The following is a 72,089-nucleotide window of genomic DNA, read 5'->3' on the forward strand; positions in this document are numbered from 1 at the left end:
CCTCTACCTGAAACGGGAGTGAGACATCAGGTTGCCGCAAAACCGGAGCAGAAGTGAACCTTCGCTTCAGCTCCTGAAAAGAAGAAACAGCCTCCGGAGTCCAATTCAGCACATCAGCCCCCTTCTTAGTCAAATCAGTCAATGGCTTGGCAATACCAGAAAAATTAGCTATAAATTTACGATAAAAATTAGCAAAACCCAAAAACTTCTGGAGGGCCTTCAAAGAAGTGGGCTGAACCCAATCATAAATGGCCTGTACCTTGGCCGGATCCATTTCAATAGTTGACGGAGACAAAATAAATCCCAAAAATGAAATCCTCTGTACACCAAAAAGGCATTTCGATCCCTTGACATACAGGGAATTCTCCCTCAAAATCCGGAACACAGTCCGAACATGTTCCACATGAGAGTCCCAATCCTTGGAAAAGATCAAAATATCATCCAGATAGATGATCAAAAATTTATCCACAAAGTCTCGGAAAATATCATTCATGAAGCACTGGAAGACAGAAAGGGCATTAGTGAGCCCAAAAGGCATCACCAGGTACTCAAAATGTCCCTCCGGAGTATTAAACGCCGTCTTCCATTCATCCCCCTGCTTAATGTGAATAAGATTATACGCCCCCTGAGGTCAAGCTTGGTAAACCAGCAAGCACCTTTAACTCTGGAGAATAGATCAGAAATCAGGGGTACCGGATACTGATATTTAACAGTAATTTTGTTGAGGGAACGATAGTCAATACAAGGCATTAAGGAACCATCTTTCTTGGCCACAAAAAAAAAAACAGCACCTAAGGGTGAAGAGGATGGTCTAATATGACCCTTCTCCAACGACTCCTTAATATAGGATCGCGTAGCCTCATGCTCGGGTACAGATAAATTGAAAAGTCGACCCTTGCGAAATTTACACCCAGGGCTCAGCTCAATTGCACAGTCAAAACTCCTATGAGGAGGCAAAGACGCAGACTCATTCTCACTAAATACATCATAAAAATCAGCCAAATAGTCAGGAACATCATGCGACTCGGGAGAGGTGGAGAAAATAGGAGCGTCACTAAGGGCACACCAACAACCCCAACTCACCACAGACACAGATTTCCAATCCAAAACTGGATTATGGATTTGCAACCAGGGAAACCCCAGAATGATGGTATCATGCAAATTATGCAACACCAAAAATCTGCAATTTTCTTGATGGTCTGGGGCGACCCGCATTACCACCTGGTCCAAAACTGAGGTTTATTCTTCACCAAAGGAGTAGCATCAATATCCCTCAAAGGGATAGGCGTCCGCAGAGGTGTCATAGGAAACCCACAACGTTTAGCAAAATCCAAGTCCATCAGGTTCAGAGCTGCTCCCGAATCCACAAAAGCCTTAGCGGAAAATGTGGACAGGGAGCAGATCAGATTAATTGCCAGAAGAAACTTAGGTTGAACATCACCCACAGCAAATGTGTGTGCAAAAAGTTTCTCTCGTTTAGTGCAGACAGAAATAATATGAGAGGCATCTCCACAGAAAAAACACAGCTTATTACGCCTTCTGAACTCCTGACGTTGCGCCCTAGACAAAACTCTATCACATTGCATAGTTTCAGACATTTGTTCAACAGGTGGCAACACCTCTCGTGCAGTTTTGCGTTCACGCAAACGCCGATCAACCTGAATGGCTGATGACATAGAATCGTCAAGACCAGGGGGAACAGGAAATCCCACAATAGTATCTTTTACGGTTTCTGACAAACCCTTCCGAAAGAGAGCTGCCAAGGCACCATCATTCCAGGTAGTAAGGACCGCCTACTTTCGGAATTTTTGACAGTACAACTCTGCAGAATCCTGACCCTGGCTCAATGCCAACAGGGCCTTTTCAGCCTGATCAATAGCATTAGGTTCATCATACAACAACCCCAAGGCCTGAAAAAATGCATTCACATCAGTCAGAATAGGATCATCAGGTTTCAAAGAAAACGCCCAATCCTGGGGATCACCGCGCAGCAAAGAGATGACAATTTTAACCTGCTGCGCCGAGCTCCCTGATGAGTTAGGCTTCAAGGCAAAAAATAATTTACAATTATTCTGAAAATTCAGAAATTTAGACCGATCCCCAAAAAACACATCAGGAGTAGGGATCTTTGGTTCAGCAGCATGTGAATGAGCAAGATAGGCGGAAATTCCCCGCACTTCAGTAGTAAGCTGCTCCACACGATCAGACAATTGCTTAATCTCCATTGAGAAAAATTCCTCCTACGGCCTCAGAGAGATAGAGGAAAAAATATACACCAAAAAAAAAATTCTGACACTTTTTTTTTTTTTACAATTCTTTCCTGTTATTGAGTACCCTAGAATCTGCGGTATGGCTGGTGATTCTATTATGAATGAGGCACCGGAGGAGGAGAAAACAAAAATACAAGCTAAGTCCAGAAAACCGGAGAGGTTGGTAGCTATTGGATTGCAGACCCCTGATCCTATACACCACAACTAACAATAGCCGTGGGGGGTTCCTGCGGTGCCCTAGACCCCTCGTCACAGCCGGAGAACTACATAAGCCTAAAGAAGGAAAGAGGAAATCTAAACTGCCCCAGAGCAGACCCCAAAGCAATAGACAACCCCCAACATGTATTGTCGGTAAATAACAGATGAAAACACAAACACAGACAGAAAGACAGGCTGAGCAAACGATGGGGCCCAACTAACTAGCTAGGACAGGACAGAAAAGATGCTGGCTGCAATCCGCAAAAAACCCTACCAAAAATGTCCCAACCGTCTGATAGGAAAAAAGGCCCTGAAGTCGCTAGACTTCAAAATCACTATATCAGCACTCAGGTATATTCTGAAAACAAAGCAAAGAGATCAACTGATCAGAGACAAAAATCGAATTCAGCCAGTCCCAACCAGGACTGGCTGAATACAAACACTAAGGAAACCAGACAAAATCTCATGGAATAATAGCAGGGCAAAAGCTTAGCTTTTAGTAGACAGGAACTAAGCTGGATGCAAGAGCTCAGAGCAGAAAGGATCACCAGCAGCCCTGCAGGGCGTCGGCTGCCTTATATCCACTCAGAAATTCCAGATGTCCAATCACACTCCTCCTGTTCAGATGACCGGTTCTTCCCATCCCAATCAATTTCACTACCTCTCTTCACCAGCAGAGGAAGTTCATCAGACATCAAAGGTGAAGGGGAGAATGAACTCACAACAGGTTAGCTGCGAGAGAGACACTTTACTGCTTCCAAGCATGACATCACCCTCCCTGGAGGAAGGCAAAGTCACTGTGGCGGCCATACTCCTGGGGGCGCCACACATGCCCTTCTCAAAGATGGTGGTGACCGCTGCCTATGTCATCGCGCTGCCAACAGTGTGCGTCCTCCATCATTGACTGAAAAAGGGCGTTGAAGCATCATTTCAAATGCGACTTTGGCACCATGGTCGCCGACCTCGTGGCCGACCTCACGCTAAGGTCGGGTTTCGTTTCATGAAACCCGACCTTTGCGAAAGTTGGCGACTTTTGAAATTGACCGACCCGTTTCGCTCAACTCTAGTCCAGAGCCATTTGGAGGAGTGCCTTTTGCCCACGTCAGAATGTGGATGCTATGACAACAGAGGAGCTGCGTGCTGATTGGTGCTGCTTTTGTTTACAAACGTTCTTCATGGGGACATACAGTATATCTGCAGTTATATTATTTGTCTGTTTGTATATTAGCAATCAGGGTTGATGTATTTTCTAGTCATTTGTTAGCAGGCAGCCTGGAGAAATGTGGGGCTATTTTTAACTGTTCAATGTCTATATGTGTATGGAGGCTTATTATGTCTAGTTTTCATTGGTGCATGTTAAAGTGAGGGGAGGGGTTTGCACTATATAGTTTGGGTTGAAACACTCCTGTATGGTGCATGAGAAAGATCTTTAGATTGAAATGTTGACACAGGAGGCAGAATAAAATGTGATTCTTTTTCACCAACGTTTGAGACGCTGTCTTTCCTACTATTTGATATGGACTTTATTCCAGGATGAACTCCCTGGATGTGACGTGCGTCTTAGTATCCTATAGGACTCTGACTAACTTATAATTTTTGATTGACTGTTTGGGTCTGCTTATGTGTCACACACCACATGGCCAGCTAGGGTTGTTAAATGTTACAATGACATTTCCCAGTGAATGCATTTGTAGTAGATTAAAGCAAAGTTAAAGTTGAAAAATGATTCAAAAATGCTGTGTCTGAACTAAGCCCAAGTGGGGAAGGAACATTTCGGTCTGGGGTTAATTATTTTGCCTTGCAGGCAAGTCATTAACCTGCAAAGGATGTACCTTAACCTATTTCCCAGGAAAATCCGTTTCAGTTTCGTTTTGGTGTGTTTTTGTTGCACCGGGAAAAATGGCAAGAATCTCGGAAAAAATTGATTAAAGCTGTGAATTAGGGGTCAGGAATGCTTCCAGAGGCGATCCCCATGATGTCCCCGTGTCATTTGAGCAGTGTTTCCATAATTTTCAGACATTTCTAGACCTTAAAAGGACCCTCAGGGGGGATCGCTGAAAAAATGCTCGGGTCTCTCATAGACTTACATTGGGCTCGTTGTTCTGTCTAAGTACCCAAGTATTACAATTTGCTCGACCCGAACAATGAGTGTTCTGTCCTCACTGAATGAAGTAGACTTCAGGTAGCTTATACAGGCAGCTAACCCGCTATACCAGGGTCCAATAAGGAGACTGTAGGTTGAATCTGTGTTTTGTTGAACATGGTGGTATATTGGCGCGGTGAAACTACAAGTAAAACATATATAAACACTGAGTCAATACGGGTACTTCAGGGATACATATCATACATAATACATTAACATCTGCACTACTAGCTGAGCAGGGGAAAACTAATTAGGCAGGTTAATATGGGACAGAAATTAGATACAGGAAACATAAGTCCATACCAGCGATGCTGTCACAAGGGGAGAAGAGAAATGAGATGCTTCCAGGATGCAGGCTGAGGGAAAAACGGAGAACTGGAGGGAAAATGGGGGCTGTACTAACCATAATCCTTTGCAAAGCTTAACAGGGTGCATTGCGAATGGAGGGAAATGGGAAAATGAAAGTAAAACACACAATAACGCTGCGGTTATGTCTCTGGTCACTAGATGGAGCCAGAAAACACTGTAAACATTTAACAAGCAGATAATCAGGGTTATGAATTAAATGTCGGAGACAGAACAACGAGCACCTGAGCATTTTAGTGCTCGCTCATCACTAATTGTTAGCACTATATTATTGGATCCTTTTCTATTGATTGTTTATTGACTTGACTTTTTTCACTGAATCTTTGGAGGTACTTTGAATACTTTTAGATTTGCTCATATATATTTTTTAATCCATTGTGGTCTAGTGTAGTGTTCTTCCTTTTTATCCTTGGGTCCACCATCTACATTATTGATTTTAGATAAGCAATGATATATAATTTTTCTTTAATTCTAATTTTATATATTTTATCCTGATACATGCACATGTTTTAATACTGTATTCCTATTGCTACCATTATTTAATAAGGGCATACATTTTTATCTGTATATTCTTGTCTGGACTTTCATGGCTTTCCATAGTTTTGGGTGGTCGGTTGGTTTTCCCTCTTCCTGTCATGATCCAGGAGGGGGTTTCGCTTTGGCCCGTCCTGATCAGACTGGGGGTCAATTGTTCCGCCTCTCTCTGGCAGAGGGTGGCTATTTAATGCTCACTGGACCTAGGTCCAGTGTCAGTTATGCTCCTGCCCTCAGCTGAGTTAGTTGACCTTGTGCGTACGTGTGCCTTGTGCCTGATATCTTGCTTGCTTGTTTGGTTTTGATCCGGTTCTGTCCCTGTTACGAGTTCTGCCTGTCCCTCTTGTACTGCGCTACCTCTCGTGTATAACTCTCTGTTTGTGACCCGACTTCTCTCTGCTCGTCCCCTTGGTACCACGTCGCCCTCTTGTGAATGACCTTTGGCTTTGTCTGATCACCCATCTGTTTGTCCCTCCTGTGCCTCGTTTGCCCGTACTGTGTGTTACCTCCGTTTTGCCTGACTCTGAGTTGTTGTATGGTGTCCTGTCATCTCTGAAAGCAGGACACTAAGCCCCTCCCCCTTGCAGTCACATGACCATAGGTCCTGTGCCAGCTTGCTAACTTCACTGTCCTCAGGTCCAGTGCATCTTTACTTTCCAGCGCTGACAGGATCCTGACACCGATAGTTTGAAGCACGCATTGTCACCTCTGCTGCCCTGCTCCACAGGTATCTTTTAGCACTGTTTCTGTACTCAGGACATGCGCACTGGCTCAGTGAGCGAGTGTAGTGCGGTGTTCCTGACATTATAACTGACCACTACCATTTTTTTTTCTCTGCTCCCCTTCTCCTGTGTATGTGATGGATCCTATGCACGCTCTTTCTGAGCAGGTAAAGCAGCTGACTCAGATGTCTCAGAAACTCCTTGGAGAATGAGTCCTGGCTCAGTCTCAGCAGCTGATCGCTGACACTGTGCATGGGGTATTCTCATTGGGGGCTCGGGATGTTACATTAGTTTCCCCTGAGTTTCCGGTTAAGTTACCGGATACCTTTTCTGGAGATAAAAAGTTCAGAGTTTTCAAGGAGGGCTGTAAGCTTTTTTTTTCATTGAGACCACACTCTTCTGGGGATGAAGGTCAGAGAGTGGGGGTCATTATGGCTCTGTTAAGGGGAGCCCCCCAAGCTTGGGCTTTCTCCCTTTCGACCACGGCCCCTGAGCGTATGAATGTGGATGCATTTTTTGAGGCCCTGGGGCATATTTATGATGAGCCTGATCAGATGCGTATGGCTGAGGACATGGTGATGAGTGTGTGCCAGGGGAAGCACTCAGCCGAGTGGTTTTGTTCAGAGTTCAGGCGCTGGGCTGCTGAGGTCTGCTGGAATGATGCCGCCCTCCAGGGTTTGTTCCATAGTGGCCTGTCTGAACATCTGAAGGACGCCTTGGCTCTCCACCCTCCGCCTGATTCCTTGGAGGAGGCTATGACACAGGCCATCCGAATGGATCGCAGGCTACAGGCGAGGGGAGTGATGCAAATTGAGACACCGTTATTCTCCCAATGAAGGGGAGCCTGTCCTCTACATTGGAAACCATGGAGATGGGAACCATCGACCTCAAAGGGAACGAAAGGAGACAACGGCGCGTGGGAAAATGTTGTTTTCACTGTGGAGATGCTGGACATTGGAAAAAGGATTGCCTCTCCCGTCCACTGACCAACAAGCGACTGAGCCCGGGTGATTGTCGTGGAGGTCACCCAGGCTCTCGGGTACCCTTTTATGCCTTTTCAAAAATGTTGTTGCAAGTGGAACTTTGTGGTGGGAGTGTCTCTACATCCACTTCTGCCTTCGTGGATTGTGGATCATCATTGAACTTTATTGACTCTGACTTGGTGGCCAGGTGTAAGTTAGGGACAGTTAGGTTGGAGACTCCTATTCACATTGTTTCCATTGACTAAATACCACTGGTTAAGAATTACGTTATGTTTCATACTGAAGAGTTTCTCCTTAAAGTGAGTTCCTTACACCAGGAACACATTTCATGTTTTGTGATGGACAACCTGCCTGCAGGACTGGTGTTGGGGTTCCCCTGGTTACAATTGCATAATCCTGTGATTAATTGGGAATCTCGGGACATTGTTAAATAGGGTCCCTATTGTTCTGAAAAATGTCTTGCTACGGTGTCTGTGTCGTCCGTGGGTCTGGAAGGTATTCCGGAGTGCCTGAAAGACTATACGGACGTTTTCTCCAAAAAAGAGGCTGAGGTTTTACCACCACACTGCCCATTTGATTGTGCCGTTGACCTGGTTCCAGGTGCTACATTGCCCAAAGCCCGCTTGTATAACCTTTCGGGTCCAGAACGGGCCGCGATGAAAGAATATATTTCCGAGAGTCTCCGTAAGGGACACATTCGTTCTTCTGTTTCTCCCGTGGCGGTGGGGTTCTTTTTTGTAAAGAAAAAAGATGGTGGTTTATGCCCATGCCTAAATTTTCGTGAGTTAAATAAGATAACTGTGAGGAATACGTATCCCCTTCCACTTATTCCTGATATATACAACCAGTTGTCTGGAGCTAAGTGGTTTTCAAAGTTAGATCTACGGGGAGCGTATAACCTTATCCGAGTCCGGGATGGAGATGAGTGGAAAACCGCTTTTCTCACTACTGAAGGGTTGTTTGAAAATTTGGTCATGCATTTCGGCCTGACCAATGCTCCAGCGGTTTTCCAAAATGTCATTAATCATGTGTTCTCTGATTTCATTGGACGTTTTATGGTGGTATATTTGGATGACATATTGATCTACTCTCCTGATAAACAGGCTCACATTGGTCATGTTCGGGCAGTTCTCCAAAGGCTCCGGGAGAACTGTCTCTTTGCTAAATTAGAAAATTGCTTATTTTTTGTCCAAGAACTGTCTTTTCTGGGGTTCATTGTGTCTGCTGAAGGGTATCGCATGGATCCTAATAAGGTGCAGGCCATTGTTGAGTGGGTTCAACCTTGTGATTTGAAGGCTCTGCAGCGTTTCCTAGGATTCGCCATGTACTACTGTAAATTTATAAGGGGGTTCTCACAGGTGGTTAAACCCCTCACAGACATGACTCAAAAGGGGGCCGATATCAAGAATTGGTCAACCGCAGCGGTAGCGGCGTTTCAGTTTTTAAAAAATTGTTTCATGTCTGCCCCGGTTCTTATTCAACCGGACCCGTCTGAACCATTTATTGTTGAGGTAGATGCCTCAGAGGTGGGGGTGAGGGCGGTATTGTCCCAGGGACCCGCCACTTTGACCAATTTGAGACCTTGCGCCTTTTTCTCGAAGAAGTTCTCCCCTGCGGAGAGAAACTATGATGTGGGGAATCAAGAACTTCTGGCTGTAAAGTTGGCCTTTGAAGAATGGAGGCATTTTTTGGAGGGGGCTGTCCATCCTATAACCGTAATTACGAACCACAAAAACCTAGCTTACATTGAGTCAGCCAAAAGGTTGACTCCCAGACAGGTTAGATGGTCACTTTTTTTTTCCCGATTCAACTTCTCGATCACTTTTTGGCCAGTATCTAAAAATGTCAGAGCCGATGCCTTGTCACGCAGTCTAGATCCGGTGTCGAACCCGGAAGCTCCATCCTCCATTCTTCAGCCTCGGGTGGTGGTGGCAGATATTTCTAATATGTTGGAACGGGAGATTTGGGAAGCTCAGTCTCTTGCACCTCCGACTAAGCCGGTGGATAAACTTTTCGTGACAGCTCAGTTTCGCCTCAAGGTTCTCCGGGAGTTCCATGACTCAGTTCTGGGTGGACATCCAGGGATCTCGGCTACCCGGAAGGCCATTGCTAGAGTATTCTGGTGGTCTGCTTTAGCCTCTGATGTTGGGGAATATGTGTCTGCTTGTGATGTTTGTGCCCGTGCAAAAACCCCCCATAACCGGCCGGCCGGGGAATTGGTACCACTGCCAATTCCTGAGAGACCATGGACTCATTTGTCCATGGATTTCATCACCAACCTTCCCCCCTCCAAGGGTAATACCGTCGTTTGGGTTGTGGTGGACAGGTTTAGTAAGCAGGCACATTTTGTACCTTTGGCAGCTCTACCTAATGTGGAAACATTGTCCAGATTGTTCGTTGAGCATGTGGTGCGGTTGCATGGGGTACCCTTGAATGTGGTGTCTGATAGAGGAGTGCAATTTGTTTCCAGATTTTGGAGGGCTTTTAGTAAGAGGTTGGGTATTGGTCTGACCTTTTCATCCGCTTATCATCCTGAGACTAATGGGCAGACCGAACGGACCAATCAGTCTCTGGAGAAAATTCTGCGTTGCTTGACCTCAGTCCGACAGGATGATTGGTGTTCTGTGTTACCGGTGGCTGAGTTTGCATTTAACAACCGCATTAACCAGTCTACGGGTACATCTCCCTTTTTCTGCAATTATGGGTTTCATCCTCATTTTGGAGAATTTTCCCGTTTGAATTCTGGGTGTCCTGAGGCGGATGAGACGATCCAGCGGTTGGGGGAGGTATGGCGGGAGGTCCACAGTAACATTACGAAGGCCCAGGACAAATTTAAATTTTTTGCGGACAAAAAACGATCCTCAGGACCAGTGTTTCAGATTGAGGATAAGGTATGGTTGTCCACCAAGAATATAAGGCTCAAGGTCCTTTCTGCGAAGCTTGGACCCAAGTTTATAGGTCCCTATGAAATTACCGAAGCAGTTGACCTGGTGGCTTTTCGGTTGCGTCTCCCGCCATCTCTGCGGATCCCAAATATTTTCCATAGGGCCCTTTTGAAACCTGTGAGGTCCGGTGGGGAGGGATGATCAGCTTCCCCACCACCGGTTTTGGTAGACAGGCAGTCGGAGTACGAGGTGGAACAAATTGTCGAGTCCAGGTTGGTCCGTCGTGCTCTTCAATATCTGGTACATTGGAAATGCTACGGTCCTGAAGAACGGTCGTGGGTTCCTGCTCGATCGGTCCATGCGGATCGGTTGGTCCGGGCCTTTCACGCCAAGTACCCTGAGAGACCTGGGGGTCCGGTGGCCCCCCATTGAGAGGAGGGTACTGTCATGATCCAGGACGGGGTTTCGCTTTGGCCCGTCCTGATCAGACTGGGGGTTAATTGTTCCGCCACTCTCTGGCAGAGGGCGGCTATTTAATGCTCACTGGATCTAGGTCCGGTGTCAGTTATAATCCTGCCCTCGGCTGAGTTAGTTGACCTTGTGCATACGTGTGCCTTGTGCCTGATATCTTGCTTGCTTGTTTGGTTTTGTTCCGGTTCTGTCCCTGTTACAAGTTCTGCCTGTCCCTCTTGTACTGCGCTACCTCTCGTGTATGACTCTCTGTTTGTGACCCGACTTCTCTTTGCTCGTCCCCTTGGTACCACATCGCCCTCTTGTGTATGACATTTGGCTTTGTCTGATCACCCATCTGTTTGTCCCTCCTGTGCCTCGTTTGCCCGTACTGTGTGTTACCTCCGTTTTGCCTGACTCTGAGTTGTTGTATGGTGTCCTGTCATCTCTGAAAGCAGGATGCTAAGCCCCTCCTCCTTGCAGTCACATGACCATAGGTCCTGTGCCAGCTTGCTAACTTCAGTGTCCTCAGATCCTGTGCATCTTTTCTTTCCAGCGCTGACAGGATCCTGACACCGATAGTTTGAAGCACGCATTGTCACCTCTGCTGCCCTGCTCCACAGGTATCTTTTAGCACTGTTTCTGTACTCAGGACATGCACACTGGCTCAGTGAGCGAGTGTAGTGCGGTGTTCCTGACACTTCCTGAGTGGGTTTCACTCTCTTGACAGAACACCAGGGATATTCACTTCATCTATATATTACTCCTTTTTTATTATGTTTTAATTGATATATGTGCAATGGTCCCTGAAGTGTTACTGCTATGTCGTTCTAATATATTTACTGTGTTCTGCACAGGTAACTTCCAAGCCTGAACATGGATTTTAGTACAACACAAAAGTAACACCTCAGGGACCAATGCACATATGTCAATTAAAAAATAATAAAAAAGAGGAATAATACATAGATGATATTTTTTTACACTTGTTTATTGACTTGATTTTATTTCACTGAATCTTTGGAGGTACTTTGAATACTTTTATATAGGTGCCCATACATATATTTATATACATTTATATATGTGCATTGGTCCCTGAGGTGTAACTGTTGTGTTGTTCTAATATATCTTCTGTGTTCTGCACAGGTTACTTCCAAACCTGAACTTGGATTTTAAGACCAGGGAAATCTCCTGGCAAGGACAGATCAATGTGGTATTTGGCAATGGTGGTACTATGACAACAGCTAATAGTGGTATACAATTTGATAGTCTATTTAATAATATTAAGAATCTAACTGTAAGGTAGCCCTGTCATTCCAGTAGGGGATACTCGCTTAGCAGCCACAAAACCAGATCCAGCACGGGTTTTCCATAAAACAATCAAATTCCATGCAGTTTATTAGGCATCATAAACCCACAGCAGTAACATAAACTTCATAGATTTAGCATAGCGTCCATGACAGAGTTCAGCTCTGTAATCCCTGTGGTCACACAGGTTATGCATACACAGGCTTTTCAGCCTCAGTTATCTCACCCGTCAGGGTTCACTCATGGTTCCTTCACCGTGCTGCAGACGTCCATTCCCCCCAGGGAATTACTAGGTACATGCAGCCATTACACACAGCGTTCACTTGCTGTCAGAAGGCAGCTCCATCTCTCTCAGACGGGACCTTCCAAAACGGACCAACCAGGTCCCTGCATTCACTCCATGTGACCTACCCTAGCCACCTTATATGGTTCGTACAACACGAACACCTGTCTGTTACCTGTGTCGGCCACACAGGTCCTCGGATACCTCCTCTCCACAGAGGCACACTATAGCAATCACCAGTCTCTTTCTCACTGACCCCGGTCAGTACAACACGGCTTTCACGGCCGTCACCTGCTGGCCGAGCAGGTTCTTGGACCTGTCATGAACTCATTTTCTGCTCCACCAGTTGAGAGCTCCCCTTCTGTTCTCCCTTTGGTGGTGACAGGAGGTAGTGCGGTTGGTTTAAGTGGTAGTGATCTGCCACCTGATGAGGAAGATAACAATTGGATCTCTGGAGTATCAGACTGGATATAAGACAGCCGACGTCCTATCCGGGTGCTGGTGATTCAGTCTGCTTCTCAGGTCCTGGACTTCAGCTCTCTTCCAGTCTTCTCAAGTTAAGTTTGTTTTTTGCTATTGTTCACACTTGCGCTTGTTGGTCAATTCAGTTTTTTGTGTAATCAGCCTGCCCCTTCTGGGGCTATGCTGAAATTCCACTCCTATTAATCAGTATTTGTCAATTTGCTTTTTGTCCCTTATTAGATTGGCCTCTTTTTTGCTCTGTCTCAGAATATTTCCGAGTGCTGATATAGGTTTAGAAGTCTAGTGACTTCAGGGTTATTTTTGCTATCAGAAGTGTTGGACAATATTTTTGTAGGTTTTTTTGGCAGATTGCAGACAGTGTCTTTCCTTTTCTGTTCTTTTTAGTTAGCTGGGCCCCATCGTTTGCTCTGCCTATTTTCCTGCCTTTATATATATTTTCATCTTGTTTCACTGTCAATACATGTGGGGGGGCTGTCTTTCCTTTGGGGTCTGCTCTGGGGCAGTTAGTTTTCCTCTTTTCCTACTTTAGGCTTATGTAGTTCTCCGGTTGTGACGAGGCGTCTAGGACCAACGTAGGAACACTCCATGACTGCTGCTAGTTCTGTGGGTAAGATCAGGGATCTGCAATCTGCATAGTTGCCAACTTCTCTGGTTTTCTGAGACTTAGCTTGTTGTCTTTTTTTCCTCCTCTGTTTTCCATTCATAGCATAGACCCCTCTACCGCAGAGGTGTCCTATAAGTCTCTTCCATTGACCTGCTGTCAATATATCACACGGCTTTCCAGACTGTCAGCCCTCCTGGCTCAGTGTTGCCAGCACTGCAACATGCGTTTTTGGAAACCGTTGCCCTTAGCAACCAAATTTTGTAGTCCTCTTCCGTTGCTCCTAGCAACAAGGCTACAACATTGCCCATAGCATTCTCCACCAATTGTAAGGTACCGCTGTCATTCAAGTAGGGGATACTCGCTTAGCAGCCACAAAACCAGATCCGGCACGGGTTTTCCATAAAACAATCAAAGCCCATGTGGTTTATTAGGCATCATAAACCCACAGCAGTAACATAAACTTCATAGATTCAGCATAGCGTCCATGACAGAGTTCAGCTCTGTAATCCCTGTGGTCACACAGGTTATGCATACACAGGCTCTTCAGCCTCAGTTATCTCACCCGTCAGGGTTCACTCATGGTTCCTTCACCGCACTGCAGACGTCCATTCCCTCCAGGGAATTACCAGGCACGTGCAGCCATTACACACAGCGTTCACTTGCTGTCAGAAGGCAGCCCCATCTCTCTCAGACGGGACCTTCCAAAACGGAACAACCAGGTCCCTGCATTCACTCCATGTGACCTACCCTGGCCACCTTATATGATCCGTAGCCACGCCCACCGGGTCACATGGCTATGACTTCATCCCAGGTCCTTCAACCACTCATACACACTTTACAATAGCGTTCTTAAACGCACCCCCTGGGACCGCCCGTCTCCCCAGCTACCTGGAGACTTCTCCATGACACATTGAAACAGCACCTCAGCAGTATCACTGCTGATCAACACACACATAAGTCTCCATCTCAAGGCCACCCACCTTGAGATACATAACGGTCATTCAGGATTCTGCCATTCATCCTCTCTCCTAGGACATGCACACAGCGCCTCCTAGCGGACACAGTGGTCACCACACTAACATATAAAAGAACTCATTCACGAAGGAACCAGGCATTTCTAGAGAACTGCATTCACAGACTGCTCATCCCTAGAGGCCTGCGGATTCAGGACACCCCCTCATTTCCAGTAAATGACAATTATTTTGTAAAAAAAACTGGGAAGATATCTGCAATGAGACTTCTAGGAAATAGATGGAAATATTAATCAAATCTAAGGGGTGCGTGCATCATTGGGTCCCAGTGGACCTTAAAGGTATAGACCTTCATTTTTCATCTTATATTGGCACCATAGCACTGTGTGTTAGGGTTTGCAGAATGCACTGAATATGAATTAAAGTAAAGCACGATCGCAACCCGGGGTCCATCGTTAGGTAATGTGAATCCGCAGCCAGTATACAATGGCAGAACAAAGCTGCGGGCAAGCACCGTAAACACACCAAATTAAAAGGTCACTCAGTGTGAACAGAGTGCCAAGTACCTGACTCTGTTACTCCAAAGAGTACTACTAGAGAGAGGCTTCACAGGAGTATAGTGATAATGATGCTAATTGGGGTCCCTATAACTACCCCCTCAGGAAAGTCTAAGTTGGTGGTTACGCTTACTCTGACACTCGGTGTGCGATCCACACATGCGACTTAGGATGCCCGGAGTCAGATGCTAAGCCAAGCGGGAGTTCCCACCCTACACTGCCTGCCTAGACACACACAGTGCTAGTAGCGGCACACGTGCACACAGGGTGGTAACATATCCACCAACACACCAAACACAAATGATCTTAGCACGCCGACTTGTGCTCCAGGGAACCTTTTATATGTTCCGTTTAAGTCCAGTCAGACAGGACCTTGCTAGTGGACCAATCTGGACCTGCCACATCAAACGAGCAGCTGACAAATGACCACCAATGAGAGGTCGCCACCTCATGGGCATGCTCAGTAGGGAGAAGTCCGGACTTAGCCTCAGCTAGATGCTGAGACCGACATCTTTGCTGAGCACCCTACACTGCGACCGGAGCAAAAAGGGAGACAGCAGAGGCAGATAAGGCTTGGGATCTACCCTGTGCAGTGGGAGAATCCCAGCACCTAACATTACCCCCCGCTAGGCTCCCCCCTCCGGCAAGTCACGCTCAAAGGCCACAATAAACTGGGGGGCACGAGTGTGCTCAGTCGGCTCCCAGGTCCCATCCTCTGGACCATGGCCCTTCCACACCACCAAAAAGAATTTATTTGCCGCGCAACCACCTTGGACCTGACAATGGCATTGGCCTCAAAATCGTCTGAGAACATATCCGAGCTCCTGGCAGGAGTCCTGGATGACCGGGTCATATATACATGCTTCAACAGAGAGACATGGAAGGTGTCGGCGATATTCAGATATGGGGGAAGGCTGAGACGAAATACCACAGGATACACCTGTTCCAGAACCTTGAATGAACCCAAATAGTGGGGAGAAAATTTAGTGGACTCTACACACAGCCTGATGTTACAAGCAGAGAGCCACACTAAATTGCCAGGAGAAAAACCGGAGCGGGACGACGATGCGCGTAGGCGGAACCCCTCATTCTCTCCATAGAGGCCTTAATAGCATCCTGCGTGCGATCCCAGATGTTGCACCTCCACAGCCAAATCCACCACTCTAGGATCGAAAGACGAGACTGGCATGGATACAGGTACACGTGGGTGCTGACATAATTAAGGAGAAACGGCGTCTGCCCAGTAGAATCAGCGACTGAGTTACTCAAAGCAAACTCCACCAGGCCAGCAAGGATGCCCAGTCATCATGCCTGGCAGAAACAAAGTGTAGGTACATGATAAGAGTCTTGTTGGCCCTCTCCACTAGCCCATTCGTCTCGGGATGGTACGCTGAAGAGAGATTGAGCTCTATGCTTAACAGCCGACAAAGCTCCCTTCAGAACCGAGACCTGAATTGGGGACCCCGATCACTGACAATCTTGTCAGGCATCCTATGAAGGTGGAAGATATGCTTTACGAAAAGTACCGCCAAGACCTGTGCCGAAGGCATGTGTGGAAGAGGAACCAGATGGGTCATTTTGGAGACATGGTGGTTGACCACCCAAATAACCCTGCAGCGCAAACCCCATCATCAACTACAAAAACGTCTGACTGCTGTGCTTGCCAACAAGGGTTTTGCCACCAAGTATTAAGCCTTGTTTGCCAGAGGGATCAAATACTTATTTCTCACTGCAAAATGCAAATACATTTATATAATTTATACAATATGATTTTCCAGATTTTATTTTTGATACTCTATCTCTCAATGTTAAAATTAACCTACCCTTAAAGTTTCCCAGCACTTTACAATGCCAGCTAAAACATGCCTATTTGAATTTTGGGCTACGCTCAAAATTCCAGCCATCTTAACCTGGTCACCATGTGATGCAGCGAGGTGACCGGAAATAGCCGTGCCGTACATACACTGTGCTTTGCGGGAACGCAGCTCTCGTAGTGCCGTACATATCACAAAGGGGTTAAAGCACGATTTTTGAGTGTTTGTTTTTATTTCAGCGTTAGTGTGTTTCTGCTTACAAAAGGACCATGCACCCAGTATTTATACTTACCACCAGCCTCTTCAGCTCCTCCATTGTTCCGGTCTTACGTCGCCATCTTGAGACCAAAGATGCAGAGTACTGGTAATCAGAGGCAATGGTCACAATGTTTCAAAGCAAGTATGAGAGCCAGAATGAGGCTTTCATAGAATTGCATTGACATGTGATCTCCACCTCACTTTAGCAAACACTCGAACCATCCAGCAGGTTATAAACTGCTAGAGACCAAACGGAGCAGTGCAGATGAAAGGTGAAGGTGAAGATGGCATCTGCTGAGTATAAGACAAGGGGCAGTGAAATAAAATTAGTAGCACCACTCCAGCACTGCAATAAAAATAGCTGAAGTGGTGCTTTACACAAAACTGATTGCATTGCTGCTGGGTGAGTTGTGGTGTATAGAAAATTAAGCAATCATTACCAGAAATGCGTTGTGTAGGTACACATTCTGTACAGGTCGCAAATACATTGGTTTGAAAGTACAGCTGCAAAAGAGTCGATAAAAGTATAAAACCTCAACACCTTATGTGTTTCTGATGTACTAAAAAGGGTGTCTTAGTATGCCAAATACATGTAAAGTGTTGAGGTTTTTAACTTTTATGGACTTTTATTTTGATTCAATAAACTTTCAGTTTTTATCCAGTTGGCTGTGCAGGATAATACCCTAGTATTCTCCTCTGTCAGCTGCAATCAACAGCACGTATGGCACCCACTGTTTTCTAATCACAGCAACTGATCCATTTATACTCCAAATAGAAAAAGGTCGCACTCTGCGGGATAGTTGCAAATATTTATTGACACATAATTACATGTCACGTCGGGGATGTGATAGTGAGTGTGTCAAATGGCTGACAACGGTCGTTTCGCGCTACTCGAGTGTTTCCACGGGTCAAAGTGCAGGGGGAAATGATGGATTCTTATGCAAACCATATCATCCATTCACTCCTCCTACCCCAGCCGCTGTATAAGTAACAGACGAAACAAACAAGTGCTCAGTGCAAACATTAAAAAAACTTACAATTCACCGCTGCAGCGGGAACAATGAACAATACATAGAAAGATAAATATTACAATGACTGCTTAATTATTATCTACCTTACAAACTAACCCCTATTATTAGATTAACCCTTCAGGGTAATTAATTCCGAAAAAAAAGGCTTTTTAAATATAAATCCGAGAGCTGCAGTCTACTAGATCTATACCAACTGTGTGCCTCCATAAATTGTGATTTAATCAAAATATAAATGCAATTATATCGTGGCCCCAACGTTGGAATTAAAGATCACTGGCACTTATCTTTTAACCATTTATGTCATAATAATAACCTTGGTAAATTATATTTTCCTAGTTAAACCTGTATTGAAGCAAATTGTGCAGCATAATTCAGGATTAACCAATTGAAAACCATACCTAAATATGTATGTTTCAAACGATATGCGCTACTTAATGCCAACAAGTTACATTATCTCCTGGACATTATCCTTAAACTCTAATATTATAATTATTTACATAAAATTCATACAATATTTAAATCGGTTATCATAAAAAAATGGCCATATCTAATTTATCATTGAAACCTACGGGACCAGTCGCTCGTGTATCCATAATCCATTTAGATTCCCGCTTCAATAATAATTTATGCAAATTCCCCCCTTGTGGGGGTAACATCACTTTTTCAATACACGCAAAGGAGAGGACACCTGGATCCATCCCATGTACAGTCCAAACATGATTAATAAGACGTGGCACTCCTTTTCCTGTTTTTATCGACTTAAAATTTCCCGAAACTGGACATAAAGCGGGCGTATTGTCTTTCCTATATAGAAAAATCGACATGTGCAGAATATGACATAAACCACATAATCAGTCTTACATGTAATTAAGCTGGACACTGTATGTCTAACTGCACCCATTTGTAGTGTGCGGTCAGTGCAATGGTACCTGCAATAGGAACATTGTCCGCATTTATAATTTCCCTTAGGGATTCCTTGATTCAACCATGTGTCACGTTGAGTTATAAGCCGATTCTGAACTAAAACATCCCTGATCCTAGTACTACGCTTATTAGAAATAAGTGGTCCTCTCGACACTATGTCAATCAATTCCCTATCTTGTTCCAAAATGTGCATGTGCAATGTCTCCTAATAACCGATCTAATCTGTCTGTCCATCAGACCATAACGGAAACAAAAAGTAAATCTCTTTTCCTTCTTAATGTCTTTATTCTGTTGATACACCATACATCTCCTATTATCATCCCATTGTGATTTCACTTTTTGAAGTGTGGCATCCAGTAATTTATCAGGATATCCTCGTTGTCTCAGTCTATCATATAATCCTCTGGATTTTCGTTCTCGACCCTCCACTGTATTATTCAAACGAAATATTCTCAAAAATTGGCTGTATGGTAATGAATTAACGGTATGTGTTGGATGATAACTATCAAACCACAATATGGAATTTGTTGCTATTGGTTTCCTAAAAACCGATGTACAGATAATATCATCCTTAATCTCCAAAAGGACATCGAGAAACTCCAATTTCACACCTCCAAAATTGTATGTGAATACCATATTCATTTGGTTCAAGTCATTTAAATAGTTAACAAATCCCACATATGTTTCATTTGTACCCTCCCAAATTATGAACACATTGTCCACATATCTGAGGTATAATCTGATGTGTCTGAAATACTTCTGCATGTTATAAATGTATTTCTCCTCAAAAGCCCCCAAAAACAGATTCGCAAACGTACAAGATACTGGTGTGCCCATCGCAGTTCCCACATTTTGACAATACCACTTTGAATCAAATGTAAAAGCATTGTGTGTTAAAATAAAACTCAATGCATCACAGACAAAGTCAATAAAACCTTGTTCTTTTCCTATGGTACCTAGTATCTCCCTAATAGTGTCAACTCCCAATTGTTGGGGAATTCTTGTATAAAGACTTTCTACATCTATTGATGTTAAGATAAAACCAGGTTGCCACCCAAACTCATGTATTACTTTTAAAAAAGCTTTTGTGTCTCTTATATATGACGGAATTTGAATTAGCAGCGGTCGTAATAGCCAATCTACATATTGTGAAAGTGCCTCCGTAACTGATCCTATCCCAGAAACGATGGGGCAACCTGGAGGACAAGATAGGGATTTGTGTATTTTTGGTACATAGTACCAGTGAGGGCGCGTAGGGAATTCCGGCAATAATTTTTCTGCCTTTTTTCAGAAATAATATTTTTTGTGACATATTGCCTGAGTAAAGCCCTCAAATCTCTTATAAATTTGGGGGTAGGATCCCCCGCCAATTTAGTGTATGTTACTGTATCTGATAATTGTCGGTGGGCTTCTGCTAAATACATTTCTCTAGGCAAAAACACCGTGTTCCCTCCTTTGTCTGAAGGTCTGACTACCGTGTCTGCCCAGTCTCTAATTTCTCTCATTGCTTGCTTCTCTGCCACTGTTAAATTCGAAGGAGCTGTAGGATATACTAATGCCTCTACATCTTTGATGACTAACATCTCAAATAAATCAATGAGATTACCAGGGGAGACAGGGGGCATATATTGTGATGTTACCCCCCCCTAAAAATGGTGTATTAATCATTTGTGGATGATCACCCTCAGGTTCAGTAATGCTCAACAATAATGCAGCGTCTTCATGCACTTCCGCTAACGTACCTACTCCTGCCATAAATCCCAAGGGACCCACCTCACATTGGACTTCCCCTGATAGTGGAGTGTCGTTAGGAGATTTAAATAAAAAATGCTTGTGCAAATGTATCTTCCTGATGGATTTAAACAGATCAATCTTGAATTCTGTCAAATCAAAATTCTCTGGTATGCAAAAGTTTAAACCTTTAGCTAATAATGATTAATGGGAATCTTTCAACACGTGATTAGTTAAATTTATCACTGCATACGACGATGTGTCCATTAACGTCTCGATCTCCATGAGACCTGTTTTCTCTTGCGATTTTGACCATATAGTCTTCCTCCTTCCTCTTCTGATCCTCCGCCTAAAGGGATATTTTGTCCAGACACACCTGCTTCTGCTGATGCTTGCTGGTCAGGTGGAATCGTGGATGAACTAGCTCCCTCTCCCATACTTGAATCAGAGTCCGTTGTCAAATAATCTCTCCTTATTGGAGCCTGATTCTGCTTCTGAAAATGGCGCTTATATTTCCTTTTCCCCGACTGTCCAGTATGTACATTCATCCGTTGCTTATTCCAACTGAATATCTGGCCATTCAAAAAATCATTTTTATCGCGTAAAAATTTATCTTGTTTCCTTAATTTAATCTCTGCCTGCATCGGTAACAATTTGCTGTCCATTTTTTTTATTAAATGTAAGCCACTGATTGTCCGTCAGTCTTGATTTTAACTCTTCTTGTGATTTTGTTAATTCCTCTTTAACTGTTTCATAGTTACGCAAATTGGTAGCCAGGACTAATTGCAATAAATCCTGCGAACATTTAAGTAGCATTTTTTCCCATTCCGTACGAAAGGAGGCATCACTTCTAAACTCGGAAATTTCTTTCCACACTCTCAATCCACGGGGTACGCGTCCACAGTCACTGTAGGACTTCAATGAGTCCAAAATAATTTTATCTCTCTCTCAGCCAAATTCATTAATTTAAATTCCAAAGCTTTAGTGCTTAAAGTCTGCACTTCGTCACGTTTCACACTCTTTGAAATAATTATCAGCATCCTCCAAACCAGCCTGTAGGCTCTTTCCCAGTGTGGCTATATCCGCCTCAATGTCTACCGACATGGTTAAACTGCTGTATATACAACGTCTGAATAATCCACTTTAAGATCCGGCAACAAAGCGTGCTCAATCCAAAAGCCAAATGTTACTTATTATAATACAAAAGAAGCGGGCGGCACCGCTGTTACCGTGCTTGGATCCGTGGCTTGCAGCAGGCAGTGAGCTCACATCCAGGATTCCCGGGTGCTTGACCTCGTAGCAATCAACTGATATTTTCCAAATAGAAAAAGGTCACACTCTGCGGGATAGTTGCAAATATTTATTGACACATAATTACATGTCACGTCGGAGATGTGATAGTGAGTGTGTAAAATGGCTGACAACGGCCGTTTCGCGCTACTCGAGCGCTTCCACGGGTCAAAGTGCAGGGGGAAATGACGGATTCTTATGCAATCCATATCATCCAGTCACTCCTCCTTCCCCAGCCGCTGTATAAGTAACAGACGAAACAAACAAATGCTCAGTGCAAACATTAAAAAAACTTACAATTCACCGCTGCAGCGGGAACAATGAACAATACATAGAAAGATAAATATTAGGCCGGGGTCACACTAACCAACGCAAAATACGGTCAGTATTTTACATGCGTAATACGGATGAATGGCCCCTAAATAATGCTCCGTATGTCATCCGTAATCAAGGTGTGGTCGCGTATTTTGCGCATGTAAGCATCCATATGTAATCCGTATAGCATCCGTATGGCGAGATTTTCTCGCAGCCTTGCAAAATGGACATATAATGGAGCCCTATGACAGGGTTTCTAACAGAAACCAAAGAATAGATATAGACACATAGAATGTATATATATATATATATATATATATATTCTATGTGTCTATATCTATTCTTTCTTTCTTTCTTAAACCTGTCAGTGTGAGTTTACTGTATAGCGCACTGAATTGCAGGCTTTGGTAAAAGACACCGGGTGCGTATTTCTCGCAAGTCACATGTGTGGTCCGTGTGTAATCCGTATTTTTTGCGCACCCATAGACTTGCATTGGCGTACTACGGCCGTAATACGCTGACAATCGCAGCATGCTGCAATTGTCACGGACCGTAGAATACAGATGAGAAATATACGGCTGGTGCGAGGGACCCCATAGAGAATCGTAGGTCCGTGTCTAATGCGTGTTTTTAGCGCCTCTCACTCGGCCGTATTCCTCGCCAGTGTGACCCCGGCCTTACAGTGACTGTTTAATTATTATCTACCTTACAAACTAACCCCTATTATTAGATTAACCATTCAGGGTAATTAATTGCTGCACAATTTGCTTCAATACAGGTTTAACTAGGAAAATATAATTTACCAAGGTTATTATTATGACATAAATGGTTAAAAGATAAGTGCCAGTGATCTTTAATTCCAACATTGGGGCCACGATATAATTGCATTTATATTTTGATTAGATCACAATTTATGGAGGCACACAGTTGGTATAGATCTAGTAGAATGCAGCTCTCGGATTTATATTTAAAAAGCCGTTTATTTCGGAATTAATTACCCTGAAGGGTTAATCTAATAATAGTGGTTAGTTTGTAAGGTAGATAATATTTAAACAGTCATTGTAATATTTATCTTTCTATGTATTGTTCATTGTTCCCGCTGTAGCGGTGAATTGTAAGGTTTTTTTAATGTTTGCACTGAGCACTTGTTTGTTTCGTCTGTTACTTATACAGCGGCTGGGGTAGGAGGAGTGACTGGATGATATGGTTTGCATAAGAATCTGTCATTTCCCCCTGCACTTTGACCCGTGGAAGCGCTCGAGTAGCGCGAAACGGCCGTTGTCAGCCATTTGACACACTCACTATCACATCCCCGAAGTGACATGTAATTATGTGTCAATAAATATTTGCAACTATCCCGCAGAGTGCGACCTTTTTCTATTTGGAAAATATCAGTTGATTGCTACGAGGTCAAGCACCCGGGAATCCTGGATGTGAGCTCACTGCCTGCTGCAAGCCACGGATCCAAGCACGGTAACAGCGGTGCCACCCGCTTCTTTTGTATTATAATATGATCCATTTATACTACTAGCACGAACAGCTTCAACCTTCCCATTCTCTCCTACTTCCTTTATAACTCCTAAAATAAACCATGTTGGTAGTCATAATTTCACCAAAACTGAATACCACTTCAGTGAAAAATGTAAGGAAAGTAACACAGATAGTTGACATAAAGTAAGTGAAAGCCTGCAACTGGAGACCCAACCTGTAGTCTTCACATTTCAAAAATTAATTGTCACACACCACTAAAGTGGCATTGATTTACACAGAGTAGAAACAGTATAATAGACCTCTGACACACCTTCCATCACAGGCAATCCATCAGATGGAGAGGAGACCCAACTTGGATTCTCCACATATCAAAAAATTGTCACACACCACTAAAGTGTCATCAATTTCCACAGAGTAGAAACAGTATAATAGGCCTCTGACACACCTTCTACTACAGGCAACCCACCAAATGGAGACCCAACTTCCAGTTTCCACATTTCAAAAAATAATTGTCAAACACCCCTATAGTAGCATCAATTTCCACAGCGTAGAAGCAGTATAATCAGCCTCTGACATACCTTCTACTACAGGCAACCCACCAGATGGAGTCTCCACATTTCAAAAAATTGTTTGTAACATCAGCAGCAACAGCAGCAGGCACAAAAGACACCACAAAGATAGCATAGACTGCAATAACGCAAGAACAATGCATGACACTAAGAACACCATCACCAGTCTGCCCAGTCTGCCACTGGGGTGCAAAAGTCATTGGAGAGTCATGACTTGTTCATTTTGGTGAAAGATAGGCGGTCTACACTTTCAGGAGACAGCTGGATGTGCTTATCCTTCAGGACGCCAACAGCAGCACTAAAGACACATTCTGAGAGAACGCTGGCTGCTGGGCATGACAAAACGTCCAAGGCATGACAGGCAAGCTCAGGTCACTCTTCCATTTTTGAAGACCAAAATGTAAAAGGATTCAAGCCCCCCTCCCGAGGGCATTGATACTGAACTCTAGATACTCCTGCACCATCCCCTCCGATCGTACACAACGTGTCAGACTTGCATTCTCTTTTTCTGAAGCAGGGGGTGGTCTAAAAAATGTGTGAAACGATTCACAGAAATTGCTTGTGCCACTTACACTGCTGCTGCTAATGTTTTTGCGATGACTCCTTGGCGTTCCCAAGGTTCGACGTCTATAACTATGGTGCACAATGTTTGCCTCACTGCTGTTTTGGGGAAAATCACCTTTAAAAAACCTCTTCAAGACCGCAATACGTATATATACTGACCTAAGATATAAGAGAATATCATCCCCATAAAGGTGACAATCCAGCAGTTTTCGGCTGTCCACTATATCTGACAACTTGCCGTATCACAAATTATCGGTGTTGACACCGTCCATATCTGTTTAACCCCTTAGTTGCTGCTGTCAAAAGTGACTACATCAAATAAATGGTTAAAAGATTGTGGGGGCTTGCACTTTAATCTAATTGACACACCAAGATCATGATTGTGTGGTCCTGATGTTTGCCATAGCTGTTCATGGCCAAATAGCGGCCTTAGAGTCTCCCGGCTATAGCGGTCAGTTCAGAAGTTAGCGACATTTAGGTGGTAAACAAACACTTTTTCATTCCGGCTATACCACTTTGCATTAATTCCTAAAAATCACCTGAAGGGTTAATAAACTACCTTACAGCGGTTTTCAATATGTCAGGGGGTGCTGTTTTTAAAATGGTATCACGTTTGGGGTTTTCCAATATATAGCACCCCTAAAGTCACTTCAAACCTGGATAGGTCCCTCAAAAAAATAAATTCTGTAAATTTCCTTGAAAAAATGAAAAATTGCTGCTACATTTTTAAACCTCCTAAAAGGCTAACAAAATAAATTACAGTTTAAAAAATTGTGCTGATGTAAAGCCGACATGTGGGAAATGTGGTTTATTCATGTTTTTCTGTGGTATGACTATCTGGATTAAAGGAATAATCATTCAAAGTTTGAAAACTGCAATTTTTTTTACATTTTTGTCACGTTTCTGATACTTTTATAAATAAACACAAAACATATCAATCTAAATTTTCTATTATCATAAATTATAATGTGCCGCGAAAAAACAATATCAAAATCACTGGGATTTGTTGAAGCATTCCAGAGTTATGACCACATAAAGTGATATTGGTCAGAATTTAAAAAATTGGCCCGGTCACGAAGGGGTTATGATTGTCTACAAGCGTGTTTTGATACTCCAGCATGCACGCATCCTTTTCCAGAGGGGGAAGCATCTAGCTAAATTTATTCTTGTACCATGGTTGTAAGAGAGTGGCAACTCAATAGTCAGCACTATTTCTAACCTTAAGAATATGGACATGAGCCTCCCTCGATCGCATGTAGATGACCAGAATAGTGATGCTGATGATGGCATCATCAGAGCTAACCATCTTAGTAACCATTTTAAAACTGTGCAGAAGGGTGCAGATGTTCTTTATCTGGGCCCACTCCTCAATTATGATTTGCACCACGTCTGAACGGCGTTGGCCCAGACTATGCAAACGAACATACTGCACCATGGTTCATCGCTGCTGCAACATGTGGAATTCCACTGTGTCAGAATATTGCAAATCAAATGGTTAGGGGGACTAAAAGACCTCTGTAGTGATGCAAATCGATGACCTGTAGGGTGCAATCAGCGGAAGTGAGCACACAGTGACCGTGCTTTCTGCAGCAGCGCATCCAGGCCAGGCTAGTGGCAGAAAAATTGCTGTACCATTAGGTTGAGGATGTGAGCCATGCAAGGCACATGTATGAGATTCCCCTGGCATGGGGCCGCTACCAGGTTTGCACCGTTATCGCACACGGCCTTCCCGGGCTCCAGGTGCAATGGAGACAGTCATTGCTCTAACTATGGTATAGCTATGGTATTCATTGTATGGTCAATTATTTCTTATTTATGGTATTTCTTTTCCATGTAGGTTTTTGTCTGTTTATTCCTAGTGATGAGCGAGTATACTCATTGCTCGGGTTTTCCCGAGCATGCTCGGGTGTCCTCCGAGTATTTTGGCGTGCTCGGAAATTTAGTTTTCGTCGTCTCATCTGCATGATTTGCGACTTAAAAAAAACACCAAGTTCAGGATAAAAACATGGAGGAATGTGCAATATGCATATACTCATGCATGTATATATACATACACTCACTGGCCACTTTATTAGGTACACCTGTCCAACTGTGTGTTAAGACTTAATTTCTAATCAGCCAATCACATGGCGGCAACTCAGTGCATTTAGGCATGTAGACATGGTCAAGACAATCTCCTGCAGTTCAAACCGAGCATCAGTATGGGGAAGAAAGGTGATTTGAGTGCCTTTGAACGTGGCATGATTGTTGGTGCCAGAAGGGCTGGTCTGAGTATTTCAGAAACTGCTGATCTACTGGGATTTTCACGCACAACCATCTCTAGGGTTTACAGAGAATGGTCCGAAAAAGAAAAAAAATCCAGTGAGCGGCAGTTCTGTGGGCGGAAATGCCTTGTTGATGCCAGAGGTCAGAGGAGAATGGGCATACTGGTTCGAGCTGATAGAAAGGCAACAGTGACTCAAATTGCCACGCGTTACAACCAAGGTAGGCAGAAGAGCATCTCTGAACGCACAGTGCGTCGAACTTTGAGGCAGATGGGCTACAGCAGCAGAAGACCACACTGGGTACCACTCCTCTCAGCTAAGAACAGGAAACTGAGGCTACAATTTGCACAAGCTCATCGAAATTGGACAGTAGAAGATTGGAAAAACGTTGCCTGGTCTGAGGAGTCTCGATTTCTGCTGCGACATTCAGATGGTAGGGTCAGAATTTGGCGTAAACAACATGAAAGCATGGATCCATCCAGCCTTGTATCAACGGTTCAGGCTGGTGGTGGTGGTGTCATGGTGTGGGGAATTTTTTCTTGGCACTCTTTGGGCCCCTTGGTACCAATTGAGCATCGTTGCAACGCCACAGCCTACCTGAGTATTGTTGCTGACCATGTCCATCCCTTTATGACCACAATGTACCCAACATCTGATGGCTACTTTCAGCAGGATAATGCGCCATGTCATAAAGCTCGAATCATCTCAGATTGGTTTCTTGAACATGACAATGAGTTCACTGTACTCAAATGGCCTCCTCAGTCACCAGATCTCAATCCAATAGAGCATCTTTGGGATGTGGTGGAATGGGAGATTCGCATCAGGGATGTGCAGCCGACAAATCTGCGCCAACTGTGTGATGCCATCATGTCAATATGGTCCAAAATCTCTGAGGAATGCTTCCAGCACCTTGTTGAATCTCTGCCACGAAGAATTGAGGCAGTTCTGAAGGCAAAAGGGGGTCCAACCCGTTACTAGCATGGTGTACCTAATAAAGTGGCCAGTGAGTGTATATATATAGGGGCAGCACGGTGGCTCAGCAAGGTGGCTCAGTGGTCAGTGTATATGTCCTGGGTTCGTATCCCACCAAGGACAACATCTGCAAGGAGTTTGTATATTCTCCCCGTGTTTGCGTGGGTTTCCTCCGGGCACTCTGGTTTCCTCCCACACTCCGAAGACATACTGATAGGGAATTTAGATTGTGAGCCCCATCAGGGACAGTGAGATGATAATGAGTGCAAACTGTAAAGCGCTGCGGAATATGTTAGCGCTATATAAAAATAAATATTATTATTATATATGCACACATATACAAATCACATAGCGATTGCAAAAACACCGTACTCACTTATAAAGAATGAATATAAAATTAATATAGATATATAAACACATGTACAGTGTATATAAATAAAGTACAGAGGCAGGAGAAATGAAGTAACAATGCCTTTATTTACTTAGCACAAGATATGACAAATAAGTGCAAAAAGCACAAAAAGGTGTCAATACACTAAAATATATGCATTATGTACATATAGGGAAATTTAAGAATAACAATGGTGAATCATGTCATAACGTTATAATGTTATATGGGTATATATACGTATATGCAGTGGCCAAATCCTATATTATCTGCTGAATAGCCAGGACGAAGGACGCTGATCCGAAACGTGCATCGGGGAGTGCTCCGCACACTGGTGGCCTGCCTTATCTATATTCAGGTATATACTATTTTACCCATTACTGTTTAGCCATTTCATTCAAGCGGATAGGACTTTGTCTATGGCTTCAAATACATATGACCTGCCATTCTATTGATCTTGTGGTGATTATTCACCTATGGTGCAGTGTTACAACATTATTTTTTTATGTCCTTCTATTATGGCTATTCAGCAGATAATACACCCTTCCAGCACTCCCTTCCAAATGTGCCTTTTCTGAACGTCTCCTTTCTAGCGCTAATCTGAAGTACTTGTAGTTATGAATTACACTCAAGTTCCTCTTTCTTGCTATTACTTATAACTCCATTCGCATGACAGGCAGCTGTAGCCTACTTCGGGGACTCCATACCATCATGTCCCGGCTCACACACATTGCTGCTGTGTCTTCGAGTCTTAGGTGGGAATAAAGTGGTCACAACTTCTATTCCTCCAGTTTTTGCTGTAGAATCATTAGTATCACACACAGCCTCGGATACCGGCGCCCAGCCTTGGCGCATTAAACTTAGAGAAGGGCTCCGCTCTAGCCCTAGTCCCCAGTCTCTCTCTTCCTCATGTTCTGTTCTTTTCTATCTTCCTTCTGAACAACTGATCCTTCATTTTTCTCCTTCCTTGCTAGCAGCTCCAGCTCACAGGAGGCTGCTGCATCTCCGTCCTTTCCCTCCTTCCCCCAGGGGGGGAACTGTCTTCCTCCCCCTCTCTGGGGATTTTGACCTAACTTCCTGTCAGCTTTCCCCTCTAGTGTAATCTAAGCTCCACCCACCACCCTTCATGAACCAAAGCAACTGCCATAACCAATGCTCTGCTGTTCTAAGGTGTCTGTGCTGGATGTAGGTGCTGGTGTCTGGTCAGGTGTTACCATCTGACCTGGGGAGTGGGATACTACACCTCAGGAGGAGGTGCAGTACCTCTGTGGCAACTGAACCCTCAGGGGCGCCACATACCCCATCCGTTAACCACAGCACGTCCGCGGGCTGTAAACAAATGAGAAGACAAGATGTTACTGGAACATACAAATTTTGCTTTTTAAACTAAGAGTAGTAAACAGCTATTATGAAACATCTTCTCTTAAGGAGAGGTACTATTGCTTGAACGTTACTGAACATAATTTTATCTTATGCTAGTTCCCAGAGGTGTATCTAGGCTTTCTGGCACCCGAGGCAAGAGCTCGGTTCGGCGCCCCCCCAAGTACATATGCGACTTGCACACATAGTCACATGCAGTCACATAGAATGTCTGCAGACTCAGCACCGACCTGGACAACCCCTTTAATGTTCCTAACATAAATAAAAACATGAGAATAAGTCAGTATCACAATAATATTTACATCCAGGTACCTTATAAATGACGTCTCTGGAGTCGTTATCCTTCTTTACTTCTTCTTGTCCAGACCCCATGATGAGTTTTTTCATCCACAGCCGTCTCTGCAGACTTCCATCTTCTCCGGTCTTCTGCTCCAATTCTCCACACGATGCCTTAAAGATAGAAGTGTCATTATAATGCTCTTAAGTAAAAATATCTGCAATATACTGTCGCCTCACACTATTCCCCTCCCTCCTCATACTGTCTCCTCTAACATCCCCCTGTTCACCATACTGTCTCATCATATATTTACCCCCACACTCTCTATACTGTCTGCTTACACTTACCCCTGACTCCCCATACTGTGTCCACATACATTTTTCCCATCACTACTCATACTGTGTCCACATACATTTACCCGTTCGCACCCCTGTCTGCATCCATCCCGCAAACTGTTTCCTCATACATGCCTCGGCACACAAAATTTATGAAATATAATTCTCAACTTTATAAGACTAAAGCAATTCTGATCAAGTTATTTCAATACATATATGCTGATACAAAGAAAGTACCTCAGATTACCACCACAGAGATAAACATTTCAATACATATATGCTGATATAAAGAAAGTACCTCAGATTACCACCACAGAGATAAACAATACTGTTTATCTCTGTGGTGGTAATCTGAGGTACTTTCTTTGTATCAGCATATATGTATTGAAATAACTTGATCAGAATTGCTTTAGTCTTATAAAGTTGAGAATTATATTTCATAAATTTTGTGTGCCGAGGTTTTTCTACTGTACAATATATGTCTTTTAACTCTGAGCACCTAAATTGGCAGTGAGCACCCTGTTCTCTACAGTATTCCTCATACATGCCCTCATACATACTCTTCATTTTGTGTCCTCAAATCTCCCCACACACATTAAATCCCCCTATCCCCAATCCCCCACACACATTAAGTACCCCCATCCCCACTCCAAATCCCCCCATCCCCAATCCCCCCCCACGCATTAAGTACCCCCATCCCCACTCCAAATCCCCACACACACATTCAATCCCCACTCAATAACCCCTGTCCCTACTCCCAAATCCCCCCACTCATTAACCCCATCCCCACATTAATCCCCCACTCATTAACCCCCATCCCCACATTAACCCCCCACACACATTAACCCCTCCACTCATTAACCCCCATCCCCACATTAATCCCCATCCCCACTCATTAACCCCCATCCCCATTCATTAACCACCACATTGACCCACATCCCCACATTAACCCCCAATCCCACATTAACCCCCATCCCCACATTAACCCCCATCCCCACACATTAACCCCCATCTCCACATATTAACCCCCATCTCCACATATTAACCCCCATCTCCACATATTAACCCCCATCTCCACATATTAACCCCCCACACATTAACCCCCATCTCCATTCATTAACCCCCACATATTAACCCCCATCTCCACTCATTAACCCCCTCCATCTCCACTCATTAACCGCCTCATCTCCACTCATTAACCCCCATCTCCACTCATTAACCCCCCATCTCCACTAATTAACCCCCCATCTCCACTAATTAACCCCCATCTCCACATATTAACCCCCCACACATTAACCCCCATCTCCACTCATTAACCCCCACATATTAACCCCCATCTCCACTCATTAACCCCCCCATCTCCCATCTTTAGTGGTTCTTTAGCTCCACAGTGGAGCACACTTATCACCAGCGTTTGTTTTGGGTGCCGGGGAGTGACGTCAGCAGCATGATCACATGACCTGATCACGCTGCTGACGTCGCTCTGACCCGGCCGTCAGAGCTTCAATTGTACTGGCGTCTGTGTAGACGCCAGTACAATTGCAGCCTGGGAGGCGGCGTGGCCTCCTTCTCTGCCGTCAGAGAGAACAGCCGACTCAAAGGACGGGGAGCGGCAGAACGCAGCCGCCGGGGGGGGAGACACTGCAGACCGCTGCATTAGGCGGCCCAACTGCGCCCCCCTACTAGCTGTGCCCGGGGCAACTGCCCCGGCTGCCCCCCCTGGATACGCCTCTGCTAGTTCCTATCTTATTAAGTTCTTGTAGGTAGCAATCGTTACCAAAGTTCACTACCAGATTAAAGTGCTATTCTCTCTTCAAATTCTATTTATTCTACATTCACAGTATCAAAAATTCTTTAGTGACAACCGCCAAACTAAGGTTCACCCCCTACTATAAACATTCTCGGTCCCTAATTAACCATTTCTATTTATATCTATCAAAAAGTGCTTCAAGATTCTCTATCATGTCACATTTACACATCAAATGATGCCTATTACCAGAAATTTAACAACACTATAAAACATCCTATATTTAGCATACTTTACAATCATAATAACACTTTTATTGGTACAAAAACTGCAATATTCAATGAGAAATGACAGATAACATCCCAGCCGGTGTATCTTCAAATGTCCTTTACTTTGTGGAGGACCCACTCAAAGCCTCCAACGGTGGTCCTGAGTGGGCTGCAGGACATTCTGGTCTTCCTGCTTAGACCCTGTCTTCGACCACACCCAACAGGTTTTTCTTCAGGTCTGCTATTATGATGAGTTGATGAAAATTGAAAATGACTTAATGTTCCTAAAAGGCACAAGTAAAACCAAAAGGAGCACCTGTACTTAACTATATACAAATAGAGTGTCCGGATCACTCACTCTTCATGATCTCCACAGTCTGTGTTTATATATGGAACTGAAGAAACTAAAAAACTGGAAAACTTGATTAAATACCCTCCTGGGTAAACTTATATACATGGACTTACTGGAAAAGTCAGTTCAGTTCTCCTGATTAGCATTGCTTCCTACTGATCAGAAGCATCTGGTTTTGGTCGCTTTCAGGGCAAAACTTGGGTAGTGTTCTGCCTTCTTCCACGTATGACGCTGTGTGGATTCCAGCATACGGCTTAGAGTGCTGACAGTGGCCTGGCATTCATGATATCTGATATCTCTGCCAAGAACGTAGTTAAACTCTCAAGTGTGAGTCTGGTGTTCGTTTGGAGGAAGATAGAGTCTAGTATCTTGCGTGCTATGCCTATCATTCTCTCTCAGGCACCTCCCATGTGCGAAGAGTGTGGCGGATTGAAAGTCCAGGTGCATCCTTGCTCGCCTAGGTACCTTTCAACATTAGCAATGTCCAAATTGGAAGGGATTTGGAGTTCTCTTGCCGCTCCAATGAAATTCGTACCTCTTCGGAACCAATATGCTTCACAGGGCTTCTGATTGTGGTGAAGCGTCGAAACGCATTTATGAAACTTGAAGTGTCCATAGACTCGATTACTTCAATATGAACAGCTCTGATGGACAGACAAGTGAATAGAACTGCCCAATACTTTGCTTCAGTATTGGATTTCCTTGTGCGTCGAGTAGCCACGGACCAAGGACCGAATACGTCTAATCCAACATTGGTGAAGGGGGGTTCGGTACTGAGTCTGTTGGATGGAAGATTGGCCATCTTCGGATTTTGGAACGAGTCATGGAGTTTGCGACACGTAACACAGCTGAAGATGAGTTTGCTAACGCTTCTCTTTGAGCTGACTATCCATAGACCAGCCGCCCGCAGATTCCCTTCGGTGAACAAATGGCCTTGGTGTCTCACTAAGTCATGATGATGCTGAATGAGCAGGGTTGTGATGTGATGACGTCCAGGAATTATTACTGGGTGTTTCTCTGAAACGTCTACCTCTGCTTCTTGAAGATGGCCACCTACTCTCAGCAGCCCGTCTTGGTCAACAATTGGATCGAGCTTCTTTAGCACACTGTCTCCAGGAATAGGTTGTTGAGGTTGTCTTTGACTATTTGCATATCCATGATGTCCAGGAACATCCTATCTTCTATGGACATCGCTACCTTGTTGTCCTCCTTTGTCCTGTGGAAGACCGTACCTCCCCTGTGGTCTTGTTCACCTTCGCAGGTGTGGTCTTCGTTGATAGGTGCTGAGAAAGGGCAAGGTAGTGGAGTGCTGTTTGGCAATTCCTTTACCAGCAGACTATTGTGACATAGGCGGAAGAGAGATGGACGTCCACTTTCTAGTGTGCTGGTAGGCATACTGTTGACTGAGGTCGGCTTGCGCGCTCCTCCTAGCAGACGTCTCCTATGATGACCCATCCAAGGTCATGCCTCTGTGCGTACGGAGCATTCCCGGAGCCGTTTATACATTCTCTGGCCTTGTGGAATCGTAGTACACTCACTGGCCACTTTATTAGGTACACCTGTCCAACTGTGTGTTAAGACTTAATTTCTAATCAGCCAATCACATGGCGGCAACTCAGTGCATTTAGGCATGTAGACATGGTCAAGACAATCTCCTGCAGTTCAAACCGAGCATCAGTATGGGGAAGAAAGGTGATTTGAGTGCCTTTGAACGTGGCATGATTGTTGGTGCCAGAAGGGCTGGTCTGAGTATTTCAGAAACTGCTGATCTACTGGGATTTTCACGCACAACCATCTCTAGGGTTTACAGAGAATGGTCCGAAAAAGAAAAAAAATCCAGTGAGCGGCAGTTCTGTGGCCGGAAATGCCTTGTTGATGCCAGAGGTCAGAGGAGAATGGGCATACTGGTTCGAGCTGATAGAAAGGCAACAGTGACTCAAATTGCCACCCGTTACAACCAAGGTAGGCAGAAGAGCATCTCTGAACGCACAGTGCGTCGAACTTTGAGGCAGATGGGCTACAGCAGCAGAAGACCACACTGGGTACCACTCCTCTCAGCTAAGAACAGGCATCTGATGGCTACTTTCAGCAGGATAATGCGCCATGTCATAAAGCTCGAATCATCTCAGATTGGTTTCTTGAACATGACAATGAGTTCACTGTACTCAAATGGCCTCCTCAGTCACCAGATCTCAATCCAATAGAGCATCTTTGGGATGTGGTGGAACGGGAGATTCGCATCAGGGATGTGCAGCCGACAAATCTGCGCCAACTGTGTGATGCCATCATGTCAATATGGTCCAAAATCTCTGAGGAATGCTTCCAGCACCTTGTTGAATCTCTGCCACGAAGAATTGAGGCAGTTCTGAAGGCAAAAGGGGGTCCAACCCGTTACTAGCATGGTGTACCTAATAAAGTGGCCAGTGAGTGTATATCTCTTCCCAGAAGTAGAGCTATTGGGGTTCATGGATCCATCTCAGGTATCAGGTGGGCTACATGCTTTAGGTGGGGGTGAGGTCTCGCCACCTCCCATGAAGGTATTTCTGACTTGTTGTCAGGAGTCTGGTTGCACGCCAGGATGGTTGGTAATGATAGGCAGGTTTGGCCATCTATGGACTCCACTTTGTATCCGGTTGCTTTTCTCCCCGCCGTCTCAACGGTACCGGAACACGTCCTCAGAGTGTAGGGAGAACCAGGGCCTACAATGCTGAAGTTGTCAAAGAAAATGGACCTGGTAGAGACCTGTTACTTTGGTCATCCAGGATTGCATATATCTTAAAGGCTTTGTCTTTGCGGCCTGCAGGATAGACTCGGACAAGGCAGATTTTTGAACAGGATCTTCCTCCTTTGAGTCCCTTACAGATAATAATAATAATAATAATTTTTATTTATATAGCGCCAACATATTCCGCAGCACTTTACAATTAAGCGGGGACATGTACAGACAATAAATTCAATACAAGTTAAGACAATTCAAACAATGACATTAGGAGTGAGGTCCCTGCTCGCAAGCTTACAATCTACAAGGAAATGGGGGGACACAGTAGATGAGAAATGCTTGTTAATTCAGGTCTGGCAATTATAATAGGGATTTTCATATAAAGCTGCATGATCCGGTCATCAGCCCGTGTGTTTAAGTGCAATAGACAAGTATCAAGTGCAGTTATCATGTGCATGAAGGGTGTGGAGACAGATGAATAGTAGGGTGCAGATTCAGAATAATATTTGGAAGGAGGGAACAGGGCAAAGTTAGCTTGCTGAGTAGTTGATGTGATAGGCTTCTTTGAAGAGATGGGTTTTCAAAGCGCGCTTGAATAGGTCAGGGCTAGGTATCAGTCTGATCGTCTGGGGAAGTGCATTCCAGAGAGCTGGAGCAGCACGAGAGAAGTCTTGGAGACGGAGGTGCGAGGTTCGGATTACGGGGGATGTTAGTCTTAGGTCATTTGTAGAACGGAGGGCACGTGTAGGGCGATAGACAGAGATGAGAGAGGAGATATAAGGCGGTGCAGAACAGTGGAGAGCTTTGTGGGTGAGAGAGATGAGTTTATACTGGACCCTGTAGCGAATAGGTAGCCAGTGTAATGACTGGCACAAGATGGAGGCATCGGTGAAGCGGCTGGACAGAAATATGACCCTGGCTGCCGCATTCAAGATGGATTGGAGAGGAGAAAGTTTGGTAAGAGGGAGACCGATCAGAAGAGAGTTGCAGTAGTCCAGACGAGAATGAATAAGAGCGACAGTAAGAGTCTTAGCAGTTTCAAAGGTGAGAAAAGGTCGGATTCTGGAGATGTTTTTAAGATGCAGGTGACAAGAGCGACTGAGTGATCGGATTTACGGAGTAAAGGAAAGTTCAGTGTCGAATATGACCCCAAGACAGCGGGCATGCTGCTTGGGAGTTATGGTTGAACCCTCCAGGGTTATTTCGATGTTAGGTAGAGTGAGGTTAGTAGAGGGGAGAAACACAAGAAGTTCAGTTTTAGAGAGATTTAGTTTCAGATAGAGGGAGGACATGATGCTAGAGACAGCAGACAGACAATCCTTGGTATTTTGAATTAGGGTAGGGGTGATGTCAGGGGAAGAAGTGTATAATTGGGTGTCATCAGCATAGAGATGATACTGGAACCCAAATCTGCTGATTGTTTGTCCAATAGGGGCAGTGTATAAAGAGAAGAGGAGGGGGCCTAGGACTGAGCCCTGCGGGACCCCGATAGTAAGGGGACGAGAAGAGGAAGAGGAGCCGGAAAAAGATACAGTGAAGGAGCGGTCAGAGAGGTAGGAGGAGAACCAGGAGAGGGCTGTGTCCTTGAGGCCTATAGAGCGGAGCATAGTGAGGAGGAGCTGGTGATCCACAGTGTCAAATGCGGCAGAGAGATCCAGGAGAATCAGCAGGGAGCAATGACCTTTCGATTTAGCTGTTATTAAATCATTAGAGACTTTAGTGAGGGCAGTTTCAGTAGAGTGTAAAGAGCGGAAACCAGATTGTAAGGGGTCGAGAAGAGAGTTATCCGAGAGATAGCGGATTAGACGGGAGTGGACCAGGCGTTCCAGGAGTTTAGAGATGAAGGGAAGGTTAGAGACAGGTCTGTAGTTAGCAGTGCAGTTCTGGTCCAGGGATGGCTTTTTAAGTAAAGGGGTTATGATGGCATGTTTAAATGAGGAGGGAAATATACCTGAAGAAAGAGAGAGGTTAAATATTTTAGTCAGGTGAGTGGTGACCACTGGTGAGAGAGACTGCAGGAGCTGTGAAGGAATAGGGTCACTGTTGCAGGTTGTAGGCCGAGCAGAAGCGAGGAGCTTGGAAACTTCTTCTTCTGAAACAGGCTCAAAGATGTCTAGTGAGCTTGAGGTGCGGCAGGGAAGGGGATCCAGGCACTGAGGAGATAGGGCTGAGATATCCTGATGGATGTGGTTGATTTTTTCTAGGAAATAAGTGGCCAGATCCTCACCGCTGAGGTTGGTGATGGGGGCCTGTACTTTAGGTTTCAGGAGGGAGTTTAAGGTTTCAAAAAGTCATCTTGGGTTGTTGGATAGTGAGGTGATGAGGGTGGTGAAGTAGGATTGTTTGGCCAGATGAAGGGCAGAGTTATAGGTTTTGAGCATGAACTTATAGTGGATGAAGTCTTCTGCTAAGAGAGATTTTCTCCACTGCCGCTCTGCACACCTCGAGCAGCGCTGAAGAGAGCGTGTTTGCGTTGTGTGCCAGGGCTGCCTTTGTCTGTGTCGGGTCTTTCTGCGTATAGAAGGTGCTGCTTCATCTAGGGCATTCTTCAGTGTATTATTGAAATGTGACAATGCTATGTCTGGACAGGAGAGGGTGGAGATGGGGGCTAAAGATGTGTGGAGATTGTCCCTAAGCTGTTGGGTATTAATGGTACGTGTATTCCGATAAGTGTGGTAAGTGGGGGTGTCCCGGGTGAGGAGACAATTCTTGACAGAGAAGGAAAGAAGGTTGTGGTCCGAGAGCGGGAGAGGTGAATTAGTAAAGTCGTGCAGCGAGCCGGGACGGGAGAAAACCAGGTCCAGAGTATTCCCGTCCTCATGTGTAGGAGAATTAGTAAACTGTGAGAGGCCGAATGAAGAAGTTAGAGAAAGAAGATGAGAGGCAGACTGGGAGAGCGGATCATTGATGGGGATGTTAAAGTCTCCCATGATGAGGGTGGGGATGTCACAGGACAGAAAGTGAGTAAGCCAGGTGGTGAAGTGGTCTAGAAACTGGCGGGAGGAGCCTGGAGGGCGATAAACGACCGCCACTCGTAAGGAGAAGGGCTTAAAGAGTCTGACGGCGTGGACTTCAAAGGAAGGAAATGTAAGTGATGGAACCGGGGGGATGACCTGGAAAGCACATTGTGATGAAAGGAGCAAACCAACACCTCCACCCTGTCTGTTCTCAGGTCTGGGGGTATGTGAAAATTTCAGCCCACCAAACGAGAGAGCGGCAGCAGCGGTGGTGTCTGAATGCTGGATCCAGGTTTCTGTAATAGCCAGAAGGTTAAGGGAATTAGAGAGAAAAAGATCGTGAATGTAAGCCAGTTTGTTACACACTGACCGTGCATTCCAGAGAGCACATTGGAAAGTGAGAGGAGAAGGCATGCACTGAATATTAATAAGATTAGCAGGGTTTCTATATGCAGCTGGAGGAGAGTAATGTATGCTGGTGGAGGGAGGCCCAGGGTTGGGGGAGATGTCACCTGCAACTATTAAAAGGAGAAAAAACAGAAAAAGCAGGTGGTGGGATGATTTGTATGAACGTTTTGAGTGCTGCATGGAGGTTTTGGATGGTTTGGTGTGGGTAAGAAATGTCAATAGAGCCTCAGAGTTAAACATGGGAGAGGGGAAAAGGGAGGGGTGGATATGCAGAGAGTGCACAGAATGTGTAAAAGGGCAGGCGAGTTGTTAAAAAGCAGAAGTGAAGACAAATAAGCAGCAGGTTAATATGATCAATGCATATGTAGTACGACTGACCAAGAAGCAAGCGTGCATGAAAAACTCATGCACCTTACCTGTCTCCTGCCCTGTCCAACTGCATTGTCTAACTGCAAAACACTTGATCCTGTTGCACGCGTAAGCCCGCACGCGTGCTATCCCAGCCAGAGCTAAATATATATGAAATGAAATGTCTGCTAGCTTCAGCCACCAAAAGGCCACAATCAGTAATTAACCAATTAGCACAAGGCCAGAGCAGGCATTACTATGCAGGGTAAATAACTAACGCTGGACAAGGCCATCAAACTGAGAAAGTGAAAAAAAAACACCTTTCTACACTTCAAAGCAGAAACCAAATAGATAAAAAATAAAGACCCACCACAGGAGTGATGGAATGAAATACCATAAAAATATCTGGCACTATATGATGCAGTTCACACTTGTCAGACAGCATACATGGATGATGGAATGAAATACCATAAAAATATCTGGCACTATATGATGCAGTTCACACTTGTCAGACAGCATACATGGATGATGGAATGAAATACCATAAAAATATCTGGCACTATATGATGCAGTTCACACTTGTCAGACAGCATACATGGATGATGGAATGAAATACCATAAAAATATCTGGCACTATATGATGCAGTTCACACTTGTCAGACAGCATACATGGATGATGGAATGAAATACCATAAAAATATCTGGCACTATATGATGCAGTTCACACTTGTCAGACAGCATACATGGATGATGGAATGAAATACCATAAAAATATCTGGCACTATATGATGCAGTTCACACTTGTCAGACAGCATACATGGATGATGGAATGAAATACCATAAAAATATCTGGCACTATATGATGCAGTTCACACTTGTCAGACAGCATACATGGATGATGGAATGAAATACCTGTGTGAAGAAGAGAAGAGAGGAACATCAGCTTCAATGCATTGTCTAACTGCAAAACACTTTATCCTGTTGCACTTAATATCTGTTGCACGCGTAAGCCCGCACGCGTGCTATCCCAGCCAGAGCTAAATATTTAGCCAGAGCTAAACATTTAGAGCTGACCTCGGGGGTGTCTTCGTCAGTGTCCTTCTGCTTCCCATCGTGCTCCTCTGCTTGGGACAACACTCGTGGAGGTGATCCAAGGTGCATGGCTGTATTGTGATCCATGCTGCTGCATTCTGCACATTTCACGCTAGCTTCACAGTTCCTGGCGAAGTGAGAGGTTGTGGCACAACATTTGAAACAGATATTGTTCTCCTTGAGGAAACCTTTGCGATCCTCCAAAGTCTTCTCCCTGAAGGCTCTGCATTTTAATAGAGGATGTGGTTTCTCATGTAGAGGACAATATTTACTGACATCCTGAGGCTTACTCTAGTCTGGAGGGGGTTTATTCACCTTGTGAGGAGGGTCTGTGGAAACAATGTTAGTTTTGTGGACTGCCACGGGTGTCTTACCGGGTTTGACACCAGGGGCAGTGGAATATGACTGAGTAAAGTCAAAACTAGGGTCATTTCTAATCCTAGATTGTTTGGTGGCAAAATCAATAAATACACTGAAAAGAGGGAATGATACATTATGATTTTGTTTATACTGCGAACCACATGTAATCCACTTTTCTTGTAGGTTGTTATGAAGTTTCTGTACTATCGGATTGACACCCTTAGCTGTGTCTAAGAATGCCAATCTGGGCAAGTCTCCTTCCTGCTGGGCAACCTGCAACTCATTCAATAAATCACTACGTCATGCTATTTTGTTCGACCTCTAGTACCATCTTTAGAAATTCTTGAGAGGGGACTGGTTTTCGATTCTTCGATTCCAGATGGGATTCCACCTGTATGTTGGTATAGTTGGCAACAAATATAGGTTGTTATCTAAACAAGTTGTATATTGAATACTAATGGTCTGACAAAGTTTGTTCTATTTGATTTTGGTGGTATAAATTTTGCCTGATTTTGTCATTTCCCCTTCCCTCCTCCTCCTTCTTTCGGATTATTCTTCTTTTACTGAAGGTATTGCCTGTATTTTGAGGAAACAATTACACAACTTCTAGATATTCTTTCCACCCAAGGCATGCAATGTCTGGTCTTTGCCTTTCATTAACATCATGGTATATATTTTTTAAATAATGGGCCTGTATCGTTCCATCGTTTCTTGTATCTTACCTTATATTGTTGGCATCAAATATGGTCCTTCCATTCCATGGGCAACCCTGCCATTGAATAATTAGGGTCTGATGTGATATGCTTTATTTGACTATGGTCATGTATCTCATGTCTGGTAGGTGGTTTATTCTTTTTACCACCGCATGATTTGTAGTCATACTTAACTAAACTGTGCCTATTGAACTATTGGGTTGGGCTATAAACTTTTCATCTGTTATCAATATAATAAAGTTCCTAGTCATAATCTATACCTCTGTATGGGCTGATAGACGAACATAGCTTTTGTATAATCCACCGTCTTGGATAACTATATGACGGCAGCTATCTATCATACATCTGCCTTTCGGTTTGAATTGCTTTTTTGTATCGTGTTTACATGTTACACATTGGTGTAAATGGGTGGTCTCTTTTCATTCTTGGAGACTTAATGACATGCGTTCTGATACATTATTAATAGTGACCCTTTTGTAACATCATTTTCCTTCAGTGTTTATGTGACAATGAGATTCTTTACGAGACCCATAGATTGATATTCTCATCTTATAGATCTGGTGAATATTTGTCTCTAATGAATGGAAATATTAATATCCACTGGTTTTAAAATCATTTGTGTGTGCTAGTATAACTATATTTTGCACTTTAAGTGAACCCTCTAAACAATGCTGGTTCTTTCCATAAGTATTGGGTCCCTATATGGAACTCATAGACCAATATGACAACAGTCTGGACTTGGTAAATACATATTTCAAAGTAAACTCAATGCGTATTAAAAACACCATCTTGGTGATGTGTCTTTTTTAGTACTTTAGTCTGACATGTATGTGCCATAATACCCATTTGTATGGACCTTTGTGTTTCGCTTTATATTCTGATTGTACGCCTGGGATTATGCTGACATGGTATAAGTTGTGATGGTTCCCAAGGGTGAACCCACTGGACCGTGGTAAGCGAACCTCCCCCAGGCGAGCGGACCAGGTGGACCGCCCCCTATTCAGGGAGCGTTAGGGACAGGCCCAGGGCAAACTACTCACCACGGCAGCCGGTACCCGAGGAGGACAGAGAAGACACAGCAGGAGATAGGCAGGCGGACGGACTTGCAGGACCGGAACCAAGGCAAACAGAGGGGACGAAGACACTGGTTAGCAGGACTGGAACACCGGGTTGCGGGCCAGAGGATTCGGGCAGGAATGATGAGACACGGGCAGGATGAAGACACAAGCTGGGAGAGGACACGAGATGGCAGGCACTGAGATAAACACAAGGAGCAGGTTAAACAGGACAAACAAGATAGGGGAAGGAGTAACGCAGTAGGGAGAACAGAGAAGGCAGGCAGACAAGGGACCAGGGTCACTAGCTACACACGAGTGATGATCAGGCAGTGATCAGAGAGAGAGGCTGCCTCTTATAGAAGCAGGAGTTCCGGGTCAGGTCAGCAGGGTCATGGAGGCGGGGAGATGGCATGGCTTAGCCTGCGCTGTGATCTGGGGCGTGAGGTGCGCATGCGCCCTGGGTAGAGCACTGAGACTGACCGCGGGGCGGAGGGCAGTACAGGCGAACGCGCGCCTGCTGCAGGAGCGCGCTGAGAGCGGCGGGCGCGCCCGGAGGCCACGGGCAATGCGGAGCCCGAAATGGAAGCAGCGGCAGGAGCAGAGACCGCGGTGGAGGCGGCGGGCGTGGGACCAGCGGGAGCAGTAAGCGTGACAGTACCCCCTCTCTTACGCCCCCTCCTCTTAAAGCCGGAAAGAAACTTAGCTAAAATTTGAGGGGCTTGAATGTTCTCCCCGGGTTCCCAAGACCTCTCCTCTGGGCCAAAACCTTTCCAGTCAATTAAAAAAAGGGTTTTACCTCTAGACCTTTTCAAGGCAAGAATCTCCTTAACTTCAAAGACATCCTGTGCGGAAACGGGCGCAGGGGCACGGCTAGTGGAAGCGCGGAACTGGTTAAGTATGACCGGTTTCAAGAGGGAAACATGGAATGAGTTAGGAATCCGTAGCGAAGCGGGGAGTTTAAATTTGTAGGCAACATCATTAATACGAGCTAAAACCTCAAAGAGTCCGATGTACCGGGGACCTAGTTTATAAGAGGGAACTTTGAGGTGGACAAATTTTGAAGACAGCCAAACGTTATCCCCAGGATTGTACAACGGGGAAACCAGGCGTCTCTTATCGGCGTGTCTTTTGAATCCGTCACGTGCTCGTTCAAGTGCGGTTTTGGTCTCCTGCCAGACCCTGGAGAACTCCTCAGTCAGAAGATCAGCCGCCGGCACACCCGAGGCCAGGAGTACCGGCAGAGGTACACCAGAATGTTGCCTGTAAACAATAAAGAAAGGTGACTTGGCGGAGGACTCGCTGGTATGATTGTTGTAGGCGAATTCGGCCCAAGGGAGCAAGCTGGACCAATTGTTCTGGTGGGCGTTGGAAAAATGTCAGAGATACGTTACGAGAATTTGGTTCGTACGTTCCGCTTGTCCATTAGATTGAGGATGATAAGCGGAGGAAAAGTCCAACGTTACTTCCATCAGCTTGCATAGAGCCCTCCAGAATCGCGAGGTAAACTGAACCCCTCTGTCTGAGACAATGTGCTTGGGAAAGCCATGAATCCTGAAGATATGAGATATAAAAATTCTCACCAGCTCAGGAGTGGAAGGTAATCCGGACAGAGGGATGAAGTGGGCCATTTTGGAAAAGCGGTCCACAACAACAAAAATGACTGTGTGACCCGAGGACCGAGGTAAATCCGTAATAAAGTCCATCGCGATATGTTGCCACGAGGCCGAGGGAACCGGAAGTGGATGCAAGAGACCGGAGGGTTGCTGCCAAGGAACCTTGTTCTTGGCACACGATGGCAGGAGACGATGAAGTTTCGGACATCTTGAGGCAAAAAGGGCCACCAATAGAAACGAGAGACGAGGGAGAGCGACATGGCCTGCTAACTTGGTGGCATGACCCCAATGTAGGACTTGCCTCCTGTCTTTATCTTGGGCAAAAGTCTTACCGGGGGGTAAGGAAGTCAGGTTAACAGGAGCGACTACGATAAGCTTGTTAGGCTCCACGATGTGTGAAGGCTCCTCCTCATTATCGGTGACTAGAAAGGATCGAGATAAAGCATCCGCTTTGAGATTCTTATCACCAGGCCGGAAATGGAACTCAAAATCGAACCGGGTAAAGAATAGCGACCATCTGGCCTGCCGGGGGTTGAGCCTTTGTGCAGACTGAATGTATGCTAGATTTTTGTGCTCGGTGTAGATCTGGAGTGGGTTTACAGCTCACTCCAGAAGATACCGCCACTCCTCCAAGGCTAGCTTAATGGCGAGCAGCTCTCTGTCCCCGATGGTATAGTTTCTCTCCGAAGGGGAAAACGTCTTGGAGAAGAAGCCGCAGGTAACCAAGCGACCGGAAGGAGATCTCTGAGAGAGAACCGCACCGGCTCCGGTGGCAGAAGCATCCACCTCTAGGGTGAATGGTTTATTAGCCTCTGGTCGGTGTAGCACGGGAGCTGTGGCAAAGGCTTGCCTCTAAGTTCGGAAGGCGTTCTCGGCCTCAGGCGTCCAGTGATGAGGATCGGCTCCCTTAAGTATCAAAGCGGAGATAGGAGTGGTCAGAGAGGAAAAGTGTGGAATAAACTGCTGGTAATAGTTGGCGAATCCCAGGAACCGCTGGATTGCCTTTATTCCCTGGGGACGCGGCCAGTTGAGTACAGCGGACACTTTTCCAGGGTTCATGCGCAAGCCAGAATCGGAAATGATGTAACCCAAGAACGGCAGAGACGATTGTTCTAAGGCGCATTTTTCAAGCTTGGCATAGAGACGATGTTTTCTCAGATGGAGTAAGACTTGGCGTACGTCTTTTCTGTGCGTAGACAGATCCGAGGAGAACACCAGGATGTCGTCCAAGTAAACCACCACGCAGGAGTAAAGGAGATCTCGGAATATGTCATTGACAAATTCTTGGAACACTGCGGGGGCATTGCACAAACCGAAGGGCATAACCAGGTATTCATAGTGACCATCACGGGTGTTGAAAGCGGTCTTCCATTCATCACCAGAGCGGATCCGGACCAGATTGTAAGCCCCCCGAAGATCTAATTTAGTGAAGATCCATGCACCTCATAGACGGTCAAATAGCTCTGGAATAAGGGGAAGAGGGTATTTGTTCTTGATGGTGATATCGTTGAGACCTCTATAGTCAATACACGGACGAAGGGAAGCCCGAAATGGAAGCAGCGGCAGGAGCAGAGAGCGCGGTGGAGGCGGCGGGCGTGGGACCAGCAGGAGCGGTAAGCATGACATAAGTATTGTTACACCATGGGGAACTAATAGATTGATATACCTATCTTTGGGATTTGGTGATCGTATTCCTCTGATGAATGAAAAGCATACTTCCTTACACCTTTATGTGGCATACATTTGTTTTGATTCTAATCATGTGTACCAAATTTATTCATGATAAATACCCCTTTTAGGGATGATGTTATTAAACTGTTGCCATCCTGATTTACCTATTTGACCGTTTTTTTATGGTTATAATAGATGTAATAATCTGTTTAAGTTCACTTGTCTTTAGTGAACTTAAAATGAAGTAAAACCACATTACTTTGGTGATCTGCCTTATTGCCTAATATTGTGATCTGATGTCTATGTGCTATGAGACGCATTCCTGTGCGCCTATGGTACTATGCTTTGCATTTTGAATATTTGTCTCAAATTATGCTGACACTATATAAGTGTTGTGAGTTTTCAGGGCACTTACAGATTGACATGTTCATCTCATGTCTATATGTCACGAGACGCATCTGCTTATGTACCTTTAGTATCGTGCTTTGCATTTTGAATAATTGCCTTTAATCATGCTGACACTATGTAAGTGTTGTGAGTTTCTAGGGAACTCACAGATTGACATGTTCATCTGATGTCTGTATGTTATGAGATGCTTCCTTTTATGCACTCTTAGTACCATACGTTGTATTTTGAAGAATTACCCTAAATTATGCCGACACTACACAAGTGTTGTGAGTTTCTAGGGAACTTACAGATTGACATATCTATCTCCTGTCTATATGCTATAATATTTATTTGTGTGTATTTATAGTACCATGTGTTGCTTTATGAATAAAGTTCTTAAACAATGTTGACACTTTATAAGTGTTGTTATCTCCTTTGAGGGTACTTACAGATTGGCATGTTTATCTTTTGGTGGATAAAAATACAAACTTTTTTTGCTGGTACTCCTATTGATAACTTATTGTGATATATATCTGCCATGACTATAATTATGCATGTCAATATAATTATGACCTATTTTTAGATGAGTGTTTTAGGCCGCTGCATTCTGTGCCTATCTATTTTTTGTCTTATATGGCTATAATGGATAACCCCACTTGTCAAAATAGCGCTAAACTTTTATAATCTTAATACTACACCTTAACTTTATGCGTTGAATTTTTGATATTTGGTTTATCTACTTTATTTTTAGGTTTATAATGAATGAATAGAGTGGTTTAAGGAGCGTTATTTTCAGCATTAGGACCTGCCAGAATAGGCCACATGACCTCCTTCTAAAAGACAGAGACAGGACCTTCCAGCGCTACTGCGCAGGCGCGGAAGTAAGCTATTGAGACTCATTACTTTTGTCTCGGGCAGGCGCCGGATTCATATAGCGTCTGTGGTCTCCATGGTATTGGTCTAGCACATGCGTCTTTGTACCTTCCACCTCAGTGATTACATGCCATCACCTGAAGCGTTCTCCATGCGGTGAGTCTCCGCAGCTGTAACAACTAATGAGTATTGCTGTGTATATTTCAACTCAGTGGATCTACAAGTGCCACCACCTCATTGTGCCCCTGATGAAGTCACAGTTGTGACAACACGCGTCGGGTTATGGAAGCAATTCCTGGTCCTCCTGCACCATTTCATGTATAATGGTCATTTATATTAGGTGAGCATGTCCATCATCATTCTATTAGCCTGCTGCCTTGGGTGGTAAAGTATATGGGAGGGGAGGTTTCTTTCTTATCCTGCTACATATCTGGCTTTGGTTAACCCTATAGTTCTTTCTGATTTCTTGAAGACGGGTTAATATAGTGACCTTTATTTTAGTTCACTATACTGGACCAATATTTGATGCCACAATACTCTATTTTTGATATATGTAGTATTTTTTCATGGTGTGTATCTTCATATTCTTATATCTTTGTTGCCTAAATATCTATATGCAGGATAAGACTCTTTTGGTATATTGAAACTGCTGCATACAGTATATTATACACATTGTGTGTTTCTTTGCCCCCCTCGTTTATACTCATAAATATCTGCATTTAGGATTGGGTTCTTGGCATATTCTAATTGATGTATCTTGCCAGATTATATATCTAGATCCTTTGTATAGGGCTAAGTGTATTACACATATTATACTTGCTTTCTGGACCTGCTACACACATTACATGTCTATAATTGGGTGGTGATACGTAGGGCTTGTTACTGCTCCCTGGTTTACAGGTTATGCTAATAACCTTTGTCTATTTTAAATGTTTTTAATTTTTTTTGGTGTTTTGTATATCCCATGTAATAAAATTGATAATTTTTCTATGGTGATCTCTGCTTTTGATGTATGTCTTCTTTGTTTCTCTTTGTGACTTATATGTATTTTTGACATCCTGTGGTTGGATCCCTCTCAATTAATCTCATTATCTGATGATGCCCTCCGCATCCCTTTAGAATCATTCAATAAATCTCTCAGTTCTCTGAGCTTTAGATAACCTTTAGGTCCTATCCTAGGAAAATCAATTCTTTTATATAAAGCATTCCCTATGACTTCTACTGTCCCATAGAATTCATCAAGTCTTTCCCACACTTTATGTAGGGCAAGGATGCTTTACATTAATATCTTTCAGTCTTTTGGCATGCTCAACTGACTCACTTCCAAGCCACTTTACCAGGAGATCTAACTCCTCACTACAAGAAAGGTCCAGACCATGAATGGCATTCCGGAACGAGGCTCACCAAGACCGATAGTTTTCGGGTTTATCAGTGAACTTTACAAGTCCCTTTGTAACCAGATCTCGGCAGGCAAGGAACTTTGCAAGGTCCATGGTGGCTCCGTCAGTGCTGGCACAAGCCAGGGTGTAATAGACATGTTTAGTGTGTGGTGCATCACCATACCAAGGGATACTATTGAAGAGAAATTGCGCAATAGTGCATTATCCAGTGTAAGTATATCAATTTAAAAATAATACACTCACCAGATGGAGCTTGTAATAAGCATGGAGGATTCGCTGCAGCAGAAACCACAGATCCACGAGGGACCAACGTAGAAGATGCAGGATAGGAAAAAAAGTGATCAGACAATCCGCTCTGCGAATCACTATGAACAATTATTATTACAGTGGTCTTTATTCGACGCATTTCGAAGTTTCACAGAACTCCTTCCTCAGGAGAAAAACAACATGACAGTGATCTTTATTCAACGCATTTCGAAGTTTCACAGAACTCTTTCCTGAGGTTTTTTCCTGAGGAAGGAGTTCTGTGAAACTTTGAAACGCATCGAATAAAGACCACTGTAATAATAATTGTTCATAGTGATTCGCAGCACGGATTGTCTGACCATTTTATTTCCTATCCTGCATCACCATACCTGCAAGACGCTTCTGACTCCAGATAGTCTGTGCGGTACCTTGTCGGTGAAGATGGTGGCTCTTTAAGGCGGGATGGGAGCTGTACCTTCTTTCCAGTGGAACGGTAGCTGTGGTCGACATCTTTGTGCTGGACGTCTCCTCGACTATAGTAGTGAAGCTCTGGGTTGGATCGCTGGTAATCGGCATGGGCTGATCGATATGATGCTTCAGGGCTGTCACCCATGCCGGAATGTTGACAGACGTACTCTGTGATGCGCTGCGCTGGATCTTGCTGTTTTAGATCTGGTCCGAGAATGTTGCTATGTCTCTCATAATCAGGATCTTTCATAGCTTCCAAATACTCTGCTTTAGCTATTGCAGCTGCTGTCTCTTTGTCTGCCGCAAATTTTTCTAGAGAGGCTCGCAAGCGTGCGCTTTCCGCTTCTTGCTCTGCCTGCAGATGTGTGGCTGCTGTCTCTCTCTGCCTGCAGTCATGTGGTTTCTGCATCTTGCTCTGCCTGCAGACGTACTTTTGCTGCTTCATGCTCTGCTTGTCTCAGCCTTAGATGCATCTCTCATTCTGCGAAAGAGGATCTCGCTTTGGCCGCTTCGGCCTCAACGCGAACGACAGCAGCTAGCTCTGCTAATGACGATCTGCTGGAGCTTGCTCATGACCTCGTTTTGAGTGAGGATGTGATTTTCCGAGACATTGTGCGTTTAGCTGAGTACTGCTGAGTATATTGGAGGGAAACTGAGTCTATGCATGGCAGGCTTCTGCGTGGTGGGAAAGATGTAGCACTTCTTGGCTTGTTGCAGTAGCGTCTTGCAGCTGTATGGTGGCTGCTGTGATACCCGTATGCAGAGCAGTGTAGGTGTTAGCGGTCCCATACAGTCTATGCAATCACCGCATGCGACTGGCGGTCCTTTACTGAGTCCTGGGCTCCTCTCTGTGGCTGTGTGGCGGCTGCTGTAGTACCCGTATGTGGAGCAGTTTGGGTGGTAGCAGAGCCGTATAGCCTGGGTAACCACCACCTGCGATCAGCAGTTCCGTTTTTACTGAGCCCTGTGCTCTTGTCCCTGCGGCTGCATGGCGGCTGCTTTAGTACCCGTATGCGGAGCAGTCTGGGTGATAGCGGTCCCGTATAGCCTGGGTAACCACTGCGTGTGACCAGCGGTTCCATTTTTACTGAGCCCTGTGCTCTTGTCCCTGCGGCTGTGTGGCGGCTGCTGTAGTACCCGTATGCGGAGCAGTTTGGGTGGTAGCGGTGTCGTATAGCCTGGGTAACCACCGCCTGCGACCAGCGGTTCCGTTTTTACTGTTCTGCCTTCTTCCACGTATGACGCTCTGTGGATTCCAGCATATGGCTTAACCTTTCATCCACTCCCAGAAACAAGACTGTATCGGTGCTTAAGTCTTTTATTTATTGGGATGATATGGACAACGATGGGAGATAACAGATGGATAATTCAGCAGATTTTTGTACAAAATGTGGATGATTCAGGTAAAAACTACAAAAGACAGATAATACAGCATATCAGTACTAGTAGACAGTATACAATACATGAATACTGGCAGGTAATAGCAATGCAGGGTATTATCACAATAGTAGCAATGATACAGGATGCTGTTATTATGCATTATGCTGAGCAATATAACATACACAGCAGCAAAGGAGAAAGAAATATCTAGCAAAACTAGTGGCTGCCAGCTTTACACTTACTAAACAAAGGATGCATAACTAGAGAATGCGTATAACAAACATGCAGTGAAATAACATCACAGGAGCTGAGCATGCATTGCAAACATCATGGGGGGCTGCATTATGGCTTCTAACACAGATGCATAACTCATAATTGCATTATCCTTACCGGAATCCACTTGTTATAGCAATGGTTTTGCAAAGAGCTGAGCTAAACACATGTGGGCTGCTCAGGAGACGCTGGAGAATGGTTACATGTTGTTGACCAAGGCTAGAGGAAGGGGCGGTTCCGAACAATTAATCATTCGGGGAACAGAAAATTCCAAACACAGAAATAAAAGGAGAAGGGCAACTTATGACACCTACTGGTGATAGCTGGAACAGCACTTAAAAATATCTAGCTGCACAAAATGGGCAGAACAGATAGTTTTCTTTATGGGACAAAGGAGACTGGCATTAGCTGTCATTATTTGTTGAAGAGCTTCAGTTAGTTGAGCTGCAGTAAAGGTTGCTTACTTTGGTACCACAGTAGCAGTTGATTGTGAGGTTGCAGCCTGTCTTGGGGTTGCTGCTGTTGCTCCCTGCTGCTTGGACGAGACACTTTGTTGTTCTAGGATTGATCCTTGCTTTAGTGCCCCCTGGTAGGCAGACGAGATTGGTGGTTTTGTCATAGATTCTGATATTGGTTCCAATGTTGATTCTTGCGCCCCCTGGTGGGCAATTAATTCGGCGGGGATCCTGCGAACATGGAGGGCATACCATCCCCTGTCACCAAGATGGCAGGTGAACGAGACATATTCCCCCTCAAACAGGTTGCACTCCGGGTGTCCGTGGACTAGATGGGCTTCCGTGTCCCGCCAGTTCACAAACAAGTCAGGACCCCCCCGAAGTCCTGAATGAATCCAAACCCCCCGGTCATTGTCCCTCCTGACCTGTTTCTTATGGAAGAGGTCCTGCACCACCAAGGCCTGCTTCTGCCTTTGACGCTCCCTCTCTTCCTGCTCAAACTTAAGGATCTCTTCCACTCTTTTTCCCGCCATGGGGCTTCTCTCCACCCCTAAGGGGTCTTTTTCCTTTGCCGCCATAACAGGCTAAGATCCGGACTCCTCTCTGGGTCGGCCATGACGCAGTAGCATATTAGTACAGGCAGGGGAGGTTCATGTTGTTTCATGCTCTTTCGTGGGTGCCGCCCACGAATGCACACCTTACTTCACCGCCATGGTGGCCATCTTTACAGTCAAAATCACAGTCCAATAAATCAAATCCTTTGCACATTTTAGGTTTAGCATTTCTCAAATCAATCAAATCTTCAGCACACAGGACCCGGTGGCACCGGGCCTTGTAATCCTGTTCGTGATGCCAAAAATGGATCACCCCCAGGGCAGGTGTTGTGATTTTCTCGGTACTGGGCTGGTGTCTTAAAGAGGAAGTGTCGCGGCGGCGGTGACCCGGTCTGTGGCCCTGGGTGTCCATGTAAAATAGGTGGAATGAAGCTGAATAAAGTTTATAGGTAGATAGTTCGTGACACCACCTGTGGTATCTGGTCAGGAAGGGGACCAGCGCTGCAGTGCAGATCCTCTGGGACAGATGGTGTGGTGCAGCAAAGATGTAGTAGCTCTCCACAGGCAGAGCTGTAGTCCCAGGGCAGTGGTAGTAGGTGTTGAGGTAGATTATGTAGTGTTAGGCACAGAGATGTAGCAGTGCTGAGTAGGTTGGCACAGGAAGAAGGCAATGACACAGCTGAATGCAGTTCCGATACTTTACCCAGGTTTCTGGCGTAGACAGATGCCCACTTCAGTGCCGTGTCCTCCAGGTCAGGGGCTCAGCCAAATCCCAGGCAGCACTACCTTCCAAATGTGCCTTTTCTGAACGTCTCCTTTCTAGCGCTAATCTGAAGTACTTGTAGTTATGAATTACATTCAAGTTCCTCTTTCTTGCTGTTACTTATAACTCCACTCGCATGACTGGCAGCTGTAGCCTACTTCGGGGACTCCATACCATCATGTCCCGGCTCACACATGTTGCTGCTGTGTCTTCAAGTCTTAGGTGGGAATAAAGTGGTCACAACTTCTATTCCTCCAGTTTTTGCTGTAGGATCATTAGTATCACACACAGCCTTGGACAACAGCGCCTGGCCTTGGCGCATTAAACTTAGAGAAGGGCTCCGCTCTAGCCCTAGTCCCCAGTCTCTTCCTAACATTCCGTTCTTATCTATCTTCCTTCTGAACAACTGATCCTTCCTTTTTCTCCTTCCTTGCTAGCAACTCCGGCTCACAGGAGGCTGCTGCGTCTCCGTTCTTTCCCTCCTTCCCCTAGTGGGGGAACTGTCTTCCTCCCCCTCTCTGGGGATTCTGACCTAACTTCCTGTCAGCTTTCCCCTCTAGTATAATCTAAGCTCCACCCACCACCCAGCACCCTTCATGAACCAAAGCAGCTGCCATAAAGGGTGCTCTGCTGATCTAAGTGTCACGTCTCCGTCAGATTTGGGGCCTGCTGTTCCAGTCGCAGCCACTAGGAGGCGTCGGGCCGCCACTTCGCCGTCAGACTCGGGGACGGCTGTTCCTGCCTCGGCCACTGGGAGGCGCCGTGGTTCTATGGTCCCAGCTTTAGCCACTAGGAGGCGCCGGTCTGTCACGTCACCGTTGGATTCGAGGCCTGCTGCTCCGGTCACGGCCACTAGGAGGCGCCAGACCGCCACTTCACTGTCAGACTCGGGGATGGCTGTTCCTGCCACGGCCACTGGGAGGCGCCGTGGTCCGCCCGTGAGTTATGGTGGTGACAGAGAAGTGGCTCCTGCGCAGGCATCTGGTGGGCGCAGGCTCCACCCCTCTGTCAGTCATCAGGGGGTTACTGCAACTCCATCTGGCCTGGTCCAGGGGGCGGCCCTAATGACATCACCAGTCCAGGAACCTGTGAGGGATGACCTGATCCCTCAAATACCTTGGGACTGGTCTTGCAAGCCGCCGGATATATTCTTGGTTCCCCTGTGTGTTACTTAGTGATTGATTTCTGTTTGACTCTGACCTCAGCCTGGATTTCTGACCCCTCTTTTGCCTGACGATTCTGTACTTCTGCTACTCTCCTGGTTTGTGACCTTGGCCTGGATATTCTGACTCTGCTACTTCCTAACGATTCTGTACCTCTGCTGCCCTCCTGGTTTTTGACTCTGACCTTGGCCTGAAATTGACTCTGCTATTGCCTGCCGTTTTTGCACTTCACTTTGACGACCGTCCTGCTCTGGCCGCTGCTCCTATTCAGACAGTACCTCCTGGGCTCTGTTGTAAATCCAGATCCCTGTATAGGGGTAAAGGGTATCAGTGTTTCTCGGGGTGTTGCCTGGCTGCAGCCCAGAACCGCAGACGGACGTTACACTAAGTTGTCTGTGCTGGATGTAGGTGCTGGAGTCTGGTCAGGTGTTACCATCTTACCTGGGGAGTGGGATACTAGTCCTCAGGAGGAGGTGCAGTACCTCTGTGGCGACAGAACACTCAGGGGCACCACAACTGTGATCCCCAAGGCATAATAATTTGAACACTGCCTGATTGCGGTGCGCAGTACGAAGATGGGGTGAATTCTCTCTGCGCTGTTGAAACACATGTTGGATTAAGAGAGAGGTTGAGGGCATAGGTTGAGAAACCAGAAGCAATGAAAGAACTGTTGGATACAGAGGTTTGTCCCAGAAGCTTTGAGGATTCACAGACTGTGGAGCAGTACCTTGACTGACTACCCCCACAGCCAGCAGTCACCCAGTGCCCAGTCAGGGAGATGTAACACCCTTGCCCATGTTTGCTTGTCCAGGTGTCATTGGTGAAAAGCACCATGGCAGACATAGATTTTTTCATTGAACGGGTGATGTTGTCGGTGACATGCTGTTATAGCACTGGCATAGCTTTCTCAGAGAAGTAAAAGAGATTGAGTAACTGGTACTGGGTGACTGCGACGGCCATCACATTTCCAAAACCGTCTGATCTACCAGGTGGAAAGGCAGCATTTCCGTGGCTAATAGGTTGGACACGGTGGAGTTCAAGCTCTTAGCTTTGGCATGTGTAAGAGGAAGCATTTTTTTGTGATAAGGAGTGTACTGCTGGACTTACTTTTGTGATTATCACAGCTGTGATTGAAAATCTACCTGTGTGTTAGCTGAACACTAGACAACTGTAGGAATACGGAAGCACACCAAAAAGATAAATCCAATATACCGTAGTTCAAAAAAATAGAAAAAAGGTGGCACTTACTATCCAATGAAAACAGTCCTTTATTTAATCCACTGAGACCTGTGTGAGAAGACTTGACATGATGACAAAGGAGGAAGAAACAGCAGATGGGACAGCTGGTGGTTGGCGGGGCCCACTAGTCCACATTTCAGCGCAATAAGATTACCACACTAGGGCATGTTAATTGCGCATGTGCTGGTTCATGCATGTAGTTGTCAAATTATTGCAATTTTTGCCACTACTGAGTATTTTTTGCAAATTTGTAGCATGTGTTGGATCAAACTTTGCAATCTCAAGGAAGGACCAGGCTTGGCAACTCTTGCCACTCCTGAGAACTGCACACTCGTGACCAATGTTGGCCACAGCCAGGCTTGGGGATGAGGATGCAGTGGGATAATCAATTTTGGCCCCTAAGGTGTGTTATCAGTGATACCTGAAGATGCAGTCCTTGTCATTTTTGCGTCACTTTGTGTTTGTTTGGGAAGCCGCAGCATAACCTCCTCATCTTCCTACTCCTTCACCACCTCTGCTGAGCTACTCAGCTGCTTACCTCTGAGTTCACACCAAGTGGTATTAACAACCTCATCGCTATCTTCTCTGTTCTCACACACTTCACCCTCCTCCTCTTCTTGCCCTAACAAAACAGTACAGTCTGTGTGCCCCTCTGGTATCTGAGTCTCATCAGGATCACCTCCACCCTTGGTGGTTAACATCTGGTGATGAGGGTTTGGATTCTGCTTGGACCCCACTTCTTTCGACCCATGATCCAACATGAAAAAATCCTTTCTGAGCCTCATCTACAAGGCGTACCAATGTGTGGCTGCCAAAGAAAGGGAGTCAAGTAGCTCATCCAGTAACAGATGTTGTCAGTGGTTTTTGGATAGGACGAGATGTTGTTCAGTTTAGCTTTCATTAACTTTAACATCTAACCCACATACACGTCAAACACCAAACCTTTTCCTCCTTCCACCATGACCTCCCTTTTTCCCACTCATGTTGTAAGTAGCCTTCTCCTCTTGTAACCTGCTGTTTCACAACCTTAGGCCCACAGCTGTCAGTCACCTATCACTAAATGAACAATCACTATTTAATTTCTTAGCTAGTGTTCCTGAAAAACACTGCTAGAGCTAACGATTTTTAAGTGGAAATTTGGCCCTCTGATTTGCCACTGAAACACCGATTTAGCAGAAACAATTTGGAATCACTAATTGGCCCTCCAGGCTGCACCCCAATACTGTTACCAAATTTTGCCTACTTTGAGTAAAAATGCTCATGAAAGCGAAAACAAATCTGAATCTGCTATGTTTGTGACAAATTTGAGATTGGCAAATGTTTTCCAAACAATTTTGCTCATCTCTTGTTCTGAGGGACTACCCCAAAAATCAAATAACCTGTAGGTTTAATTCCCTTTTTTTCCTCATATATAAATGAGCTGTTTAGGACTATGGCCAGACAAAGATTTGCATGAGACTCTGCCTCCAGAACTTATATTAAACTAGCTATGAACCCGTTCTATACCCGGGTGGCAAGCATTTTTATTGGTATATGGTCTCCCGTCCTGGTATGTGCTGCCCCCTCCTACTCTGGTATGTATGGCCCCCTCATCACTATTCTGCTATGCATGGTCCCCTCATCCCTATAATGGTATGCATGGCCCCCTTATCCCTATTCTGGTATGTATGCTCCCCCCAATCCTGGTATGCATGGCACCCCATTCCTCAGCCTGGTATGTATGGTCCCCTCACCCCCCAATCCTGGTTTACATGGTAGCCCCTCATCCATATCCTGGTATTCATGGTTACCTCATCCCCCAATCCTGGTATGCATGGAACCCCCTCATACCTATCATGGTATGCATGGTTCCCTCACCTCCCAATCCTGGTATGCATGGTCCCCTCACTCCCCAATCCTGGTATGCATGGTCCCCTCACCCCCCAATCCTGGAATGCATGGTCCCCTCATCCCCCAATCCTGGAATGCATGGTCCCCTCACCCCCCAATCCTAGAATGCATGGTCCTCTCACCCCCCAATCCTGGTATACATGGCACCCCTTACCTTCCAATTCTCATATGCAAGGTCCCCTCATCCCCAATTCGGTTATGCAAGGTACCCCTCATATCCCAACCCTGGTATGCATGGCCCCCTTACCCCCCAATCCTGGTATGCATGGCCCCCTCATCCCCCAATCCTGGTATGCATGGTCCTCTCACCCCCAATTCTGGTATGCATGGTTCTCACCCCTCTATCCTGGTATGCATGGTCCCCTCATCCCATATCCTGGTATACATGGTCCTCTCACCCCCCAATTCTGGTATGTATGGTCCCCTCACCCCCCCAATTCTGGTATGTATGGCCCCCTCACCCCCCAATTCTGGTATGCATGGTCCTCTCACCCCCCTATCCTGGTAAGCATGGTCCTCTCACCCCAAAATTCTGATATGCATAGTCCCCTCACCCCCCAATTCTGGTATACATGGTCCCCTCACCCCCCTATCCTGTTATGCATGGTCCTCTCACCCCCAATCCTGTTATGCATGCTACCCCTAACCCCCCACTGGTATGCTATGCATGGTCCCCTCACCCCCCCTATTCTGTTATGCATGGTCTCCTCACCCCCCAATTCTAGTATGCATGGTCCTCTCACCCCTTATCCTGGTATGCATGGTCCCCTCACCCCCCAATCCTTATATGCATGGTCCATCCCCTCACCCCCCAATCATGGTATGCTTGGCCCCCTCACCCCCTATCCTGGTATGCATGGTCCTCTCACCCCCCAATTAAGGAATGCATGGTCCCCTCACCCCCCCAATGCCGTGAGGTCAGGAGAGGGCAGGATTGTGCCGCCAAAATCGGTGCCCGATTCTGGTGCAACAACTCTCCCTCTCCTGCCATCACAGCGAGACCCCGCATCAATACCTGATCATTACGTTGTTGGGCCGTGATGTCTGGACAGGGCGTGTTGTGGTGCCTGACTCGGCGCCTGCGCAGCCCTCGCTTTCCAGCGCCATTTTCTTGAAGACACACTGTAGTCTTCTACAACATGGCGGCGGAAAGCGAGGACTGCGCAGGTGCCGAGTCTGGCACCACAACACGCCCTGTCCAGACATCACGGCCCAACAACGTAATGATCAGGTATTGAAGCGGGGTCTCGCCGTGATGTCAGGAGAGGGCCTGCGTCAATACCTGATCGTTAAGCTGTTGTTCCATGATGTCTGGAGCGGGCATGTTGTGGTGCCAGACTCTGCGCCTGCGCAGTCCTCACTTTCCGGCGCCATTTTCTTGAAGACACACCTACAAAATGGCGGCGGTAAGCGTGGACTGCGCATGCGCCGATTCCGGCGCCACAACCCGCCCTCTCCTGACATCACATCAAGACGCAAGACCGAGCAGCAACAGCAACACCGGATCGGTAAGGTGTTGCGGAGATCGCGGTATGCATTCAGTGCTTACGCATACCGTGATCTCCTGGGTGGATGCGTCACTCTGTGGGATCCAGACTGCGCAGGCGCTTTGCGCTTGTGCAGTCAGACATCGGATGGCAGAAATCGAGGTATCATTTTATTCAGCTTCCTATGACCTGTGTGCCCATGTAGATGGCATAGGAGTGTTGATTCTATTGACAAATTCCCTTTAAGCACAGGGTTCCTACAGAGAGATACACTTATAAAAATCTAGATTAAATGTTTTGCTCATTGATATATTGAATTTTTACTGGTCTTTATTTATCAAATGTTAAAAATATTGAAAATTAAAGCAAAATACATACAGTTAAGTTGTTTTCTCTAAAATATACCAACTGTATTTTGAATTGTCTTAATTTTTTTTTTCAGACAATCCACCGGATGACCTTTTCAAGATATTTACAGTTGAGGATGTTGCTGCAGGTTCTCCATGCTATCAGCCTGGTGTAATGATCACTAATGATAGTATTCCTTTACCAGACAACTCCCCTCAGATACCAACCAAGTCAAATCACAAGATTAAAGTCTCTAAGACTAACACTCACCCTCTATCAGGCGCAGCATTTCTTGGATGGGACCCAAATCATCAAGACATGCGAAGAAAAGTTTACACCAACAAAAGGCAATTCAGCATTGAAAAGCTTCCAGAATTATTTAGCCAACAAAGTCATTATGCCAATATCCCTCAACGACATAGCAACAGCAAGACAGAAGTGACTATCTGAAAACTCCTATGAGTCTACATCCATCTCTTTACTAAGACAAGAAACATATAAATGTGAATTATAGCTCTCTGATATTTTATTTTTTTCAATTAAATTTATGTGAAAACTGTGAAAAACGTATAACACTAAGTAAGTCAACAATAAGACAATCTTAGTGTTGGACATTCTTATTCAAATGCAAAAAAAAACTGCGGAATGAGAAGAGCAATTAAAAATATTAAGAACACAGACTTTTTATGCAAAAATTACAATATTTTAAAAAGGATGATTTTTACTGCTAACCTGTGGATTTACAATAATATTTTTGACAGATAAGTTTTTAGAATTTTATAATTTCCAACCCTACTTGCCTGCATGACTAGATCGCTTTCAATGTAATTTCAAGCCTATTTAATCTGTTGTAATTAAATTTCTTTTGTTCACTGGGGACTTGTGAAGTGATGATTTAAAAAGTAAATCTGTGAGTTTATTGGACAGGTGGAAATTTTAATTTACAGATTAGCACTATAAAATGCCCCAAATTATTGCTTTTTTTACAGTCTAAAAATATTATGTTAGTTTATCAAATATTGTCCATAAATTGAATAACTGCCACCTCATGCCGTAATAAGCATACCAATTCGGACTTACATACCAGTAGATGATGAAGAGAGCCAGAAAGTTAAACATAAAACCAATTTTTATTAATTAGAATTAAAATAACACATAAAAAATCTCAGAAGCAGAGTGTCCCCAGAAGAAGAGACGTTGAAACATAAGTTGGGGTGAGGGAGAAGCATCATCTATCCACACGTTGTGCTCCTGCTCTATAGTTGAGTATTGCACCTTGCTATTTCTTTATTTACTCATGCATTGACTATTGAATACTTCTTTCTGATCTCACTTGGGTATTTGTGGCATTGCCTTAGTCACACTAGTAGGCTATATAGTGTCTGTATAATCCTATATTTTACATGCATTTTTCTTTTTATATATTTAGGATTTGGTTATTATGGCTTTATAGTATTATGAAATTTTTTAGCCCAAATATTGTATAGGCAGGCACCCCATTTTTGTGATCTGCACCAGTTATATCTACATTTTTCTGGATAAGCGCACACTTATACTTCATATCAATCTGATATGTATCATACTGGATAGAATGCCAGTATGTGTTATTTTATTTTTCATTAATAAAAATTGGTTCTATATTTAACTTCCTGGTTCTCTTCATCGGCTATTGGTATGTAAGTCTGAATTTGTATGTTTTAGAATATTATGTAGCTATCACTATAGTCGGAACTCAGAAGACATTAATTACTGTACAGTATTTTTCAGATTATAAGAAATACTTTTTTTCCCCCAAATATGGGGGTGTATCTTATAATTTTAATATACCTTACCTGCTGTGGTTGAACAGGGTCCCAGGTTCACGGCTGGAGGAGAAAGGAGTGAGGCAATGCTGCGGGCCTCAGCCTGGGAGGAGAGGGTATTTGGAAGTAGGACGCTGTGGGTGTTTGGTGCCATGGGGGTTCCATTGACATTTTGTTAAAGCCCAAAGCCTCTGCACTTCCATGGTTTACATTGCGGTGGACTCTGGAGAAATAGCCTCCGAGAACGGCACATGCGCAGATGGAGATATCAGCACTGAGATTTCTAGGGACGAGACCTCGGCGCCGAGATCTCCATCTGTGCATTAGCCGCCCCTGGCAGCCTTTTTCCCGGAGTCCTCCACAATGTAAACCATTTAACAAAGTGTCGGTGGAGCCCTCATGCCACTGAACACCTGGAGTGTTGCATTACCAAATATTCCTTCCTGCCAGCCTGTCGTAAACAGCATCACACCACTCTTGCCTCCTGGGACCCCACTCCTCTGCAGCCACTACCCACGGTAAGCAATAAGATGTTATAAGAAGGTTATAAGAAGTACCTCATTTTTATTGAAAAGTTTTTTTTCTTATTTTTTTTCCCTAAGATTTGGGGTGTATCTTATAATTGGGTGCATCTTATAATCCACAAAATATGATATATTTTAGCTAGGGACATCCCCACAAGCAGTGAATTTCTACGAAGTACCCTCCACACACACAGTATGATGACCCTACTGTACCCATCCAGCAAAGTGCAGTGACCGCAACACAGTGTGATGTCCCAACTGTGACCCCAACACAGCCCTCCACACAATATGATGGCCTCCCACAACATGATGGATGCCACACAAACCTCCACACTGTATAATGGTCCCCACTAGCACTCAAAACACTTTCCCTTTCATATAATATAATGGCACCACATAGCTTTCCATATAATTTAATTGGCCCCACATTGCCTTCCATATAATATAATGGCCACATATTGCCTTCCATATAATATAATGGCCACATATTGCCTTCCATATAATATAATGGCCCACGTATATTCTTCCAAAAATACGATGGACCCACATAGCCCTCCATATAAAATAATGGCCCCACTTAGACCTCCATATAATGTGTAATGGGCCCGACATAGTTTTCCATATAATAAAATGGGTCCCACATAGCCTTCCATATAATAGAATGGGCCACACATTGCCTTCCAATTAATATAATGACCCCAAATCGCCTTCCATGCAATGTAATGGCCCAACATAGCCTTCCATATAAAAGCCCCCACAATGTTAAAATAGATAAATACTCATATCTCCTCATTCTCAACAGCAGGCGGGTTGTAGAGACATCTTCATGTCTGCTGCATTCAGTCATCAGATGTCAGATGCAGAGGGAGAATGTTAAAGATGAGAGCATCAGCCAAGGTTCCCTCCTCCATCATTGCTTTCAACTGTATCAGCATTCAGGACTTATGGGAGCCATAGAGCCCACATGGCCTACTTCCATTGGCAGTACATCACTGAACACATGAACTATATTCATGACACATTAAAAATATGTCAAATGATGTGCTTACTTATAATGAATAAACCGCTGTACTCTGCTCATTGCATCTTCACAGGTTTAGCTTCTTCATGGGATCAAGTATCGAACTGAGATATAAACTCTGATAGTTTGTGTGGGGAAATAGTCTGCAGTGTTTGGATAAGTTTATGTAATAATGCAACATCACATGCTTTTGTTACTTACAGTAACTATGTGAAGAGGGTTTATATGGGCTTGATGTGCTTGTATGTAACCCCTTGAATGCCCTTCACACATTTGAATCCTCTTGATATGAATATATTTTATATTGTAATTTCTTAATTTTTCATGAGTAAAGCCTCCCATACACATTAGACTAATGAATCCAGGAGAAAAAATAAGAGCATGCGGTAAATTGCATATAAAATTATCAAAACTTTATTTAGAAAAAAGTACTACAGATAGTATGTATATATATATGTAACAAAGTGCCAATCAAACAATGCAGACGTTATCAGCCCAAATTACCGACTCCTCCCACCATGATGGAAAAACATCCCAGTAAGCATCCCCATTGTGAACATATACCCTGTAACCCATGTAAGTATACAATAATAGCACTCGAAGGCTGAATATTAGGGTCAGAGACCTACAAAGGCAGTGGAGAGAGAGCAGTAGTGCGGTATAGTAGCAGGCCACAATCTGCAGCCAAACAACATAAAAAATTACCACAGGGTAGCTTACCAGAGAAGGGAGGAGAGGGAGAACCCAGCAGTGCCACCCCCTGATGCGCATTTCGTGGCGTACTAGGCCGCTTTATCAAGAGGAATCTGGTAGGGAAGTCCATACAGGACCTTGAAATAGCTACTGAACCCGGTCACGTGACTGGAATTCACCAATGATAGTGGCGCCCTCGTGTCCGCAGGTCCTACAGAGCAGCACAGGCATCATGCACAATGCGCACGTGCCGAGCTGTAACCCGGACACAAGCGCAGTACATATAGAAGCCGGCTGCAGAGAGGAGCCGCGGACACAAGGAATGATGCGCACGGCCATCAAAATGTGAAAAAGAAAGGATTCAAAAAGCATAGATGCAGCAGAAGCATGAGCGGAATCTTAAGTAAAGGGCATACATAGTAAAATAATATCCATGTTATAGAAAATACATGTAATATTTAAATAACCACCATATGCAAATGACAGAAAAAGATCATATACCAGTATATAAATAGCATTGCCAATAGGCATACAAACAACAGCAAAAATTAATTAGTTATAAATGTATGTCAAATACAGAGGTAGGTATAGTATATGGCAATAATTTAATAATAAAATAAACGGCAAAAATTCTCACTTTCCTTGTGCAAATGAGAATAAAGATGATCCTTCTACAATGTGACAGCCCTTGAGATATTTGTAGACAGCTATTAAGTCTCCTCTCAGTCTTCTCTTTTGCAAGCTAAACATTCCCAAATCCTGCAACCTTTCCTCATAAGACAGGGATTGCAGATCGGTCACCATTCTGATCGCTCTTTTCTTAACTTGCTCCAGTTTGTTGATGTCTTTTTTAAAATGTGGTGCCCAAAACTGGACACAGTATTCCAGATGAGGTCTGACCAAAGAGGAGTAGAGGGCAATAATGACTTCACGTGATCTAGACTGTATGCTTCTGTTAATACATCCTAGAATTGCATTTGCCTTTTTTGCTGCTGCATCACACTGTTGACTCATATTCAGTCTGTGATCTATTAGTATACCCAAGTGTTGTGAGTTCATTTTCCCCTTCGTCACTGAGGTCTGGTGAACTCCCTATTCTGGTAAAGGAAGGTAATGAGCCTGATTATCAGGCACCTGAGCCTAATGAGGATGACTGGCTGAGTGGAGTCACGGACTGGATATAAGGCTGCCGACGCCCTTCTGCCCTGCGGGTGATTTCTCTGTGGACTTCTAGGACACCAGTCTGATTCCTGCTCCTCTAAAGCTAAGTTTGCTGCTTTGCCTGTTAGCATTGTGTTTTGTTTTTGTTTTCCTTGCTTTTCTGGATTCTGCCATTCCCTGCTGGGGTGAGCTGAATCTCCTTTTGCCGGTTGCTCTGTCTTCAGAATATTCATGAGTACTGACATAGCTGTTTTGAAGCCTAGCGTCTTCAGGGCCTTTTTCACTGTCAGTCTGTTGGCTCTTATTTTCATAGCCTTCCTGTCCTTTCCTATCTAGTTAGCTTGGGCCCCATCTTTGCTCAGTCTATCTTTCTGTCTGTGTTAGTGTTTTCATCTTGCTTCACCGTCATTATATGTTGGGGGCTGCCTATTGCTTTGGGTCTGCACTGGGGCAGTTTAGATTTCCCCTTTCTTTCTTTAGACCTATTTAATTCTCCGGCTGTGATCGAGGGGTCTAGGGCATCGTAGGAACCCCCCACGGCTACTGTTAGTTGTTGTGGATAGGATCAGGGGTCTGCAATCCGATAGTTGCCAACCTCTCTGGTTTTCTGGACTTAGCTAGCATTTCTGTTTTTGCCTCCTACAGTGACTCAACCATAACAGAATCACCCGCCCTACCGCAGATCCTAGGGTACTCAATAGCAGGAAAGAATTGTGTTTAAAAAAAAAAAAAAAAAGGTGTGTATATTGTTTCCTCTATATCTCTGAGGCCGTAGGGGGAATTTTTTTTTTCTCTCAATGGAGATAAAGCAATTGTCTGATCGTGTGGAGCAGCTCGCTGCGGAAGTGCGGGGAATTTCCGCCTACCTTGCTCATTCGCATGCTGTTGAACCAAAGATCCCTACACCTGATGTATTTTTTGGGGATCGATCTAAATTTTTGAGTTTCAAAAATAATTGTAAATTATTTTTTGCCTTGAAGCCTAACTCGTCAGGGAGCTCCGCGCAGCAGGTTAAAATTGCCATCTCTTTTCTGCGTGGCGATCCCCAGGATTGGGCGTTTTCTTTGAAACCAGACGATCCTATTCTGACTAATGTGAATGCATTCTTTCAAGCTTTGGAGTTGTTGTATGACGAACCTAATGCTATTGATCAGGCTGAAAAGACCCTGTTGGCATTGAACCAGGGTCGAGATTCTGCAGAGTTGTACTGTCAAAAGTTCCGAAAGTAGGCGGTCCTTACTACCTGAAATGATAATGCCTTGGCTGCTCTCTTTCGGAAGGGTTTGTCAGAAGCCGTAAAAGATACTATGGTGGGATTTCCTGTTCCCCCTGGTCTGGACGATTCTATGTCATTAGCCATTCAGGTTGATTGGCGTTTACGTGAACGCAGGATTGCACGAGAGGTGTTGCCACCGGTTGAACAGACGTCTGAACCTATGCAATGTGATAGAGTTTTGTCTAAGGCACAACGTCAGGTGTTCAGAAGGCGTAATAAGCTGTGTTTTTTCTGTGGAGATGCCTCGCATATTATTTCTGTTTGTCCTAAACGAGAGAGACACTTTGCACACACGTTTTATGTTGGTGGTGTTCAACCTAAGTTTCTTCTGGCAATTACTCTGATCTGCTCCCTGTCCACATTTTCCGCTAAGGCTTTTGTGGATTCAGGAGCAGCGCTAAACCTAATGGACTTGGATTTTGCTAAACGTTGTGGATTTCCGATGACACCTCTGCAGACGCCTATCCCTTTGAGGGGGATTGATGCTACTCCTTTGGCTAAAAATAAACCTCAGTTTTGGACCCAGGTGGTCATGCGGATCGCCCCAGACCATCAAGAAAATTGCAGATTTTTGGTTTTGCATGGTCTGCATGATGCCGTTGTTCTGTGGTTTCCCTGGTTGCAAATTCATAATCCAGTTTTGGATTGGAAATCTGTGTCTGTGGTGAGTTGGGGTTGTCGGTGTGCCCTTAGTGAGGCTCCGGTTTTTTCCACCTCTCCTCAGTCGCATGATGTTCCTGACTATTTGGCGGACTTTTATGATGTATTTAGTGAGAATGAGTCTGCGTCCTTGCCTCCTCATAAGAGTTATGACTGTGCAATTGAACTAAGCCCGGGGTGTAAATTTCCCAAGGGTCGGCTCTTCAATTTATCTGTACCCGAGCACGAGGCTATGCGGTCCTATATTAAGGAGGCGTTGGAGAAGGGTCATATTAGACCATCCTCTTCACCCTTAGGTGCTGGTTTTTTTTTTGTGGCCAAAAAGGATGGTTCTTTAAGGCCTTGTATTGATTATCGTGCCCTCAATAAAATTACTATTAAATATCAGTATCCGTTACCCCTGATTTCAGATCTATTCTCTAGAGTTAGAGGTGCTTGCTGGTTTACCAAGCTTGACCTCAGGGGGGGTGTATAATCTTATCCGCATTAAGCAGGGGGATGAATGGAAGACGGCGTTCAATACTCCGGAGGGACATTTTGAGTACCTGGTGATGCCTTTTGGGCTCACTAATGCCCCTTCTGTCTTCCAGTGCTTCATGAACGATATTTTCCGAGACTTTGTCGATAAATTTTTAATTATCTATCTGGATGATATTTTGATCTTCTCCAAGGATTGGGATTCTCATGTGGAACATATTCGGACTGTGTTCCGGATCTTGAGGGAGAATTCCCTGTATGTCAAAGGATCGAAATGCCTTTTTGGGGTACAGAGGTGTTCATTTTTGGGATTTATTTTGTCTCCGTCAACTATTGAAATGGACCCGGCCAAGGTACAGGCCATTTATGATTGGGTTCAGCCCACTTCTTTGAAGGCCCTCCAGAAGTTTTTGGGTTTTGCTAATTTTTATCAGAAATTTATAGCAAAATTTTCTAGTATTGCCAAGCCATTGACTGATCTGACTAAGAAGGGTGCTGATGTGTTGAATTGGTCTCCGGAGGCTGTTGCTTCCTTTCAGGAGCTGAAGCGAAGATTTACCTCCGCCCCGGTTTTGCGGCAACCTGATGTCTCACTCCCGTTCCAGGTAGAGGTGGATGCTTCTGAGATTGGTGCAGGAGCTGTTTTGTCCCAAAAGGATCCTGTAACATCTAAAATGAATCCCTGTGCTTTCTTTTCCCGAAAGTTCTCTCCATCTGAATGTAACTATGATGTGGGGAATCGGGAACTGTTGGCCATGAAATGGGCACTTGAGGAGTGGAGACATTGGTTGGAGGGAGCTAAACATCAAGTTGTGGTCCTCATTGACCACAAGAATTTGATTTACCTAGAGTCGGCTAAACGCTTTAACCCTAGACAGGCTAGGTGGGCCTTGTTTTTTACACGTTTTGATTTTGTGGTCTCTTTTCTTCCTGGAACTAAGAATGTCAAGGCAGACGCCCTCTCTAGGAGTTTCTTTGCTGATTCTCCTGTGGTGACCAAGCCTGCTACCATCTTAGGCGAAGGGGTAGTTCTTTCTGCCATCTCGCCCGATTTGAGACTTGCTCTGCAAGAGTTCCAGGAGGACAAACCTGAGCGTTGTCCCAGTGGAAAGTTGTATGTCCCTGACCAGTGGAAGAAGAGAGTGATGTCTGAAGTTCATTGCTCTGCATTGGCTGGTCATCCAGGTATTTTTGGTACTAGAGATCTGGTGAGTCGCTCTTTTTGGTGGCCCACCTTGTCTCATGATGTCAGGAATTTTGTGCAGTCCTGTGGGACTTGCTCCCGGTCTAAATCTTGTTCTCGCTCTAGTGGGTTGTTGATGCCTTTGCCGGTCCCCAGGAGGCCATGGACCCATATTTCAATGGATTTCATCTCTGATATGCCGGTCTCTCAAAGAATGACTGTTATTTGGGTGATTTGTGATAGGTTCTCTAAGATGGTTCATCTTGTACCACTCCCTAAGTTGCCATCTTCCTCTGAGTTGGTGCCCCTGTTTTTGCAACAGGTGGTTCGCTTACACGGGATTCCTGAGAACATTGTATCTGACAGAGGAGTTCAGTTTGTGTCTAGATTTTGGAGGACTTTCTGTTCCAAGCTGGGAATTCAGTTGTCCTTCTCCTCTGTGTTTCACCCTCAGACCAATGGGCAGACAGAGAGAACAAACCAGACCTTGGAGTCGTACTTGAGATGTTTTATTTCCGCTGATCAGGATGATTGGGTTTCATTTTTGCCCTTGGCCGAATTTGCTTTAAATAATAGAGCTAGTTCTGCCACTTTGATGTCACCTTTTTTTGTAACTTTGGGTTTCATCCTCGATTTTCTTCAGGGCAGGTGGAGCCTTCTGCCTGCCCAGGTGTTGACACTGTGGTGGAGAGAATGCACCAGATCTGGGACCAAGTGGTGGATAAGTTATCTCTCTCCCAGGAAAAGGCCCAGCGGTTTTCCAGTCGACATAGGACCATTGGTCCCCAGTTTAAGATTGGTGATATGGTGTGGTTATCATCAAAAAATATTGCTATGAAGGTGGCTTCTCCTAAGTTTAAGCCTAGATTTATTGGTCCTTACAAGATTTTGGAGATTATTAATCCGGTCTCTTTTCGTTTGGCTCTTCCTGTCACATTTAAAATCCATAATGTGTTCCATAAGTCCTTGTTGAAGAGGTTTGTTGAACCAGTTGTTCCTGGGGTGGCACCTCCAGACCCTGTATTGGTTGAAGGTAACATGGAATATGAGGTAGAGAAAATACTGGATTCCCGTCTGGCTAGACGGAGACTCCAGTATTTGGTTAAGTGGAAGGGTTATGGTCAGGAGGATAGTTCCTGGGTCTCTGCCTCTGATATTCATGCCAAAAGATTGGTGCGTGCCTTTCATCGGGCTCACCCTGATCGCCCTGGTGGCGTGGTTGAGGGTTCCGTGGCCCCTCCTCAAGGGGGAGGTACTGTTGTGAGTTAATTTTCCCCTTCGTCACTGAGGTCTGGTGAACTCCCTATTCTGGTAAAGGAAGGTAATGAGCCTGATTATCAGGCACCTGAGCCTAATGAGGATGACTGGCTGAGTGGAGTCACGGACTGAATATAAGGCTGCCGATGTCCTTCTGCCCTGCGGTGATTTCTCTGTGGACTTCTAGGACACCAGTCTGATTCCTGCTCCTCTAAAGCTAAGTTTGCTGCTTTGCCTGTTAGCATTGTGTTTTGTTTTTGTTTTCCTTGCTTTTCTGGATTCTGCCATTCCCTGCTGGGGTGAGCTGAATCTCCTTTTGCCGGTTGCTCTGTCTTCAGAATATTCCTGAGTACTGACATAGCTGTTTTGAAGCCTAGCGTCTTCAGGGCCTTTTTCACTGTCAGTCTGTTGGCTCTTATTTTCATAGGGTTATCACGGATTGCAGACAGCAGCCTTCCTGTCCTTTCCTATCTAGTTAGCTTGGGCCCCATCTTTGCTCAGTCTATCTTTCTGTCTGTGTTAGTGTTTTCATCTTGCTTCACCGTCATTATATGTTGAGGGCTGCCTATTGCTTTGGGTCTGCTCTGGGGCAGTTTAGATTTCCCCTTTCTTTCTTTAGGCCTATTTAATTCTCCGGCTGTGATCGAGGGGTCTAGGGCATCGTAGGAACTCCCCATGGCTACTGTTAGTTGTTGTGGATAGGATCAGGGGTCTGCAATCCGATAGTTGCCAACCTCTCTGGTTTTCTGGACTTAGCTAGCATTTCTGTTTTTGCCTCCTACGGTGACTCAACCATAACACCCAAGTCTTTTTCACATGTACTGTTGCTTAGCCCTATTCCTCCCATTCTGTATATGCTTTTTTAATTTTTATTGCCCAGATGTAGTACTTTGCATTTTCCGTTATTTGCTGCCCACTGCTCCAGTTTATTTAAAACTTTTTGAATCCTCTCTCTCTCTTCTCTAGTATTAGCTATCCCTCCTAGCTTTGTGTCATCAGCAAATTTAAATCAGTTTACCCTCAATTTCTTCATCTAAATCGTTGATAAAGATGTTGAACAATACAGGGCCCAGGACAGAGCCCTGTGGTATCCCACTTGAGACATTCTTCCAACTGGATGTGCAGCCATTTACGACCACTCTTTGGGTCCAATCACTAAACCAGTTATGAATCCACCTAACAGTTGCCTTGTCCATTCCATACTTAGCCATTTTTTCAATAAGCAAATAAGGATTGTGTGAGATATTTTGTCAAATGCTTTGCTGAAGTCAAGATATACTATATCTACAGCATTTCCCTAATCAACCCAATCAGTGATTCTGTCATAGAAGGAAATTAAGTTAGTTTGACATGACTTAATAGTTACAAACCCATGCTGACTCTGTTTAATCACTTCATTCTTATCCAGGTACTTACATACATTTTGTTTAATAATTTGTTCAAAGATATTTCCTGGTATAGAAGTCAGACTCACCGGCCTATAGTTGCCTGGGTCCACCTTCTTCCCCTTTTTGAAGATAGGAACAACATTTGCTTGTCTTCTGGGACTTTTCCTGTTCTCCAAGAATTTTCATACTATATAGGGGATTGTTGAGGGCACTATGATACTGTGTTGGGGGCTGTTGGTGCAATCATTATATTATATAAGGAACTGTTGGGGGCTGTTGAGGGGACCATCATACTATATTTTTTTGATGCTGGCATCATCTTCCACCGGATTAGCGCTACATATTACCCTTTCATCTAATTATCACTTACCTGCACCTAATATTTTGTCTGTCGATTTGCCTTCCTTTATTGGAGGTTTTTCCCTGTCTTTGTTAATTGTTTTTACATGATGTTTATTCAATAAAAATGATTGTTTTGTTCTTAGTTGATATCGCTTCTTATCGAATGGGGTCTTCCCCACTACTTAGGTTAGTCTATTGTTTTGAAGTATCTAACATAATGTTAGGGCTGGCGGAACGCACCAAATTATAAAATATTAGTAGGTGCGTTCGCAGCCCGAGGTCCACCGTGCAGAGGTGGTACACTACTGCTAGGTAATGGCGGATGTATAAAGTGGTGTGGAAAGGTCACACTTGGGTTACGTCACCCCGTGTGAACAGGAGCGAACTCTACTAACTCACAGAGCCGCACTACCGCTGAACATAAATGCCGGGGCCTGTTTAGCTCACAGAGCCCGGCCAATGAGCGCACAGAAAGCGGCCACAGGACTCTACCCCAAAGGACACGGGGTTACAGTCCCTCTAGGCCCAGTGAGCGAGCGGCGTCACTGCCACGAACGCCGCTAAAAATGCTGGCTATGGAGTGTGGAGCACTTGCACTGAGGCGTGCCGAGTCACTGATGATGCCTAATGCCTGACTCAGACTCTGACCTACCTACGCCTAAGCCTGGGCGCTAGTAGGCTAGGCTGCACAACACATGCCTGCCAAGGGTAGGGGTTTCATAATGAGTCAGTTATCAGAGACATTCATACGTGCATTCATCACTCACTCCTTATAGTCTGAAAATACTGTCTATCCTAGTGCATGGCCGAGCGGCCATGCAAACCTTTATAGCCGCGAGCGTCCGGGACCCTTCTGGCTTCTCGGATGGGCCAATCCGAACAGGAGCAGGAACTGAGCACGTGACCTTCGATCTCCAATGGGAGATCACTCCACGGGCATGCTCAGTGGACCGACAGTAGGACTTAGTCCCTGGAGAGACTCGCTGCTGGCCAGCATGCGCTGCTATAGTTGGGCCAGAGGTGGCAGCAGCAACCAAACCCACGGAGCTAGTCTGGGCAGAGCGCCGGGACCGACGAGTCTGCTGAGCAACCTCCTCTGTGGCTGGAGAGGAATGGGAGACTTCCGGAAGCAAGGCTCGGGATTCCCGCTGTACAGCGACAGGAACTCGACGCCTAACATTATCCCCGCTCCTAGGGCCCCCTCCTCTCTGAGCCTCGCTCCGCTCAAATTCCGCAATGAGAAGTGGAGCGTGGATGTTCTCCACTGGCTCCCAGGTCCGAGCCTCTGGACCATGACCCTTCCAATCCACCAAATAAAACTTTTTGCCCCGCATCACCTTGCATCCCACTATGGCATTGACCTAAAACTCATCCAAAGACAGGTCTGATGTCCCGGCAGATGGCTCGGAGAACCGGGACATGTGAACAGGCTTAAGGAGGGACACATGGAACGTGTCAGAGATAGCCAAGTGTGGTGGAAGGGCAAGACGGTAGACCACAGGGTTGATCTGCTTGAGGACCTTGAAGGGGCCAATGTAGCGTGGTGCGAACTTAGCGGACCCGCAGCCTGATGTTTTGGGTAGAGAGCCACACTAAGTCGCCAGGGGCGAAGGTCAGAGCAGGGCGCCGGTGTGCGTCAGCAGAGATCCTCATTCTCTCCTTGGAGGCCCGGATAGCATCCTGAGTGCGATCCCAAATGTCACATGCCTCCACCG

Source organism: Dendrobates tinctorius, unplaced genomic scaffold (genome assembly GCF_039654945.1).
Source record: "Dendrobates tinctorius isolate UK_male_01 unplaced genomic scaffold, ASM3965494v1 ptg000094l, whole genome shotgun sequence".
Lineage (NCBI taxonomy): Eukaryota > Metazoa > Chordata > Amphibia > Anura > Dendrobatidae > Dendrobates > Dendrobates tinctorius.